Source organism: Mus musculus, chromosome 7, assembly GCF_000001635.26.
Source record: "Mus musculus strain C57BL/6J chromosome 7, GRCm38.p6 C57BL/6J".
NCBI classification, from domain to species: domain Eukaryota; kingdom Metazoa; phylum Chordata; class Mammalia; order Rodentia; family Muridae; genus Mus; species Mus musculus.
The window spans coordinates 85,290,005-85,362,093 of NC_000073.6; the positions used below are offsets into that span (position 1 = coordinate 85,290,005).

At 36.7% G+C, this 72,089-nt stretch overlaps 1 pseudogene; it reads left to right on the forward strand.

Annotated features, from left to right (window-relative positions):
• Window positions 13,949-52,884, forward strand: Vmn2r-ps69 (vomeronasal 2, receptor, pseudogene 69; annotated as a pseudogene).

Here is a 72,089-nt window from a genome sequence, read left to right on the forward strand (position 1 = left end):
CTTAGGAAGGAAGAGACAGAAACCACATGGTATCATGGTCTACATCCCAGCATCTCTATAATGTATTGTCTCATACGATAAAGTAAAATATGGAAATGAAGTATGCAACACACTTCTTGTCTAGATTCCAAGTGAAATAGTCATTCATCACATAACCATGCTTTGTGGAAATAGAGAAGAAACAATAACATTTGTTAGTTCCTAGAATATTTTCCGTGTCTTTTATTCTTCAAAAGCATCTGGGGTCACTCAAATGACGAAAAATTAAAGGATATCTTCACAAAGCAGAAGACAGAAATCAAAGAGAACATCTTTTTCATGTCAGCAAGTTATCTGCCTGAGTAAAATGTAGCACATACATTCAGATAGACAGAATCTCACGTTTTAATATTTTGTGAATCCATCCAGGTGCCACTATTTATTACTGTACCTACTACTAAAGGACAAATGTACTTCTCTTAGCTATTTAATTTTCAGTTCCTTGTTTGCCTCTAGAGGATTTTTTTTTTTTTGAGACAATGTTTCTCTGTGTAACCCTGGCTGTCCTGGAACTCACTCTGTAGACCAGTCGGGCCTCGAACTCAGCAATTCACCTGCCTCTGCCTCCCAAGTGTTGGGATTAAAGGCATGTGCCACCATGCCTGGCTGAGGATTCTTAAGCATTCTGTCCTTAGGCTTGGCATCTGAGTTCCTATGTTCAGGTAACAAATAAGTGGTAAAAACTTCCTTCATAATTTTCCTTTTTATCCATATTCCTTATGTCAGAATACATGAACATCAGACAGGAAACCTCTTGGGCAAATTTTCTAACAAGCCTAGTTCATCAAACCAGTTTTTCTGATGATCATTTGAAACAGTTAACTCAGATTACATCAGGAATTCCAAATGAACTCTACTAGAAATTATGCCAATGACTCCAACTGAATTCAATTGAACTCAGTAATAAACAAATTAATAATAACATGCAATGCCTGGATGTGTACCTACCACTTGACGTTATTAATTTTCTAAGGTGCCTTTTAGGGTATTTTCCTCCTTCTTTTATTAATAACTATAAATTGAATTACTTTTGTGTCAGTGTTATGGAAGAATGAGTAACTTGAATTTAAAGTTTTTATGAACTAAGTTTGTAAAAACTGATTTTGTAGAAAATTTAAGGCTAGCAAAATTTTACTTCCATTTTTCTGCAAGAAAGTTTAAAAAGCAAGTTGAGTGCACAGAATATCATTCTTTTTATTTTATTTTATTTTTATTAGATATTTTCTTCATTTACATTTCAAATGCTATCACAAAAGTCCTCTATACCCTTCCCCGCACCCTGCTCCCCTACCCACTCACTCCCACTTCTTGGCCCTGGCTTTCCCCTGTACTAGGGCATATAAAGTTTGCTAGACCAAGGGGCCTCTCTTCCCAATGATGGCCAACTAGGCCATCTTCTGCTACATATACAGCTAGAGACACGAGTTCTGTAGGTACTGATTAGTTCATATTGTTGTTCCAACTATAGAGTGGCAGACCCCTTCAGCTCTTGGGTACTTTCTCTAGATCCTACATTGGGGGCCCTGTGTTCCATCCTATTGATGACTGTGAGCATCCACTTCTGTATTTGCCAGGCACTGGCAAAGCCTCACACAAGACAGCAATATCAGGGTGCTTTCACCAAAATCTTGCTGGCATATGCAATAGTATCTGTGTTTGGTGACTGATTATGGGATAGATCCTTACATATTATCTCCAAACTTTGTCTCTGACTCCTTCCGTGGATATTTTATTCCCTATTCTAGGGAGGAATGAAGTATCCACGAGTTGGTCTTCCTTCTTGATTTTCTTGTGTTTTAATAGTTGTATCTTGGGTTTTGTAGGTTTCTGGGCTATTATCCACTTATCAGTGAGTGCATATCAAGTGACTTCTTTTGTGATTGGGTTACCTCAATCAGGACGTTATCCTTCAGATATATCCATTTACCCAAGAATTTAATAAAGTCATTGTTTTTAGTAGCTGAGTAGTACTCCATTGTGTAAATATACCACGTTTTCTGTATCTATACCTTTGTTGAGGGACATCTGGGTTCTTTACAGATTCTGGCTATTATAAATAGGGCTGCTATGATCATAGTGGAGCATGTGTCCTTATTACCAGTTGGAACATTTTCTGGGTATATGCCCAGGAGAGGTATTGCTGGATCTACTGGTAGTGCTATGTCCAGTTTATGAGGAACTGCCAGACTTGTTTCCAGAGTGGTTGTACCAGCTTGCAATCCCACCAGCAATGGAGGAGTGATCCTCTTTCTCCACATTCTCTCCAGCATTTGCTATCACCTGAATTTTTGATCCTAGCCATTCTGATTAGTGTGAGATGAAATCTCAGGGTTGTTTTGACTTGAATTTCCCTGATGATTAAGGATGTTGAACATTTTTTCAAGTGCTTCTCAGCCCTTCAGTATTCCTTAGTTGAGAATTCTTTATTTAGCTCTGTACCCCATTTTTAAATGGGGTTATTTGCATTTCTGAAGTTCAGTTTCTTGAGCTCTTTGTATATATTGGATATTAGTCCCCTATTAGATTTAGGATTGGTAAAAATTCTTTTCCAATTTGTTGGTGGCCTTTTTTATCTTATTGACAGTATCTTTTGCCCTACAGAAGCTTTGCAATTTTATGAGATTCCACTTGTCGATTCTTGGTCATACAGCACAGGCCATTGCTGTTCTGTGTAGGATTTTTTTCCCCTGTTCCCATATCTTCGAGGATTTTCCCCACTTTCTCCTCTATAAGTTTCAGTGTCTCTGGTTTTATGTGGAGTTCCTTAATCCACTTAGACTTGAGCTTTGTACAAGGAGATAAGAATGGATGAATTCGCATTCTTCTACATGATAACCACCAGTTGTGCCAGCACCATTTGTTGAAAATGCTGTCTTTTTTCCACTGGATGGTTTTGGCTCCCTTGTCAAAGATCAGGTAACCCTAAGTGTGTGGGTTCATTTCTGGGTCTTCAATTCTATTGATTGATCTACCTGTCTGTTTCTGTACCAGTATCATGCAGTTTTTATCACAATTTCTCTGTAGTACAGCTTTAGGTCAGGCATGGTGATTCCACCAGAGGTTCTTTTATCCTTGAGAAGAGTTTTTGCTATCATAGGTTTTTTGTTATTCCAGATGAATTTGCAAATTGCCCTTTCTAACACAGTGTAGAATTGAGTTGGAATTTTGATGGCGATTGCATTGAATCTGTAGATTGCTTTCAGCATGATAGCCATTTTTGCTATATTAACATTGCCAATCCATGAGCATAGGAGATCTTTTCATCTTCTGACATCTTCTTTGATATCTTTGAAGTTCTTATCATACAGATCTTTCATTTCCTTACTTAGGGTCACACCAAGATATTTTATATTATTTGTGACTATTGTGAAGGGTGTTGTCTCCCTACTTACTTTCTCATTCTGTTTAGCCTTTGTGTAGAGAAAGGCCACTGATTTGTTTGAGTTAATTTTATATTCAGCTACTGACTGAAGCTATATATCAGGTTTAGAAGTTCTCTGTTGAAATTTTTAGGGTTACTTATACATATGTAGCAGAGGATGACCTAGTCAGTCATCAGTGTGAGGCAAGGCCCTTGGTCCTGTGAAGGCTCTTTGCCCCAGTGTAGGGGAATGAGCCAGGAAGCAGGAGTGGGTGTGTTGGTGCGTAGGGGGTGGGTGGGGTGTGGATAGGTGATTTTTTGAAGGGAAAACCAAGAAACGAGATAATATTTGAAATGTAAATAAGTAGAATATCTAATAAAATTTATAATAACAAAAAAGGCAAAAAGAAAAGATGAGCCTTGCCAAATACAAAAGTATGTTGTTAATAAATATATATCCACATATATGTGTATAGGGAGATAGATAAATAGAATGTTAGATAGATAGATAGATAGATAGATAGATAGATAGATAGATAGATAGATGACAGAGATATATTTAGGACATGTAACAAATACAGTCATTTTTTGTTTGTTTGTTTGTTTGTGTCTTTGGTTTTTCAAGACAGGGTTTCTCTGTATAGTCCTGACCGTTCTGGAACTCACTTTGTAGACCAGACTGGCCTTGAACTCAGAAATCTGCCTGTCTCTGCCTCCCAAGTACTGGGATTAAAGGCGAGTGCCACCACTGCTTGTTGTGTGTTGTATTTTTAAGAAAAAGAAATGATAAAAAAAAGTCAAGACAGTGATTATCTTTGATAGAAAAAAAACCCCAATTGTTCAAAAGTACATAGGTTTCTTTCCTGATACAATTACTTAGAAAACAAATGCTAATTAATTATTAATCAATCATGTATTTTTAAAAAGGTTTCATAAAAATCTAGGTTTTCTTAAGAATAAATACTTATACCTGACAATGCAGAGTGATGAGGTTTATTAGAAGAGTGAATAGATCATAACTCAACTGCTAATGTGACTGAGTGAACCAAGGTTTGGTGTCCAAGGCAGCTTATAGGCCTCTGGGTAGAGTAGCCTTGTGGACTGTCACAGGCGTGTTCCATAATAAAGTGGTAATTGTTCATATTGAAATGATAAACCTAAACCTGGAAATGCTATAGTATATTTCTGATAATTATCTAATAATATCAGTAAATTGGTCAGTATATGGGACTGTTCACCATTGCTGTTCATCTTAGTTTCATTACTTAACTGAACTTTAAATTTCATGAATATATTATGCAGTTATAAAATTATCTACCTTTCTATTCAGAATGATACATACAAATATTATACATACACACACAGACACACACACAGACACACACACAGACACACACACACACACACACTATATATATATATATACATATATATATATATATATATATACATAGAGAGAGAGAATAAGTGTATCTGTTTTTATGATTATATATAATATTTACATAATTATGTAATGATTATATAATGCCTACAAAAGAAATGTGTCTCTTCATTTTGCTCTTAAGTTTTAGAAGGGTCCATAATGCTATTAATATCAAAAAGAAAATAATAGATCCCTGGAAATAACTCTTCCATATAATAATTGTGGGTGCTTGCAGCATAGACGATATGCTTTTAGACAAAATAACAACAACAACAACAACAAGATTTCTGTCCATGATTTTCAAAAAGCAATATACAAGAGAATGAAATCACTGAACTGAGACTGCATATTCCTGAGTGTATGACTAGAAGAAGTCATTTGCTACCTTAAATTAAAATGCAACAATCTCAGCCAGGCAGTGGTGGTACATGCCTTTAATCCCAGTAGTTGGGAGGCAGAGACATTTGGATTTCTGAGTTCAAGGCCAGTTTGGTCTACAGAGTGAGTTCCAAGACAGCCAGGGCAACACAAAGAAACCCTGTCTCCAAAAAACAAACAAACAAATAAACAAACAAACAAAAAACAAACAAATATGTAACAATCTCTAGGTATATTAAAACACATTTATTTTATTATTATTATTATTATTTTTACTTTTAATGCGTGATTCAAATTTGTTCAGAGCTATGAAAATTAACAGTAAGGACAGCTAGTATAAAATGCACTTAGTATTTAAAAAGGTAATTTACTAATTACAACTTACTAAAAAAAAACAAAAAAAAAAGAAACAACAACAACAAAAACTCTATAATTTTGATAGTAGTTTCCACAGAGAAGAAAATTAGTTTGAGAAGAAAAGTGAAAAGTTAATAGCTTTCAGTCACATTTGTAGTATGTGATGATATTTATATCATACTCTCAGCTGAGTTGTAATTCTCTGTAATAATGACATCATGTTTATAGCTAGTGTACTATGTACTACTGTCAACATTTTTAAAAACTTTCCTTTTAAAAAAAATTATTTATTCACTTTACTCCCTTCTCAGTCAACCCCTTCCATAATCCTTCCCTCATTCCTCTCTCCTTCTCCTCTGAGCAGGTCCCCCCCGCCCCCCCGCACACACACACAGATATCTTCCCACCCTGGCACACATCAAGTCTCTACAGAGCTAGGTGTTTCCTCTCCCACTGAGGCCATGCAAGGCAGCTCCGTTAGAAGACCATATCCCACAGACAGACAACAGCTTTTGGGATAGCTCCTGCTCCACTTCTTCTGGACTCACAAGAACACCAAGCTGCACTTATGCTACATATGTGCAGGGGACCCTAGGTACACCTTGTGTATATTCTTTGGTTGGTGATTCAGACTCTGAAAATGCCAAGGGTGCAGGATAGTTGACCCTGTTGGTCTTCCTGTGAATTTCCTGTCCCCTTAGGGTCTACAACCCTTCCTTCTGTTCTTTCATAAGAGTGCCCAAGCTCCATCCACTATTTGGCTGTGTCTGCATTTGAATGAGTCAGCTCCTGTGTAGAGCCTCTACATCATGCTAGACTCCTGTATGCAAGCACAACAGAGTATTGTTAATAGTGTCATGGATTGGTGTAGTCCATGGTATTGGTCTCAAGTTGGGCCATTTATTGGTTGGCCATTCCCTCTGTGTCAGCTCAATCCCTCTGTCTGTACATTTCTTGTAAACAGGAAAGATTTTGGGTAGAAAGATTTGCTGGTGGGATTATGTCACTATCACTCTACTGGGGTTCCTGCCTGGTGACAGTGGTAACCACTTCAAGTACCATATCCCCAAAGGTATGAGACACATCTAAGAATACCCCTATTGATTCTTGGGCTCTTCCTTCATAAAAGGTCTATGTCTCTTTCTGTAAATGCTGCCTATCTCTCCAGCCACATCTGTTTCAATCTTTCATTCATTCTCATAGCCATCTGACAATCTCTCTTATTGTGCCCCACACATGATCCTGAACCAACCTCTTGTCATTTCCCTCTCATTCCCTTCTCCCATCCAGTAACTTCCCTCAATCTGCCTCTTATAACTATTTTATTATTCCTTTTAAAGTGATATTCAAGCATCCTAACTTGTGCCTTCTTTCTTGTTTAACATATTTAGGTCTGTGGAGTGGAATGTGTTCATCCTGTATTTTATTGCTAATATCCATTTATAAGTGAGTATGTACCATGCATGTCCTTTTGGAACTGGTTTACCTCACTCAGGATGATATTCTTAAGTTTACTCGATTTGCTTGCAAAATTCATGATGGATTTGTTTTTCCTAGCTAAATAGTAATTCATTGTGTAGAAGTACCACATTCTCTTTATCCATTCTTCAGTTGAAGGTCATCTAGGTTGTTTCCTGATTCAGATTATTATGAATGAATTACCTGTGAACATAGTTGAGTAAAGGACTTTGTTGGGTAGTGGAACATTTTCTAGGCGTATGACCAGGAGTGGCATTTTTAGGTCTTGAGGTAGAATTATTTCCAGTTTTCTGAGAAATTGTCAAATTGATTTCCAAAGCAGTTATACAAGTTTGCTCTCCCACCATCCATGGAGAAATGTTAACCTTGCCTCACATCCTCACATGTGGTATTACTTGAGTTTTTAATTTGAGACATTCTGACAGGTGTAAATTGGAATCTCAGAATTGTTTTGATTTGCATTTTCCTGATGACTAAGGACTTTGAATATCCCTTTAAGTACTTCTCAGCCATTTGAAATTTCACTGTTGAGAATTCTGTGTTAAGCTCTGTCCCACATTTTTAAAATTGGGTTATTTGGGTTGTTGGTGTCTAGCTTCCTGAGTTCTTTGTAAATTTTGGATACTAGCCCTCTGTCTGGTATATTGTTAGTGAAGATCCTTTTCCAATATATAGGCTGTTGTTTTGTCCTAATGACAGTGTCCTCTGACCTTTATAAGATTTGCAGTTTCAAGCAGGCCCACATATCAATTGTTGCACTTAGAGCCTGGTCATTGGTGTTCTGTTCAGGAAGTTGTCTCCTGGAGAAATGTGTTCAAGGATATTGCCCACTTTCTGTTCTATATGATTTAGTGTATCTGGTTTTATGTTGAGGTCTTTGATCTACTAGGAATTGAGTTCTGGCAAGGTTGATAAATATAGATCTATCTGCATTCTTGCACATGCAGATATTCAGTTAACCTAGCACCGTTTGTTGAAGATGCTTTCTTTTTTCCACTGTATGACTTTGGTTTCTTCATCAAAAATCAAGTGTTCATACATGTGTGGGTTTACTATTGGGTCTCTAATTTGACTCCATTGATCAACTTGTCTGTTTCTCAACCATTTCCATGAAATTTTGATCAATATTGCTTCATAGTACAGTTTGCGATCAGTGGTGATGATTCCTTCTGAAGATCTTTTACTCTTCAAGATAATTTGGCTATTCTGAGGTTTTTATTTTTCCATATGAACTTGAGAATTGCTATCCTAAGGTCTATAAAAATTGGATTCTTGATGGAAATTGTATTGAAGCTATAGAATGCTTTTGGTAAAATGGCCATTTCACTTTGTTAAATCTGTCTATATATGAGCATGGGATATCTTTTCATTTTCTGATACCTTCTTCAATTTCTTTCTTCAAGGACTTGAAGTACTTGTCATAGGTCTCTCACTTGCTTGGTTAGAGATACACTAAAATATTTTATATTATTTGTCACTATTGTAAATGGTGTTGTTTCCCTAATTTGTATAAAGGAGGACTACTGATTTCTTTGAGTTAAGTTTGTATCCATTCTCTTTGCAGAAGCTGTTTATAAGCTGTTAGAGTTCTCAGGTAGACTATCTGGCTTCACTTATGTATAGTATCATATCATTTGCAAATAAGAATGCTTTGACTTCTTTTTTTTCTACTTTGTATTCCCTTGTTCTCCTTTATTTGTCTTAGTTCTCTGGGTAGAACTTCAAGTACTGTATTAAATAGATAGCGAGAGAGTTGGTAGCTTTGTCTTGTCCCTGATTTTAGTGGTATTGCTTTAAGCTTCTCTCAATTTAACTTGAAATAGACTATTTGCTTACTATATAGTGCTTTGGTTATGTTTAGGTATATAGCTTGTATACCAGGTATCTCGAACACTTTTATTACGAAGGGTTATTGGGTTTTGTCAAAGGTTTTTTCAGCATCTAATAAGCTAATTAAGTGATTTTTTTGGTTCAGTTTGTTTTGAGGATGGATTAAGTTGACAAAATTCATATATTGAAACTTCCCTTCATTGATGCAATGAAGCCCAGTTGATCAGAATAGATGATGTTTTGATGTGTTCCTGATTTTTTATTTTTTTGAGATTTTGTATTGAATACTTTTGCATCAGTGTTTATAAGAGAAATCAGTTTGATGTTCTCTTTCTTTGTTGAGTCTGTCTGGTTTAAATACCAGGGTGAATGTAACTTCATAAATGAGTTCAGGTGTGTTACTTCTCTTTCTAGTTTGTGGAATACTTTGAAGAGCATTGATATTAGCACATTTTGGAATATGTGGTAGAATTATGCACTAAAACCATCTGGCCATGAGCTTTATTTGGTTGAGTGTTTGCTTCTGCTTAAATAGTTTACTTGTTCTTAATTTAACTTTGGTAAGTACTATGTGTTCAGAAAATCATCCATTTCATTAAGATTTTACAATTTTGTGGAGTGCAAGCTGTTGAAGTAAGAGCTAATCAGTCTTTTAATATCCTCAATATTTGTTGTTATGTTTCTCTTTTCATTTATTTTGTTTATTTGAACACTATATTTTGGTTAGTATGCGTAAGGGTTTGTCTATATTGTTGATTTCATCCCTGATTTGGATTATTTCCTTCTTTCTACTTCTCTTTGGTATGATTGCTTCTTCTTCTTCTTCTTCTTTTTTTTTTTTTTCTAGAGGTTTCAGGTGCACTTTTAAATTGATGATATGAGAACTTCCTAAGTTCTTTATGGAGGCACTTAGTGATATGAACTTTTCACTTAGCACTCCTTTCATTGTGGTCCATTGAGAGACCTAATTTTTTGGGTTCAGACTTCATCTTAGAGAACCTCACCTAAGTTTAAACTCAAGTAAACTAGAAGGCCAGTTCCTAGCACCAGTCTCATGGTATTAAAAAAAAAATATCTGCACCCCCACATTACAAGCCTCCCCCCCTCAGCCTAAGAACCAACAATCAGGAGGAAAGCAGAGGTGTAATGCATGAATTGGATCCCAATATCAGCCAATCATGTTACAGCCACAGTAACATCCCCAATTTGCAGGGGGCTAGCCTCAGCATGGTTTATTTTTTTTTCTTGTAGGTGCTTCTTGAGGCAGCCACAGGGGGAAGAGTGTAAGCAGTGGGTAACACTTTGTTTTATGAGAAATTTAGGGTTGCTGTATAATAAAAAGTATATTTATCTAAGCCTAATTTACTATGCTATTGTAGCTGACCTGCCTTCTGGATCCTCTGAGGCCAGAAACTGCAGTTTCTGGCACTTAGCACCTTTTCTGAAAGACTCAAAGGATTAAATAAATAGCCTTTTTTCTACCTTCAGCCTGATAGTTGTAAGTCACAGGAAGAGAAGACACTTAGAGAAGTGATTATAGAATTTTTACTAAATTGTAAATGTTTCCTATGAAAGTTTTCTAAGAGGAAAAGCAGAAAGATCTTAAGCAAGGAAAGGAAAAAAAATCTCTAAGTGGGGAAACAGAAAAGATTTCTATTCTAAGTGGGAAAGCAAAAAATTCTTCTTTTTCTAGCTTTTCCTCATCTCCCTGTCCTCACTACTTATACATCTTTCAGAATGCATGATCACATATTACAAAGTTCATCACAAGTTCACACAAACAATCAAATTATAAATCAGAATAAAAGTTTACAACATCAAATGCTTACATGCATATCCATTAGTAGTAATTATCTAGCTAAATATTCATCACCTGTCTCAGCTCCATAGATTCACTGAAGGTTTAAAACTAAATAACTAAGTTATCTCATTGTGTCCTGGATTTCCTGGATGTTTTGAGTTAGGATATTTTTGCATTTTGCATTTTCTTTGATTGTTGTGTCCATATACCCTATGGAATCTTCTGCACCTGAAAAGACATAACAACAGGAACTGATGAAATTTTAAAAGATCATCAGATTCTGCTACAAAAGCCTATATGCAATAAAACTGGAAAACCAAAATGAGACTGATGATTTTCTAGACAGAATCCACATACCAAGGTTAAATCAAGAGCAAGTAAACTATCCAAAGAGGCCCAGATGACCTAAGGAAGTTCACTAAAAAACTCCAAACTAAAAATACCCCAGGTTCAGTTGGCTTTAGTGCAGAATTCTAACAGACCTCCAACAAAGAGATAATAACAATACTCCTCACTCTTCCATAAAATAGAAACAGAAGGAACACTACAAAATCCTTTCTATGAAGCCACAATTAATCTGATCACTAATTACACAAGAACCCAACAGTAAAAAAGAACTTTAGAATCTTGTTTTCCAAGTCTGTTTTGGTATTCAGGGCTAGCTGTGGTGAAAGAACCGGGTTGGGATGATGCCTATTGCCTATGTTCTTTGGCTTGTCTCTCACCATCTCGTTATTTCCGATGTTAGCTTGTCTTGCTGTCTCTGACTGGAACCTCTTGTGAGCCTATGAGCTGCTAATCTTAGGTGTGTCAGCACTCCTTGGAGACAAGCTGCCTGTACTCAGGATTGTGGTGGGGAGAGCTGTTGCACAGAGTTAGCTCTGAAGTGTAGACAAAACCAGAGTTCAAACTTCAGATGGAAAGACAAAATAATTATGATAGCCTTGTTAGATGAAGCCTGTCAATGTGGGCACGGGATTTAAGATCGGTCTCCAATCTTTTCCTATTTGCCTTTGAAACTGGCAGTTCCCCTGCATCATCTGGATGCTCTCATACTCCCACCTTGATGAGCCTCTTTACCTGTAAGCCAGCCCCAATTAAATATGTCCATAAAAGTGTTTCTTTGTTCATGAAATCTGCTCACAGAAGTAAACCCTAACTAAGAATCTTTTTTCTCTGTGACGAGGAGGATCAACACACTGGGTTCCATCCCATCCTAGAATATCAAGTATCTGCAGGTCTACACACATCCTCTTCAATTGAGGCCAGAAAATTCAGACCGCTTAGGAAAACAGAAACCACAGGCAGACAACATAGGATAGCCCCTGCTCCAGTAGTCGAGGGACCTCCATGAAGATCGATCTGAATTACTGCTACATATGAGGATAGGGAGTATAGGACCCCAGATTTATTAAAATAATTACATAATTCAATAGAGCTATAAAAACATATCTCATAAGTTTTGATGTATTTGTATATGATAATTAACAGAGAGAAATGATTGAACTTAAGGGTTGACAAAATTTACACAATATTCTAGTCTAAGGCTATCATAGTTAATCCATGTTCTTCAGGGCATGGCAATTACTGCAATAATTTGAGCAGACTGAATGTAAGTTACAGAGGTGGTAGATGACTAGAAGAAAACATACTCTTGGAAACACCAGGGCAGGTGTAAAATCCTAGGGATTTTACCAGGAAGCACAAAGACTTGAAAATCTAAGAAAGATCACATCCAAATGTGAAAAGGAGAGCAGCTCACACAATTACATTATTTGTATTAATGAATGGAAATTTTAATCCCTAGGAAAAAAAAGAGACTTTTGTATTTTTAATACAGACCACACCCTAATAATATGATTGTCTTTCATCGAATGATCACTTATCCTAAACAAAATTTTCCAGCAAAATATAGATTTCATGGACTAAAAAAATAGAGGACCCAAAGTTCTGTGCTTGATAAATGTGGGAATAGAAAGAATTAGGGAAAATATTATGATAATAAAAAAATAGTGCAAAAATAAAGACTATCAAAGAACTAAAAAGAAAAATGTTAAGTTTTTAAAGAAATAACAGTCAGGCAAATTCAATATAATATAGCAACTAGGAAAATACCAAAAAAAAAAAAAAAAGCAACGGAATAAGAAAAACCCATATATTTTTGAAACTGTATTCTAACAAATGATACTTATTAAAAAAAGATCAATGCTCAGCCACATACACTAGGTCTTTTAACTGTCTTTTATAGTGAGATTTTTCACTCCTTTCAGGGATAATTTTTGCTTCCTATTGCAAAAATTATATACCCCTCAAAAATTTTCCATAAAGGAAACTACCACGGAAGATGAATAAATAAAAATGTTTATAACTAACTTTAAATGTCAATTCAAACTGAATATAATCTGGGCTTATGTGGTTTGTAATGATGAATATTGCAAATAGCTCTTACAGTATGATAGACTGGAATTCTTAATCAATATAACAATATCAATAAAAATTGTGGTTATTTAAGAATGATATTCTTTGCACTTAACTTGTTTTTAAACATTCCCTAAAGAAAAAATGAAAGCAAAATTTTACTAGCCTTAAATTCCCTACAAAATCAACTTTTACAAATTAAGATTAAGAAAATGTTTTATTTACATTACTCATTCTTTCATAAAAATGACCCAAAAGTAATTTAATTTATAGATATGAATTAAAGGAAGAGGAATATACCCTAAAAGAAACCTCATAAAATTAATATCTATAAGTGCTGGGGTCACATTGCAGGCATTGCATGATGTTGTTAATTTGTTTATTACTGAGATCAATTGAGTTCAGTTGGAGTCTTTGACATAATTCCTAGTAAAGCTCATTTGGAATAGCTGATGTAATCTTAGTTATGTGTTTCAAATTTTCATCAGAAAACTGGTTTGATGAACTAGGATTGTTAGAAAATTTGCCCAAGAGGAATCCTGCCTGATGATCATTTCTACTGATATTCATGTAAACATGTGATATGGAGGAAAAGGATAATCATGCAGAAAGTTATACCCCTTATTTGTTACCTGAACAGATGAACTCAGATGCCAAGCCCAAGGCCAGAGAGTGCTTAAGAATCCTCCAGAGGCAAACAAGGAACTGAAAAGTAAGTTGCTAAGAAAAGTATATTTGTCCTTTAGAAGTAAGTACAGTAATAAGTAGTGGTACCTGGATGTGTTCGCACAATATTAATACACAAGTTTCTGTCTATCTTACTGTATATGATGCATTTTGCTCAGGCAGATATCTTGCTGACATGAAACATATGTTCTCTTTGATCTCTGTTTCCTGGTTTCTGAAGATTTCCATAATTTTTTGTCATTTGAGTGACCCCAGATGCTTTTGGAGAATAAAAGACACCAAAAATGATCTAGGGGATAAAGAAACTTATTGTTTCTTTTCTATTTACACAAAGCACGGTTATGTGAAGAATGATTATTTCGGTTGGAATCTAGACAAGCAGTAAGTACATGCTTCATTTACATATTTTACTTTATCATAGGAGACAAAGCATTCGAGAGATGCTGGGATGTAGACCATGATACCATTTGTCTTCTGGCTCTTCCTTTCTAGAAGATAACCAAAATGTATTTTGTTTCAATGCTGGTTATTTTCCAAATTCTGGTTGTTTTATGTGTACACTATTGATTTTCATTTTTTAGTCATATTTTCTCAGTAGATGCTGAATAAAAACCCACAGTATTGACCTTGCTATTAGAAAGACTCGCTATATTTGCCACTTTCCAACTTATTGTGTCTTGGGATTTACCTGAGACTATTGGAGCAAACATTGCTTTTGGCTTATTTCATAGAGACTACAATAAAGTGGTCTTTATTGGTCTCCTAATGTTTCATCTGTCAGAATGGATTCCCAAGTTCTGCAATCAGCCATTTGGAAATGTGCTCTAAGTTTTTCTTAAATATATTACAGATTATGTGTTATATAGATTTTGTTCAAATAATCTATCATAATTTTAAATTTTTGTGGCATATGAATCCTGCAGCAGAAGTCAATACTGAGAGAAGTATTTACTCACAAAGAGAATTTTCTCTTTCTTTTATTTTACATTCTGTTTCAAAACATTGCATCATATTTTTTGTATTAACAATTTCAGAAACTTATGAAAAGATTAGAAACATATGAAACATCTTCCTATTCCAGAAGATAATTTGTTAATTTCTTACAAGTGAAGATGCCCATACAAGCTATGACTTGTTATTTCTATTTTTTGAGTGCTGGAAAAAAATATGCTGTCTGTGATACCTGATAAAATTTGAGAGAGCAGTACTATGGGTATTGAATTTTCTATTACCAACACTGTCATTTACAAATTTCAAATTTTTTTCTCATTATTACTGTGTATTTTCATTTACTATACTCATTCAACATTTAAATTTATTTCTCTTTTTTGTAATAATATTAAATGTTTTTGGATTAATGGGGATTGAGTATACTTTATATAAATTGATATACATTTTATGTAATATCTCTTTTTCAATGGGGTTACTCTACATGAGAGTTCTGTTGAAGAAATTGTGATAATTTCTCCGCAATGTTGTAGAACATTTATCAAAAATAACATTTTAAACCTTCAATAATATCATATTTAAAAATGACATCATGAATATATGTATATACATGTGTGTGTGTTTGAGAGAGAGATAGAGGAAGAGAGAGAGAGATTAGTACAATGATATTGATACTTTTAGAAAAAGATCCTATTCACTTTTAAATAGCGTATATCAGAATAAAATAAAATTGGAGATGTTGAATATTTGTGGCTTTGGATAACATTAAAGAAAATATTTATAAGAAATGGGTTGATATAATAGAGAAAATGAGTATTAAATAATAAGTCAATGTTCATGGTAAAATGTATGATGGAGGAGTTGAACCAGAATTCCGAATGTTCAGATGGAGATGAGAAAAAATGAAGAGGAACTTGAGATATTTGAGTTAGAAAACCTTCAGAAATGCATGTGCACACACCCTCCATATGCCTGAGATAAGCTAGATATTATTTCAGATAAGCCTTGTCATATATGTCAAGGAAAGCTTTTGTTTTGTTTGTTTTTTGTTTTTGTTTTGTTTTTGTTTGTTGTTTGTTTGTTTGTTTGTTTGTTTGAGACTGGGTTTCTCTGTGTAGCCTTGGCTGTCCTGGAACTCACTTTGTAGACCAGGCTAGCCTCAGACTCAGAGATCTGCCTGCCTCTGCCTACCAAGTGCTAGGATCAAAGGCGTGTGTCACCACACCCGGCTTTTTTTTTTTTTTTTTTGGAATTCATTTTATTTAATTTCATTTTTTTCTAGCTAATGAGACATGTCTGTGTGTTCTTTTTAAAAATTATGTGAAGTTTAATGTCCAGCACTCTAACAATTTAAACTGCATGAATTTTCACTGTATGCATTTTCACGTGGTACAGAAGGAGAGAGGTCTAGAGAACTGTTTCAATTTCTTTTTACTTACTATTAATAAAAAAAAATCAAGGCAAAAAATTTCCTATCTAGACTTTCACAACAGAAAGTAACGTTTTACATAGAAAACATCTTTGGATGATTTTATGACACAGTTTTTAAATTTTTCTGAGGTCATGGTCATTGACAAATGTATGTGTGTGTGTTTGTGTGTGTGTGTGTGTGTGTTACAGAGTATAATTATTGCATATAACTTCCTATAAAGCCTTGTATATTACATAGCAGATATGTCTCCAAAATAATGAATGTTTCTCATCCTATATTGTGCCTACACAAAAGAGATTGTTGTATGGTTATTCACTGTTAATTTGTCACCAATATTTGGATGTTTATATCATTATTATAAACAGAACAGCACAGTTGAATAAGAGAGTTATTTTAAAAAGTAAAGTATAGGATTACCATTGCACCTACATTGTTTGTGATCACCTTGCATAGCAATATAATATTAGACCAATGTAAATAATTTAGGATTTTCAAAAACAGCCATGCTGGTAGAGATACAATACTTAATACAAATTAATAATCTCAAATGGGAATCCTGTGTGGATATAGTATTGGTAGTATGAATAGATATTCTGCCTAAATACATACTAGTAAAATTTTTAAAGTTGTGTTTTAGGTATTTGTAACATCAATGAGGTTAGAGAACCATGAATTATAGGGGAAAGTGCAATGTGATCATATTTTCTCACATTACATCGAAATTTATCATATGCCATCATTATGAACACGGAGAAGAAGGCTCCTAGTAGCCTTATTATTTGTGTTTGTAGGCTGTATAAATCACCAGAAATTTATTTTGTAGCTCTTTAGAGAATTTAATGTAAACTTATTGTATATTCACTTTCCTTTCAGTTAAAACCAGTACATAACTGTGTGATTATTGTGCTGAATTCCTATCTATATGCTAGGATTTTTTCTGACTTTTGCTTGTACAGTTTTAGAAATAATAATAATTATTATTATTATTAATTATTATCATTATTATTTTGGTTTTTCGAGGCAGGGTTTCTCTGGATAGCTCTGGCTGTCCTGGAACTCACTCTGTAGACCAGGATGGACTCGAACTCAGAAATCTGCTTGCCTCTGCCTCCTAAGTGCTGGGATTAAAGGCGTGCACCACCAAGCCTGGCTAAGAAATTATATTCTGTACTGCTCTGTTTTCAGGGTGACACCCAAGACCAACCATTTGATTTTCTCTGTTTATCTTGCCATGGAAGAAATAAATAAGAATGACCATATTTTACCCAATATTTCTCTGCTAGTTAATATTGAATGTGGCCTAGAATTATATGGTGAGAGAACTGATTTGGCATTAAAAAGTAAGGAATTGATTCCTAATTACTACTGCAGAAATCATAGAAGATATTTAATTGTACTTACAACACCTAAATGGGGAGTATCTACAAGTATTGGACAATTACTCTACATCTCCAGAATTCCTGAGGTAAGCCACGTTAAAATAATTTTAAGGAAATAATTTCTCACCTCAGTGAAACTTTCTGAGTATGAAGGCAGTTTAAAAGGCAAATACGGGGCTTATGTTTATTATGATCTATCAAGCATAAATACACAGATATGTTTTGTGCCAAACAAAATAACTTTATCATAAATGGGCATGGGAGAGAGCAATATTGTGAAATATTATACCAGAAGACTTAGTATACTTTTATTTGTTTAGAGAATCGCAAGAAGTTGGATATAATTGTAATAATTAGGTGAAGAATTAAAACTTTCTAACATGACTACACTTTGCTCAAGCACACTTTGATGTTACATGAATCCCTCTGCACTCTATCATGTTCATATTGTTGCCTATGTTCTGTATTTTTTCAGCTTTACTGTGGTCATTTTCATCTTCTTCTGAATGACAATGAACAATTTCCTCATCTTTACCAGATATCTCCTAAGGACACATCTCTACCACTAGCCATGGTGTCCCTAGTGGTTCATTTCAGATGGAACTGGATAGGAGCGATAGTTACAAATGATGACCATGGAATCCAATTCCTTTCTGAATTGAGAGGAGAAATGCAAAAACATGTTGTCTGTTTATCAGTTGCGATTATTATCCAAACTCAGAAGTTCATGGCCCTTAAAGACTATCGTATGAATTATAACAAAATTGCAATGTCATCAGCAAAAGTTGTAATAGTTTATGGAGACAAAGACTCTCCCATACAGTTTACCCTCATTATGTGGAAATCTGAAGGCATAAGAAGAATCTGGGTCAGTGTGTCACAATTTGATATGATCACAATTATAGGAGAGTTTTTGCTATACTCCTCCATGGGGAGTTTCATTTTTTCACACCAGCAACCTGAAATATCTGATTTTGAACAATTTATCAAAACAGTACACCCTTCAAACTATAGTAGTGAATTTTCCCTTGCCAAACTGTGGTGGATGTATTTTAGATGCTCTTTGCCACCATCTAATTGTAAGAAGCTGAAGAATTGTCCAATCATAACTGTATTTAAATGGTTATTCATGACACCATTTGGAATGGCCATGAGTGATACATGCTATAACTTATACAATGCTATGTATGCTGTGGCCCATTCACTCCATGAGATGCTTCTGCAACAAGTAGACACGTGGTCAAATAATGCTGGGAAGGAACTGGAATTTGACTCTTGGAAGGTAGTTAGTCTTACACTAAATGGCATTTATGTAGTTTGAGTTCTTTAAGAGAACCACATGGTCTAAAGCCATGCCAATAATTAATTTGACCCATAAATGTACATAGTTTTGTACTCTATTATTGGATATATGGCAGATCATGTTAGTTTCATAATTTATGACACAGTCAACACTGCTATGGAAATCAGCATTCACAATCTAAGTCATGAATTTTTGTCCAGATATTTAAATCACATATGTGACTCATGTATTAATTTTTTCTCATGAAATTCTTAAATAACAATAAGAAATGACTTTTCTTTTATGTTAATCAAAAGTTGCTGATCAATTTACTAAGTAGATCCCAAAGAATATTAAGTACTTTTCCATTAATTTCACTTATTAATAATTTCCATTCCATTACCTGTGTTCAAATAACACTATTGGCAGTCAAAACACAGAGAAGGTGTCATTACTCTCCAAACAGAAAAATCAGGAGTGTAGGTTTTAGAACACCAAATCCAGAAAGAAAATTGTATTAGTAAATAAAGTGGAACTTACTTTATATCTACATTAAATTTATTTTCATCTTTAGTACTGAATACTTCTGGTAAAGATAGATTATTTGAAAGGATAACAAAAATTGGGAACTTTCTAAACCTAATACTTTCTATTCTAAGGTGTAAGCCTAGCTGAAACTAGCTGAAACTCAAATGTGTTTTAGATGTTCTCTATTCTGAAGACCTAGCTGAAACTAGCTGAAACTCAAATGTGTTTTAGATGTTCTCTATTCTGAAGACCTTACAATTTGTAAATCCTGCTGGAGACCTAGTCAACATGAACCAGAATTTGAAACAGGATACAGTGTATGACATTTTCTATATCCTAAATTTCCAAAAATATTTTGGACTTAAAATAAAAATAGGAATATTTTCAGGTTATCTCCCAAGTGGTCAACAGCTATATATGTCTAAGGAAATGATGGAGTGGGCTACAGATATGGATCAGGTAATTTAGTCATAATTTTAATGCATAACATGAAGCACAATTAACTAAGCTATCCTCTACTTTTGCTTTGCCATGGAATAAATACTTGGTATTTCTTCATTTATTGACTTACTTTATACTGCCAGAGATATTCTCTCTTTCTTATTCCTATACTATTTTTTGATGTTTCTTAATATATAACTCATCATATATTCATACATTTTATCTGTAAAAAACATAACAGTAAAATTTAATATGATATTTGTATGTTAAACAAGGTCTTTCAGTGAATCTCTGTTGTGTAAATCATTGGTTATTTATCCATTAGGATATTGTCCTTTTTTTTTTCTTTTTCTTTTTCTTTTTCTTTTTCTTTTTCTTTTTTTTTTTTTTTTTTTTTTTTTTTTTTTTAGGCTGGGTCTCTCTGTATAGCCCTGGCTGTCCTAGAACTTACTTTGTAGACCAGGCTGGCCTAGAATTCAGAAATCTGCCTGTCTCTGCGTCCCAAGTGCTGGAATTAAAATATTGCACTACCATGCCTGAGTGTCCTTATTTTTATAATGCATATTACTTTTTTCACAGATTCTACCCTCAATATGTAGTAGGCCTTGCACACCAGGACTCAGAAAATCCCCTCAGGAAGGAAATGATATCTGCTGTTTTATATGTAAACCCTGCCCAGAAAATGAAATTTCCAACATGACAAGTAAGGTTATCATTTATCAAAACAATCAGGTTAATTTTTTTCTCCCATAATTAACATAGTTCTCAAAAGTCTTTTGCAGAAAGGAAAAAATATATTATGTCAAAGAGTAAAAAGCTTCAGAAATACTGTTATTCAAAATAATAATCTCTTGAAATATATTTTATCTCCTTATTCTAGAGCCTGAGAACACAATATTTTCCCTGAATATTTTTTAGAATACTAATGATTACTGCATTATGACTGTTTGTACTTTTCAATTGTGTTAAATACATGAATGCTATTCCTTTTTCAGTTCTTCAGTACTTTTTCTACATTCTAATCAAAGCCCCCATCCCTCCTGTTTCGCCAGTCTCATACTTAAAAATTCATCCCCTTAATACATCCTTGCCTTCCCATCAGAGTAGGGCAGAATCCCCTTGGATACTGCTTCACTATGTGTTATCTGTTCAAAGTAGGACTAGTGCTGAGGCCCAGAGTGGCAGCCCAAGTAGGGGGAAAGAAATCCAATGACAGGGCACAAAAATGGAAATAGATTTTGCTGTACTTGTGACAGGACCCAGATGAAGACCAAGCTTTAAATTTGCTATTTATGTGTAGGGATCCTAGTTCCAGCTGTGGCAAGCTCCACAGTTGGTGGTCTAGTCTCAATGAGTTCCTAGTTATTTGACTCTTGTCGTGTCCTTGACACTTCTAGCTTACCAATGTTTATTTCAAATTTCCTAGAATACTTGATAAACTCATCCTGATATTTCTCGTGAGTTTCTCCATCAATTTCCATTTGCTGCTATATGAAGCCTCTCAGGAGACAGTTATGCTACTTTCCTGTTTGCAAGCATAACGGTACTATTAATAGTGGCAGACTTTGGCTCCATCATAGAACTTGGGAAAATCATTGGTTAGCAATTCCCACAGACTCTGCTCCATCTTTATCCCTGCAAATAAGCATCACAAATATTTGTTTGAAGTATTCCCTGAGTGGATTGATGTCTCTTTCTTTCCTCTAGAAGTTGTGCCTAACTATAACAGGTAGCCAATTGAGTTTCTATAGCACATTCTGCTTAGAATCTCAGTTAGGGTCATCATTGTGTATTCCATTTATCCTCTCTCTTCCCAGGCCTCCAGCTAGTCCCAGAGTAGCCACTCATCAATTTCCATTCTCATTCCCAGGCCTCTCTGGCCCCTCTCCCCAGAATTTCTCAACATCGCTGTACCCCCTCACCCCCTATCCAACACCTTTATCTCTCCTAATTGACTTCCTAATAGTATTTAGTTGCATATTCCGTGTAATATTTGTACATCCTCATTTGGACCCTCCTTATTGCCAGTTTTCCTTGGGTCAGTGGTTTGCAGCATGATTATGCTGAACTATATGGCTAATGTCTACTTATAAATGAGTACATAAGATCCACTTCTTTTTGGCTCTGGCCTATCTCACTCAGGAAAATATATGACAATTCTATTCATTTGCTTGACTATTTCAAGATTTATTATTATTTTTTTGCTAGCTGATTAGTATTCTTTTGTGTAGGCGTGCCATATTTTCTTTTTGCTTTCTTCAGTTGAGGGAAATCTAGCTTGTTTCTAGTTTCTGAGTATTATGAATGAGGCTGAGATGAACATAGTTGAATAAGTCTCTCTGTGGTAAGTGGGGCATCTTTTGTGCATATTACCAGGAGTGGTTCATAAGGTAGAAGTATTCCTAGTTTTCTGAGAAAACATCAAATTGATTTCAAAAGTGCTTGTAAAAGTTTGCACTGCCACCAGCAATGGAGGAGAGTTTTCTCTTTCTACATGACCTTGACATCTTGTGCCACCACTTGAGATTGCTTTATTTCACCCATTCTGGCAGGTGTAAAATGGATTCTTTGATTTGCATTTCACTGAAGACAATTTAATGGTGACATGATGTCTAGGTTTCTCATAGCCTGAAGAATTCATGACCATGGCAAAGAGACTATAATATGTTTGAATGCTAGATTCTACCCAAAACCAGCTGCACCTCCTTATGTTCAATAACATGAGTGGAAACTGTCCTCAGCAATGGAGGTAAATTCTCAAGTTTCAAATCATGACTGTATGTTCTATCATAAGTCTGTCTTGTTTAGGGACTTTCATGGGAACTACTCAGCCAACAAGAAAGCCAAATGTTATCCATTCATACCAATTGCCTAGTTAACAAAAATGGCAAGTTCAATCTCTGTATTCTTTGTTAAGAGAAGCCCTCAATAGAATCATCCTCATAAATCCAGGTGATTTCCATTGAACTGTATTTCCATACTGCCCATCAAATAACATCAAAATCCAGCTGTTTCTCTCCATCCTCTGTTTCGCCATAGCCTACAACAGAACACTTCCTTTCATTTCTTTTTGGGCCCCACTAACAGAAATGATGCATTTTCACTTCCCAGAGAAATGCATCTTTCTCTGTCCAGTCATCCTCCTTACATTGGGCCTTTGCATTGTAGCTTTGCATCATTTACTTAACAGTGACTGTTCACATTTAAGCGAATACAAACAATATTTGCTTTCTCTGTCTGGGTTATTTTATTCAGGATGATGTCTCTATTGTTCCATCCATTTGACAGCACATTTCATGATGTCATTTTATTTTAAACAGGTGAGACATCCTGCATTGTATAGATGTAGTACATCTTCATTATCCTTTTTAAAAATATTTTATTAGGTATTATCCTCAATTACATTTCCAATGCTATGACAAAAGTCCCCCATACCCTCCTCCCACTCCCCTACACACCCACTCCCACTTTTTGGCCCTGGCGTTCCCCTGTACTGGGGCATATAAAGTTTGCATGTCCAATGGACCTCTCTTTCCAACGATGGCCAACTAGGCCATTGTTTGATACATATGCAGCTAGAGTCAAGAGCTCAGGGTACTGGTTAGTTCATAATGTTGTTGCACCTATAGGATTGTAGAACCCTTTAGCTCCTTGGATACATTCTCTAGCTCCTCCATTGGGGTCCCTGTGATCCATCCAATAGCTGACTGTGAGCATCCACTTCTGTGTTTGCTAGGCCCCAGCATAGTCTCACAAGAGACAGCTATACCAGGGTCCGTTCAGCAAAATCATGTTACTGTAGCAATGGTGTCATGTTTTGGAGGCTGATTATGGGATGGATTCCTGGATATGGCAGTCTCTAGATGGTCCATCCTTTTGTCTCAGCTCCAAACTTTGTCTCTATAAATCCTTCCATGAGTGTTTTGTTCCCAATTTTAAGAAGGGGGAAAGTGCTCATGTTTTGGTCTTCGTTTTTCTTCAGCTTACTGTGTTTCACAAATTGTATCTTATATCTCGGGTATACTAAGTTTCTGGGCTAATATCCACTTATCAGTGAGTACATATCATTTGAGTTCTTTTGTGATTGTGTTACCTCACTCAGGATGATGCCCTCCAGGTCCAAACATTTGCATAGAAATTTCATAAATTCATTGTTTTTAATAGCTGAGTAGTACTACACTGTGCAAATGTACCACATTTTTGTATCCATTCTTCTGTTGAGGGACATCTGGTTTCTTTCCAGCTACTGGCTATTATAAATAAGGCTGTTATGAACATAGTAGAGCATGTGTCCTTCTTACCAGTTGGAACAACTTCTGGATATATGTCCAGGAGAGGTATTGCAGGATCCTCCGGTAGTACTATGTCCAATTTTATGATGAACCTCCAGACTGATTTCCAGAGTGGTTGTACAAGCTTGCAATCTCACCAACAATGGAGGAGTGTTCCTCTTTCTTCACATCCTCACCAGCATCTGCTGTCACCTGAATTTTTGATCATAGCCATTTACACTAAGGTGGAATCTCAGGGTTCTTTTGATTTGCATTTCCCTGATGATTAAGGATGCTGAACATTTTTTCAGGTGCATCTCGGCCATTTGGTATTCCTCAGGTGAGAATTCTTTCTTTATCTCTGAGCCCCATTTTTTAATGGAGTTATTTGATTTTCTGGAGTCCACCTTCTTGAGTTCTTTCTATGTATTGTATATTAGTCTGCTATTTGATTTAGGATACTTAAAAATCCTTTCCCAATCTGTTGTTGGTCTTTTTGTTTTATTGAAGGTGTCTTTTGCCTTACAGAAGCTTTACAGTTTCATGAGGTCCCATTAGTCAATTCTCGATCTTACAGGACAAGCCATTGCTGTTCTATTCAGGAAATTTTTCCCTGTGCCCATATATTCGAGGCTTTACCCTACTTTCTCCTCTATAAGTTTCAGTGTCTCTGGTTTTATGTGGAGTTCATTGATCCACTTAGATTTGACCTTATTACAAGAAGATAGGGATGGAACAATTCACATTCTTCTACGTGATAAACAACCACCAGTTGTGCCAGCCCCACTTGTTGAAAATGCTGTCTTTTTTCCCACTGGATGGTTTTAGCTCCCTTGTCGAAGATCAAGTGACCATAGGTGAGTGGGTTCATTTCTGGGTCTTCAATTCTATTCTATTGGTCTACTTGTCTGTCACTATACCAGTATCATCCAGTTTTTATAACAATTGCTCTGTAGTAAAGCTTTAAGTCAGCCATGTTGATTCCTCCAGAAGTTCTTTTATCCCTGAGAAGAGTTTTTGCTATCCTAGGTTTTTTGTTATTCCAGATGAATTTGCAGATTGCTCTTTCTAATTCGTTGAAGAATTGAGTTGGAATTTTGATGGGGATTGCATTGAATCTGCAGATTGCTTTAGGCAAGATAGCCATTTCTACAATGTTGATCCTGCAAATCCATGAGCATGGGAGATATTTCCCTCTTCTGAGATCTTCTTTAATTTCTTTCTTCAGAGACTTGAAGTTCTTATCATACAGATCTTTCATTTCCTTAGTTAGAGTCAAACCAAGGTATTTTATATTGTTTGTGACTATTGAGAAGGGTGTTGTTTCCCTAATTTCTTTCTCAGCTTGTTTATTCTTTGTACAGAGAAAGGCCATTGACTTGTCTGAGTTAATTTTATATCCAGCTACTTCACCGAAGCTGTTTATCAGGTTTAGGAATTCTCTGGTGGAATTTTTACGGTCACTTAAATATACTATCATATCATCTGCAAAAAGTGATATTTTCACTTCTTCTTTTCCAATTTGTATCCCCTTGATGTCCTTTTGTTGTCGAATTGCTCTGGCTAGGACTTCAAGTACAATGTTGAATAGGTAGGGAGAAAGTCAGCAGCCTTGTCTAGTCTCTGATTTTAGTGGGATTGCTTCCAGCTTCTCACCATTTACTTTGATGTTGGCTACTGGTTTGCTGTAGATTGTTTTTATCATGTTTAGGTATGGACCTTGAATTCCTGATCTTACCAAGACTTTTATCATGAATGGGTGTTGGATCTTGTCGAATGCTTTCTCTGCATCTAAGGAGATGATCATGTGTTTTTGTTTTTGAATTTGTTTATATAATGGATTACATTGATGGATTTCTGTATATTAAACCATCCCTGCATCCCTGGATTAAAACCTACTTGGTCAGGATGGATGATTGTTTTAATGTGTTCTTGTATTCGGTTAGTGAGAATTTTATTGAGTATTTTTGCATTGATATTCATAAGGGCAATTGGTCTGAAGTTCTCTATCTTTTTGAATCTTTCTGTGGTTTAAGTATCAGAGTCATTGTGGCTTCAGAGAATGAGTTGGATAGAGTACCTTCTACTCCTATTTTGTGGAATAATTTGTGCAGAACTGGAATTAGATCTTTTTTGAAGGTATGATACAACTCTGCACTAAACCCATCTGGTCCTGGGCTTTTTTTGGTTGGGAGACTATTAATGACTGCTTCTATTTCTTTAGGGGATATGGGACTTTTTAGATCATTAACTTGATCCTGATCCTGATTTAACTTTGGTACCTGGTACCTGTCTAGAAATGTGTCCATTTCATCCAGGTTCTCCAGTTTTGTTGAGTATAGCCTTTTGTAGAAGGATCTGATGGTGTATTGGATTTCTTCAGGATCTGTTGTTATGTCTCCCTTTTCATTTCTGATTTTGTTAATTAGGATGCTGTCCCTGTGTCCTCTAGAGAGTCTAGCTAAGGGTTTATCTATCTTGTTGTTTTTCTCAAAGAACCAGCTCCTTGTTTGGTTGATTCTTTGAATAGTTCTTCTTGTTTCCACTTGATTGATTTTGCCTATGAGTTTGATTATTTCCAGGCTTGTACTCCTCTTGGGTGAATTTGCTTTCTTTTTTCTAGAGCTTTTAGGTGTGTTTTTAAGCTGTTAGGTTGTGGTCCCTCTAGTTTCTTTTTGGAGACACTCACAGCTATGGGTTTCCCTCTGAGAAATGCTTTCATTGTGTCCCATAAGATTGGGTATGTTGTGGCTTCATTTTCATTAAACTCTAAAAACTCTTTATTTCTTTCTTTATTCCATCCTTGACCAAGTTATCATTGAGAAGAGTTTGTACATTTTCCACGTGAATGTTGGCTTTCCATTATTTATGTTGTTTTTAAAGACCAGCGGTAGTCCATGGTGGTCTGATAGGATGCATGGGACAATTTCAATATTTTTTACATGTTGAGGCTTGTTTTGTGACCAATTATGTGGTCAATTTTGGAGAAGGTACTGTGAAGTGCTGAGAAGAATGTATATCCTTTTGTTTTAGGATAAAATGTTCTGTAGATATCTGTTAAGCCCATTGGTTTCATCACTTCTGTTAGTTTTACTGTGTCCCTGTTTAGTTTCTGTTTCCACTATCTGTCCATTGATGAAAGTGGTGTGTTGAAGTCTCCCACTATTATTGTGTGAGGTGCAATGTGTGCTTTGAGCTTTACTAAAGTTTCTTTAATGCATGTGGGTGCCCTTGCATTTGGAGCATAGATATTCAGAATTGAGAGTTCCTCTTGGAAGATTTTACCTTTGATGAGTATGAAGTGTCCCTCCTTGTCTTTTTTGATTACTTTGGGTTGGAAGTCGATTTTATCCGATATTAGGATGGCTACTCCAGCTTGTTTCTTCAGACCATTTGCTTGGAAAATTGTTTTCCAGCCTTTCACTCTGAGGTAGTGTCTGTCTTTTCCCCTGAGATGGGTTTCCTGTAAGCAGCAGAGCGTTGGATCCTGTTTGTGTAGCCAGTATGATAGTCTATGTCTTTTATATTCGGGAATTGAGTCCATTGATATTAAGAGTTATTAAGAAAAAGTAATCGTTGCTTCCCATTATTTTTGTTATTAGAGTTGGCATTCTGTTCTTGTGGCTGTCATCTTTTTGGTTTGTTGAGGGATTACTTTCTTGCGTTTTCTAGGACTTGTTTTTTTTCCTTGTATTTGTTTTTTTTTTCTGTTATTATCCTTTGAATGGCTGGATTCGTGGAAAGATAATGTGTGAATTTGGTTTTTTCGTGGAATATTTTGGTTTCTCCATCTATAGTATTTGTGAGTTTGGCTAGGTATAGTGGCTTAGGCTGGCATTTGTGTTCTCTTAGTGTCTGAATAACATCTGTCCAGGATCTTCTGGCTTTCATAGTCTCTATTGAAAAGTCTGGTGTAATTCTGATAGGCCTGCGTTTATATGTTACTTGATCATTCTTACTGCTTTTAATATTCTATCTTTATTTAGTGCATTGGTTGTTCTGATTATTATGTGTCTGGATGACTTTCTTTTCTGGTCCAGTCTATTTGGAGTTCTGTAGGCTTCTGGTATGTTCATGGGCATGTCTTTCTTTAGGTTTGGGAAGTTTTCTTCTATAATTTTGTAGAAGATATTTGCTGTCCCTTTAAGTTGAAAATCTTCATTCTCATCTACTCCTATTATCCTTAGGTTTGGTCTTCTCATTGTGTCTTGGTTTTCCTGGATGTTTTGAGTTAGGATCTTTTTGAGTTTTGTATTTTTTTTTTTTTGATTGTTGTGCCGATGTTCTCTATGAAATCTTCTGCACCTGAGATTCTCTCTTCCATCTCTTGTATTCTGTTGCTGATGTTCACATCAATGGTTCCAGATTTCTTTCCTAGGGTTTCTATCTCCAGCGTTGCCACACTTTGGGTTTTCTTTATTCTGTCTACTTCCCTTTTTTGGTCTTGGATGGTTTTATTCAATTCCATCACCTGTTTGCTCGTGTTTTCCTGTAATTCTTTAAGGTTTTTTTTTTTTTTTTGTGTGTGTGTGTGTGTGTTTCCTCTTTAACGTCTTCTACCTGCTTAGCAGTGTTCTTCTGTATTTCTTTAAGTGAGTTATTAAAGTCCTTCTTGATGCCCTCTACCATCATCATGAGATATGTTTTTAAATCTGGGTCTAGCTTTTCGGGTGTGTTGGGGTGCCCAGGACTGGGTGGCATGGGAGTGCTGCGTTCTGATGATGGTGAGCGGTCTTGGTTTCTGTTAGTAAGATTCTTATGTTTGCCTTTTGCCATCTGGTAATCTTTGGAGTTAGTTGTTATAGTTGTCTCTGGTTAGAGCTTGTTCCTCAGGTGGTTATGTTAGCCTCTATCAGTAGACCTGGGATACTAGTTCTCTCCTTAGTTTCAGTGGTCAGAGTACTCTTTGCAGGCAAGCTCTCCTCTTGCAGGGAAGGTGCGCAGATATCTGGTGTTCGAACCTGCCTCCTGGTAGTAGTTGTGTTCCAGTTGTGATCCTGACTAGGCCAGGTTTTCTGCTTCCCTAATTAATGCAGTCTCAGGTCCTGAGAGATTGGATTGGAGCAGACGCTGTGTTCCACTCACTAGAGGTCTTAAGATCCCATGGAGGGTCTTGTGGGGACCTTGCATGTGTCCGGAGACTCTGTGCCCAAGGTACCCCAGGGCTGGCGTGGACTGGAAGAGCTTCATTTTCCTTTCTTGAGTTGAAGTTCATCTATGTTGTTTGCAATTTCTGGCTCTTTTAAATAAAACTAAAGAGTACTTAATTAAGCAAATGTCTTAGTGGTAAGATAAAATATCTTTTGGGTGCATATGTAAGAGTGTTAAACCTGGGTTTGATGGTAAATATAATCCCAATTTTCTTATAAATTTCCATAGTTGCTTTTTAATTTCTCATTTACATAAGCAATCGAGGTATATTCCCCTTGGTCCAAATTGTTACCAATATGAGTAAGGATTGTTGTTATTATTATCATTATTAATTATTATTATTTATTATTATTATTATTATTATTATTATTATATAAAGTTAAATTTAAATGTAGTTGTAATATTTTTATTTTTATTTGGTTTTTTAAAATTTACATCTAAAATTATATCCTCTTTTCTTGTTTTCCCCCAGAAACCTCTTATTCCATCTTTCATCCCTGCTTATATGGGATGTTCCCCTTCCCACCCACCCACTCCTGACTTCATGCCCTGGCAATTCCCTGCACTGGGGCAATGAGCCTTCACAGGACCAAAGGCCTCTCCTCCCATTGATGCCATCCTCTACTACATATGTGGCTGGAGTCATGGTCCTTCTATGTGTAATTGAGCTCTGGGTAGTCTGGTTGGTTGATACTGTTGTTCTTACTATGGTGTTGCAAACTCCTTCAGCTTTAGTCCTTTCTGTAACTGCTCCATTGGGGAGCCTGTTCTATGTCCAACAGTTACCTTCGAGTATCTGCCTCTGTATTTGTCAGATTCTGGCAGAGCTTCTCACTAGACAGGTATATCAGGCTCCTATCAGCACACACATCTTATAATCGAAGGTAGTCTCTCAGTTTTGTGTCTGTGTATGGGGATGGATCCCCATGTGAGGTAATCCCTGGATAGCCATTCATTCTTTCTTTGCTCCACATCTTGTCTCTTTATTAGCTCCCATGAATATTTTGTTCCTCTTTCTAAGGACTGAGGCATCCACATTTGCATAACTATAACCTTATTATAAATTGTCTTTAGAATCTTTAGGTGTGTTTCTTGACTTAGGAATTATGCCAGTATTTATCTTGTCTATACACTTGATGTAAACTGTCTTTAGAACCTATAGGTGTGTTTCTTGCATTAGGAATTACACAAGTATTTATCATGAAGAGGTAGATCATCTTTTTGCTGTGTTCTTGAATTTGGTTTGCAAGTATTTTATTGAATAATTTTGCATGTATATTTGTTAGAGAAATTAATCTATAATCCCCTTTCTCTACTGAATCTTTATGTAGGGTGTTTTAGGGTAACTAGAGATTCAGAAAATGACCTTGGAAATATACCTTCTATATCTATTTTGTGGAATAATTTGAGATGTACTGGTGTTAGTTCTTTGAAATTCAGGATGAATTTCTAAAACCAATTTTGACATAGGCCAAATTGTTGAGATTATGAGTATTCAAATGAGTGGCTCTATTTCATTGGTGGACATTGGTCTATGTAAATTGCTTATCTGGCCATGACTTCAATTTGGCATTACACATCAGAAAAATTATCATTTTATTAGATTTTGTAGAGTGCTAGTTTTTAAAGTGTATCCTAATAATTCCCTTAAGTTTCTTCTATTTCTTCTCTTCATTATTTATTTATCTACCTATTCATTTACTATTTTGGATGTGTTTTCTATGACCTTTTCTTTGGTTGGATAATGGTCAGCCTATCTTGTTGAACTTATTAAAAATCTATATTTTCAAAATTCTGTCATTATCTCTTGAATTTCTTAAGTAAATACTTAGTGATATTTCTTTAAGCAGCTGTTTCATCATGTCCATGTATTTGAGATTGTTGTGTATAAATCTTCACTGAATTTTCAAGTCTTCTTTTTCTTTTTTTTTGTCTTGATCCATCATTTCATTAATCTAAGGGTTGTTGTTTTTTCCATGAGATTGTAAGCCTTCTGTGGTATATGATGCCCACCATTAGTGCATGGTGATCTGCTAGGATGTAGTGAGTTATTTAAATTTTCCTGGATATTTTGAGACTTGACTTGTTTCAGAGTAGGTAGATTTTAGAGAAAACTGTGTGAGTTGCTGAAAAAGAAGTTTATTCTTTAATGCTTAGCACTCCCTTCCTGGAAGGGCATTGAGCTTTCTCATGACCAAGAGCCTCTTCCCCCAATGATGTCCAAAAAGTCATCCTCTGCTACATATGCGACAGGAGTCATGGGTCCCTCCATGTGGACTCTGTGGTTGATCTTTAGTTCCTGGGATCTCTGGGGTATCTGGTTGGTAGATATTGTTGTTCTTTGTACGGTTTGCAAACCCTTTCAGCTCCATCAGTCCTTTCTCTAACTTCCCCACTGGAAACCACCTCCTCAGTCCAATGGTTGGCTGCAAGCATCTACCTCTGCTGTTGCCAGGCTCTGGCAGAGTCTCTCATTAGACTATATCAGGTGCCTGACAGCAAGGTCTTCTTTAAGTGCTTCTCAGCAATTCGAGATTCCTCACTTGAGAATTCTCTATAAAGCTCTGTACCCCATTTTAATAGGGTTATTTGGTTCTCTGAAGTCCAACAACTTGAGTTCTTTGTATATTTTGGATGTTAGCCCTCTCTTAGATGTAGGTTGTTTAAAGATCTTTTCCTAGAATACTATCCATTTAATCTAGATTTTCCTGTTTTATTGAGTATAGGCTTTTGTAGTTGTAGTTGGTAATTTTATAATTTCTTCAGTTTCTGTTGTTATGTCTCCATTCTCATTTCTGAGTTTGTTAATTAGGATACTCTTCTCTGCCCTCTGTATAGTCTGGCGAAGGGTTTATCTATCTTGTATATTTTCTCAAAGAACCAGCTCCTGGTTTTGTTGATTTTTTGGTTAGGTCTCTTTGTTTCTTCTTGGTTAACTTCAGCCCTGAGTTTTATTATTACCTATTGTCTACACCTCTTAGGTTTATTTGTTTCTTTTTGTTCTTGAGATTTCCAATTTGCTGTTAAGCTGCTAGGGTATGGTCTCTACAAATACTGTTTGGAAGCACTTGCAGCTACAAATTTTCCACTTACCACTGCTTTAATTGTGGTCCATAATGTTGGGAATGTTTTGCTTTCATTTTCATTATATTCTAAAAACTCTTTAATTCCTTTCTTTATGTATTCCTTGATCAATTTATCATCGAGTAGTTCAGCTTCCATGTATATTTGGGCCTCCAGTATTTTTGTTGTTGTTGTTGTTGCTGTTGTTGTTGAAGGGTAGCCTTGTTCTGTGCTGATCTGATAGGATGCATAGGTTCACTTCAATTTTCTTGTATTGGTTGGTGCTAGTTTTGTGTCCGATTATATGATCTTTTATTAAGAAGGTACCATGAGGTTCTGAGAACAAGGTATATTCTTTGATTTTTAGCGTGAAATGTTCTGTAGATATCAGTTAAGTCCATTAGGTTTATACCTTCTCTTACTTTCACTGTGTCTCTATTTATTTTCTGCTTCTATGATCTGTCCATTGATGGGAGGGCAGAGTAAATTGTCATACTATTATTGGGCAAAGTAGGTTCAATGTGTGCTTTGAGCTTCCATATATTTCTTTTACAAATGTGGTTGCCCTTGTATTTGGGGCACAGCTGTTCAAGATATTCAAAATTGAGAGCTCCTCCTGTTGGATTTTTCCTTTAGTCAGTATGTAGAGTTCATACCCATCCTTTTTTTTTTTTTTTTGATAACTTTTGATTTAAAAATCCTTTTTACTGAATACTAGAATTTCTATTCTAGCTTGATTCTTGGGGCCATTTAACTACAAAATATTTTTCCAGCCTTTTACTTTGATGTTGTATCTATTTTTGACACTTATGTGGATTACCTGTGTGAAGCAAAATACTGATCTTTTTTAAAATGTACAGCCTGATGTCCTATGTCTTTTTCTTGGGGAATTCAGTCAACTAATATTGCAAGATATTAAGGAACAACAGTTGTTGCTTCCTGTTATCTTTCTTTTTAGAGGTGGACATATTCTTATGTGATTCTCAACTTTTGATGTTGCTGTGAGATTAGTTTCTTCCTTTTTCTTGGGTGTAGATTCTCTACTTCTGCTGGTCTTTTGCTTCTATTATCCTGTGTTCGATGGGATTGTGGAAATACATTGTTTAAATTAGGTTTTGTTTTGGAATACTTTCATTTCTTCTTTGCTATTTGACAGTTTTCCTTGTATATTAAAATAGGCTGGAATTTTTCTTTTCTTAGCATCTGTGTGAAATCTTACCAAGATCTATTGTCTTTTAGAGTCTGTGTTGAGAACTCTGCTTTATTTTGATGAGTATTACTTTATGTTTTTCCATTACCACTTTCAATATTTTTTATTTGTTCTGTGAATTTGGAATTTTAATTATTATGTGGTAGGAGGAATTTCTTTTCTGGTCACATCTGTTTGATGTTCTGTAGGCTTCTTGTACGTTTATGGGCATCTTGTTCTGCAAGTTAGGGAAGTTTTTTCTAAAAAAATTTTGGTGATATTTGCTCTCCCATTGATACTCTTCACTCTCTTCTTATTTTCTCTTTTAACTTTATAATTTTAGTTTTTTCTTCTATCAACTTCGTGTATTGATTATTATGTGGCAATGGGACTTTCTTTTCTAATCTGATACATTTATTGTTGTTCATATTTCTTCTGCCTTTAGATGTGTCTTCTTTCACATAAGGAACAGTCAATGCTATGATTTTGGTAAAAATATTTTCTTGGCCTTTGTGCTGGTATCCTCCATTTTTACACCTAATATTCTTTTAAAAAAATTTTAATTAGATATTTTCTTCATTTACACTTTAAATACTATCACAAAAGTCGCCTATACCCTCCCCTGCCCTGTTTCCCTACCCAGTCACTCCTACTTCATGGACCTGGCATTCCCCTGTACTAGGGCATTTAAAGTTTGCAAGACCAAGGGGATCTCTTCCCAATGATGGCCGACTAGACAATCTTTTGCTACATATGCAGCAAAAGACACAAGCTCTGGAGGTACTGATTAGTTCATATTACTGTACCATGTATAGGGGTGCAGACTCCTTCAGCTCCTTGTGTACTATCTCTAGCTCATCCATTGGGGGCCCTGTGTTCCATCCTATAGATGACTGTGAGCATCCACTTCTGTATTACCAGGCACTGGCATAGCCTCACGGGCGACAGCTATATCAGAGTCCTTTCAGCAAAAACTTGCTGGCATATGAAATAGTGTCTGCATTTGGTGGCTAATTATGGAATGGACCCCTGGGTGGGACAGTTTCTGGATGGTCCATCCTTTTGTCTTAGCTCAAAATTTTGTCTCTGAAACTCCTTCTATGGGTATTTTCTTCCCTATTCTAGGGCGGAATGAAGTATCCACGTGTTGGTCTTCCTTCTTGATTTTCTTGTGCTTTGGCAATTGTATCTTGGGAATTCTAGGGTTCAGGGCTAAGAGTGCATATTAAGTGACTTCTTTTGTGATTGGGTTACCTCACTCAGGATGAAATCCTCCAGATGCATCCATTTGCCCAAGAATTTTATAAATTCATTGTTTTTAATAGCTGGGTAGTATTCCATTGTGTAAATGTACCACATTTTCTGTATCCATTCCTTTGCTGAGGGACATCTTGGTTCTTTCCAGCTTCTGGCTATTATAAGTAGGGCTGCTATTAACATAGTGGAGGATGTGTCCTTATTACCAGTTGGAATGTCTTCTGGGTATATGCCCAGGAGAGGTATTGCTGGATCTATGGGTAGTACTTTATTCAGTTTTCTGAGGCATCACGAGATTGATTTCCAGAGTGATTGTACAAGTGTGGAATCCAAGCAGCAATGGAGGTATGTATCTCTTTCTCCACATCCTTACCAGCATCTTCTGACACCTAAATTTTTGATCCTAGGCATTCTGACTAGTGTGAGGTGGAATGTCAGTGTTGTTTTGACTTGCATTTCCCTGATGATTAACGATGTGGAACAATTTTTCAAGTGCTTATAGGTTAATTGGTATTCCTTAGTTGAGTATTCTTTGTTTAGCTCTGTACCCCCTGTTTTTAATGGGGTTATTTGAATTTCTTGAATTCATCTTCTGGAGCTCTTTGTATATATTGGATATTAGTCCTCTATCAGATTTAGGATTGGTAAAAATATTTTCCCAATCTGTTGGTGGCCTTTTTATCTTATTGACAGTAAATTTTGCCTTACAGAAGCTTTGCAATTTTATGATGTCCCATTTGTTGATTCCTGATCTTACAGCACAGGCCATTGCTGTTCTGTTTAGGAATTTTTCCCCTGTGACCATCTCTCCAAGGCTTTTCTCCACTTTCTCCTCTATGGATTTCAGTGTCTCTGGTTTTATGTGGAGGTCATTGATCCACTTAGACTTGAGCTTTGTACAAGGAGGTAAAAATGGTTCAGTTCACATTCTTCTACATGATAACCTCCAGTTGTGGCAGAACCATTTGTTGAAAATGCTGTCTTTTTTCTACTGGATGGTTTTAGCTCCCTTGTCAAAGATGAAGTAACCATAGGTGTGTGGGTTCATTTCTGGGTCTTCAATTCTATTTCATTGATCTTCCTGTCTGTCACTGTATCAGTACCAAGCAATATTTATCACAATTTTTCTGTAGTACAGCTTTAGGTCAGGCATGGTGATTATACCAGAGGTTCTTTTGTTGTTGAGAATAGTTTTTGCTATCCTAGGTTTTTTGATTATTTTTTGTTTTTTTTGTTTTTTTTTTTTTTTTTTTTTGTTATTTCAGATGAATTTGCAAATTGCCATTTCTAACTCAGTGAAGAATTAATTTGGGATTTTGGTGGGGATTGCAATGAATCTGTAGATTGCTTTTTGTCAGGATAGCAATTTTTACTATATTAATCCTACCAAACCATGAGCATGGGAGATCTTTCCATTTTCTGAGATCTTTGATTTCTTTTTTCAGAGACTTGAAGTTCTTCTCATAAAGATCTTTCACTTCCTTAGTTAGAGTCACACCAAGGTATTTTATATTAGTTGTGACTATAGTGAAGGGTGATATTTCCCTAATTTCTTTCTCATCCTGTTTATCCTTTATGTAGAGAAATGCCACTGATTTGTTTGAGTTAATTTTATATCCAGTCACTACACTGAAGCTATTTATCAGGTTTAGGAGTTCTCTGGTAGAATATTTAGGGTCACTTATATATACTATCATATCATATGCAAATAGTGATTTATGAATTCTTCCTTTCCAAATTGTAGCCCCTTGATCTCCTTTTGTTGTCTAATTTCTCTGGCTAGGATTTCAAGTACTATATTGAATAGGTAGGGAGAAAGTGGGCAGCCTTGTCCAGTCCATGATTTTAGTGGGATTGCTTCGAGTTTCTCTCCATTTACTTTGATATTGGCTACTGGTTGGCTGTCAATTGCTTTCATTATTTTTTGGTATGGGCCTTGAATTCCTGATCTTTCCAAGACTTTCATTATGAGGTAGTGTTGGATTTTTTCAAATGTTTTCAAAGCATCTAACGAGATGATTTATGTTTTTTGTCTTATAGATTATTTATATAGTAGATTACATTGATGGATTTCTGTATATTAAACCATCCATGCATCCCTGGGATGAAGTCTACTTTGTCATGCTGTATGACCACTTTGATGTGTTCTTGGATTCGGTTATGATGATTTAATTATTTTTTGCATTGATATTCATATGGGAAATTGGTATGAAGTTCTCTTTATTTGTTGGATCTCTGTGTGGTTTAGGTATCAGAGTAATTGTGGCTTCGTAGAATGAATTGGGTAGAGAATCTTCTGTTTCTATTTTGTGGAGTAGTTTGAGGATAGTTGGAATTAGGTCTTCTTTGAAGATCTGATAGAACTCTGCACTAAATCCATCTGGTCATGGGCTTTTTTTTTTTTTTTTTTTTTTTTTTTTTTTTTTTTTTTTTTTTTTTTGGTTGGGAGATTATTAATGATCTTAAGGGATGTTTGGTTTCTTTCTTAGGGGAAATGGGACTGTTAAGATCATTAATCTGATCCTGATTTAACTTTGGCACCTAGTATCTGTCTAGGAAGTTCTCCATTTCATCCAGGTTTTCCAGTTTTGTTGAGTATAGCCTTTTGTATTAGGATGTGATGACTTTTGGGATTTCCTCAGGATCTGTCATTATGTCTCCTTTTTCATCTCTGATTTTGTTAATTAGGATACTGTCCCTGTGCCCTCTGTTAAGTCTGGCTAAGTGTTTATCTATCTTGTTGATTTTCTCAAAGAACCAGCTCCTGGTTTGGTTGATTCTTTGAATAGTTCTTTTCGTTTACACTTGGTTTACACTTGGTTGATTTCAGCCTTAAGTTTGATTATTTCAGGCCATCTACTCCTCTTGGGTTAATTTGCTTCCTTTTATTCTAGAGCTTCTAGATGTGCTGTCAGGCTGCAAGTGTATGCTTTCTCTAGTTTCTTTTTAGACTCACTCAGGGCTATGAGTTTTCCTCTTAGGACTGCTTTCACTGTGTCCCATAAGTTTGGGTATGTTGTGGCTTCATTTTCATTAAACTCTAAAAAGTCTTTAATTTCTTTCTTTATTTCTTACTTGACCAAGGAATCATTGAGTAAAGTGTTGGTCAGTTTCCACGTGAATGTTGGCTTTCTATTATTTATATTGTTCTTGAGGATTAGCCTTAGTCCTTGGTGATCTGATAGGATGCGTCGGGTAATTTCAATATGTTTGTATCAGTTATGACCTCTTTTGTGACTGATAATATGGTCAGTTTTTGAGGAGGAACCATGAGGTGCTGAGAAGAATAAATAAACTTTTTTTAGGGTAAAATGTTGTATAGATATCTGTTAAATCCATTAGTTTCATAAGTTCTGTTAGTTTCCATGTGTCTCTCCTTCGTTTCTGTTTCCAGGATCTGTCTACTGGTGTGAGTGGGTTGTTGAAGCCCCCCACTATTGTTGTGTGAAGTGCAATGTGTGCTTTGAGCTTTACTAAAGTTTCTTTAATGAATGTGGCTGCCCTTGCATTTGGAGCAGAGATATTTAGAATTGAGAATTCATCTTGGTAGATTTTATCTTTGACGAGGATAAAGTGCAAATCATCTTTTTTGATAATTTTGGGTTGGAAGTCAATTTTATTCGATATTAGAATGGCTATTCTAGCTTGTTTCTTTGGACAATTTGCTTGGAAAATTGTTTTCCAGCCTTTTACGCTGAGGCAGTGTCTGTCTTTGTCGCTGAGGTGGGTTTCCTGTAAGTAGCAAATTGTTGGGTCCTGTTTGTGTAGCCAGTATGTTAGTCTATGTCTTTTTATTGGGGGAATTGAGACCATTGATGTTAAGAGAAATGAAAGAAAATTAGATGATGGTTCCTGTATTTTTGTTGTTAAAATTGGGAATATGTTATTGTGTCTTTTAGTTTTGTTAAAGGATTACTTTCTTGCTTTTTCTAGGGTGTAGTTTCCATCTTTGCGTTGGTGTTTTCCCTTTATTTTCTTTTGAAGGGCTGAATTTGTGGAAATATTTTATGTGAATTTGGTTTTTTCATTGATGACTTTGGTCTCTCCATCTATGGTAATTGAGAGTTTTTCTGGGTAAAATAGCCTGGGCTCCATTTTTCTTCTCTTAGTGTCTATTTAATATCTGTCCAGGATCTTCTGACTTTCCTAGTCTCTGGTGCAAAGTCTGGATTAATTCTAAAAGGCCTGCCTTTATATGTTGCTTGACCTTTTCCCCTTACTGCTTTTAATAGTCTGTCTTTATTAGTGCATTTGTTGTTCTGATTATTATGTTTCGGGAGGAATTTCTTTTCTGGTCCAGTCTATTTGGAGGCTTCTTGCATGTTCATGGGCATTTCTTTCTTTAGGTTTGGGAAGTTTTCTTCTATAACCTTGTTGAAGATATTTGCTGGCCCTTTAAATTGAAAATCTTCATTCTACTCCTATTATCTGTAGGTTTGGTCTTCTCATTGTTTCCTGGATTTCCTGGAAGTTTTGAGTTAGCTTCTTTTTGCATTTTGCACTTTCTTTGATTGTTGTGTAGATGTTCCCGATGGAATCTTCTACACCTGAAATTCTTTCTTCCATCTCTTGTATTCTGTTGCTGATGCTCATATCTATGGTTCCTGATTTCTTTCCTAGCATTTCTATCTCCAGAGTTGTCTCCATTTGTGTTTTCTTCATTGTTTCTACTTCCATTTTTAGATATTTGATGGATTTATTCAATTCCATCCCCTGTTTTGTTGTGTTTTCCTGTAAATCTTTATGGGATTTTTGTGTTTCTTCTTTAAGGGCTTCTACCTTTTTAGCAGTGTTCTCCTGTAATTCCTTGAGGGATTTTTGTGCTTCCTCTTTAATGGCTTCTTCTTGTTTATCAGTGTTCTCCTGTATTTCTTTAAGTTAGTTATTAATGTCATTCTTATAATCTTCTACCACTATCATGAGATGATTTTAAATCTATGTCTTGCTTTTCAGGTGTGTTGAAGTATCAAGGACTCGCTGTGGTGAGCATACTGGGTTCTGATGATGCCCAGTGTTCTTGGTTTATTTTAGTAAGATTCTTTTTTTTTAGTTAAATATATTTATTATATATAGTATAACATAAAAGCAGAGATCACTGTACACAGCTGAACAAGGAGGTGGAGTTATTACATACAGACGAACGAGGAGGTAGGGTTGATGGTATACAGATGGATTGAGGAGACAGGTTTAGATAATTTCAGCATGAGCAGGCTCAGTAGGGTAGTGGTCCTCAAGCTGTAACTATCCCTGGGGGACAAAGCTATGAAAGGCATCTTCTGTATATACTGTTAACATTTGCACTTGGGCCATGGGGGAAGGCTTCACCATTTCCCTCTGAGCCTCACCAGGGTGGGAGTTGGGGTTCAGCTTTGCCTTTTCCCCGTGGATCAGAGGCTCTGGTCCCAGACATGGCTGTGTTCATGTCAGTAACACATAGTCACTTAGGGCTTTGCACACTCAGGACTCCTCCCCTCTCTACAGTGTAACTCTCCTCTGGAACCCATCCTTCAAAGGATGAGGGAGTTTCCTCTGATCTCCTTGACTGTCCAGACACAACCCATAAGAGACTCCCTTTTGAAAATTATTCAGGTGATGATCAGGTTTAAATTGTGACACAGAGGTCCTACACATAACATACAGCCAAGAAGCACTGGCTGCCTTATGAAAAATTCTCCTGTATCTGAGTCAACTCAGAGCCTGGAACAGAGAACTCTTCTTTTGCGCCATTATAGCCTCAAAGGGTCAGAGGCTGCCATCTTAAAGGCCCATCTCATCACTGATAATGTGATGTTCTGAATAGACAAGTACCAAGTGGTGCACAGAAAGATGTAATCATGATGAGATTTCATAGGGGACTCAAGTGGATGGCACAGGCACAGTGGACAGCCTTGTCAACCCAATCCCTTTCACCAATCATTTACCCTGTGTGGATCAGGTGCTCTGCTCTGCTGCCTGCAAACGGAGTGAGTCCCAACAATGGTAATAATCATGAGTTCTTATGTTATGAAAACATCTAGGCCTTTAGTAGCATAAGTCCCCACATCGGTATTACCCTTTTATTATTGCTTGAACACGGGTTAATTCAATTTTGTCCTCTGAATTGAACTTTAACCAGGTTAGGTTTTTTAAACCCAACTTATGGCATTGTTAATAAATGAGGGAAAATAACACTTGAGTTGAATTTCTGAATCTTGTCAGCTTTGTGTCTGCATTTGTATGTATGTATGTATACATCCTGTAGTATACAATGTTTTTTTAATTAGGTATTTTCCTCATTTACATTTCCAATGCTATCCCAAAAGTCCCCTATACATTCCCCCCCCCCACTCCCCTACCCACCCACTCCCACTTTTTGGCCCTGGCGTTCCCCTGTACTGGGGCATATAAAATTTGCATGTCCAATGGGACTCTTTCCTGTGATGGCCAACTAGGCCATCTTTGATACATGTGCAGCTAGAGATAAGAGCTCCAGGGTATTGGTTAGTTCATGTTGTTGTTCCACCTATAGGGTTGCAGCTCCCTATAGCTCCTTGGGTACTTTATCTCCTCTATTGGAGGCCCTGTGATCCATCCATTAGCTGACTGTGAGCATCCACTTCTGTGTTTGCTAGGCCTGGCATAGTCTCACAAGAGACAACTATATCAGGATCATTTCAGTAAAATCTTGCTAGTGTATGCAATGGTGTCAGCGTTTGGAGGCTGATTATGGGATGGATCCCTGGATATGGCAGTCTCTAGGTGGTCTGTCCTTTTGTGTCAGCTCCAAACTTTATCTTTGCAACTCCTTCCGTGAGTGTTTTGTTCCCAAATTTAAGAAGGGGCAAAGTTTCCACACTTTGGCCTTCTTTCTTCTTGAGTTTCATGTGTTTCACAAATTGTATCTTATATCTTGCATATTCTAAGTTCATGGGCTCTTCTCAATGAGGACATATCATTTGAGATATTTTGTGATTGGGTTACTTCACTCAGGATGATGCCCTCTAGGTCCATCCATTTGCCAAGGCATTTCATAAATTCATTCTTTTTAATAGCTGAGAAGTACTCCACTATATAAATGTACCACAATTTTGTATGCATTCCTCTGTTGAGGGGCATCTGTGTTCTTTCCAGCTTCCTGCTATTATAAATAAGGCTGTTATGAACATAGTGGAGCATGTGTCCTTCTTACCAGTTGGAACTTCTTCTGAATATATGCCCAGGAGAGGTATTGCGGGATCCTCCATTAGTACTATGTCCAATTTTCTGAGAAACCTCCAGACTGATTTCCAGAGTGGTTGTACAAGCTTGCAATCCCACCAACAATAGAGGAGTGTTCCTCTTTCTCCACATACTCGACAGCATCTGCTGTCACCTGAATTTTTGATCTGAGCCATTCTGACTGGTGTAAGATGGAATCTCAGGGTTGTTTTGATTTGCATTTCCCTGATGATTAAGGATGCTGAACATCTTTTCAGGTGCCTCTCAGCCATTCAGTATTCCTCAGGTGAGAAGTCTTTGTTTAGCTCTGAGCCCCATTTTTTAATGGGGTTACTGAATTTTCTGAGTCCACCTCCTTGAGTTCTTTATATATATTGAATATTAGTCCCCTATCTGATTTAGGATAGGTAAAGATCCTTTCCCAATCTGTTGGTGGCCGTTTTGTCTTATTGATGGGGTCTTTTGCCTTACAGAAGCTTTGCAGTTTCATGAGGTCCCATTTGTCAATTCTCTATCTTACAGCACAAGCCATTGCTCTTCTATTCAGGAATTTTCCCCCTGTGCCCATATCTTCAAGGCTTTTCCCCACTTTCTCCTCTATAAGTTTCAGTGTCTGTGGTTTCATGTGGAGTTCCTTAATCCACTTAGGTTTGACCTTAGTACAAGGACATAGGAATGGATCAATTCACATTCTTCTACATGATAACCACCAGTTGTGCCAGTATCATTTGTTGAAAATGCTGTCTTTCTTCCACTGGATGGTTTTAGCTCCTTTGTCGAAGACCAAGTGACCATAGGTGTGTGGGTTCATTTCTGGGTCTTCAATTCTATTCCATTGGTCTACTTGTCTGTTGCTATACCAGTACCATGCAGTTTTTATCATAATTGCTCTGTAGTAAAGCTTTAGGTCAGTGTCTAAGTCAGGATTTCTATTCCCCCACAAACATCATGACCACGAATCAAGTTGGGGAGGAAAGATTTTATTCGGCTTATACTTCCATAATGCTCTTCATCACCAAGGAAGTCAGGACTGGAACTCAAGCAGGTCAGGAAGCAGGAGGTGATGCAGACCCCATGGAGGGATGTTCTTTACTCGCTTGCCTCCCCTGGCTTGCTCAGCCTGCTCTCTTATATAACCAAGACTACCAGCCCAGAGATGGTTCCACCCACAAGGGGCCTTTCCCCCTTGATCACTAATTGAGAAAATGGCTTCCGGTTGGATCTCATGGAGGCATTTGCTCAACTGAAGCTCCGTTCTCTGTGATAACTCCAGCTGTGTCAAGTTGACACAAAACTAGCCAGTACAGTCAGGCATGGTGATTCCACCAGAGGTTCTTTTATCCTTGAGAAGAGTTTTTGCTATCCTAGGTTTTTTGTTACTCGAGATGAATTTGCAGAATGCTCTATCTAATTCGTTGAAGAATTGAGTTGGAATTTTGATGGGGATTGCATTGAATCTATAGATTGCTTTTGGCAAGATAAACATTTTTTATAATGTTGATCCTGCTTATCCACGAGCATGGGAGATCTTTTCCTCTTCGGAGATCTTCTTTAATTTCTTTCTTCAGAGACTTGAAGTTCTTATCCTACCGATCTTGCACTTCCTTAGAGACAAGCCAAGGTATTTTATAATATCTGTGACTATTGAGAAGGGTGTTGTGTCCATAATTTCTTTCTCAGCCTGTTTTTTTCTTTTGTGTAGAGAAAGGCAATTGACTTGTTTGAGTTAATTTTATATCCAGCTATTTCACCGAAGCTGTTTGTCAGGTTTAGAAATTCTCTGGTGGAATTTTTAAGGTCACTTATATATACTATCATATCATCTGCAAAAAGTGATATTTTGACTTCTTCTTTTCCAATTTGCATCCCCTTGATCTCCTTTTGTTGTCAAAGTGTTCTGGCTAGGACTTCAAGTACAATGTTGAATAGGTAGAGTGAAAGTGGGCAGCCTTGTCTAGTCCCTGATTTTAGTGGGATTGCTTCCAGCTTCTCACCATTTACTTTGATGTTGGCTACTGGTTTGCTATAGATTGCTTTCATCATGTTTAGGTATGGGCCTGAATTCCTGATCTTCCCAAGATTTTATCATGAATGGGTGTTGGATTTTGTTAAATGCTTTCTCCATGTCTAATGAGATGATCATGTGGTTTTTGTCTTTGAATTTGTTTATTTAATGGATTACATTGATGTATTTCCATATATTAAACCATCCCTGCATCCCTGAAATTAAACCTACTTGGTCAGGATGGATGATTGTGTTAATGTGTTCTTGGATTTGGTTAGCGAGAATTTTATTGGGTATTTTTGCATTGATTCATAAGGGAAATTGGTCTGAAGTTATCTTTGTTGGATCTTTCTGTGGTTTAGGTATCAGGGTAATTGTGGCTTCATAGAATGAGTTGGGTAGAGTACCTTCTGTTTCTATTTTGTGGAATAGTTTGTGAAGAACTGGGATTAGATCTTCTTTGAAGGTCTGATAGAACGCTGCACTAAACCCATCTGGTCCTGGGCTTTTTTTGGTTGGGAGACTATTAATGGCAACTTCTATTTCTTTAGGGGTTATGGGATTGTTTAGATCGTTAACTTGATCCTGATTTAACTTTGGTACCTGGTATCTGTCTAGAAATGTGCCCATTTCTTCCAGGTTCTACAGTTTTGTTGCGTATAGCTTTTTGTGGAAGGATCTGATGGTATTTTGCATTTCTTCAGGATCCGTTGTTATGTCTCCCTTTTCATTTTTGATTTTGTTAATTAAAATGCTGTCCCTGTGCCCTCTAGTGAGTCTGGCTAAGGGTTTATCTATCATGTTGATTTTCTCAAAGAACCAGCTCCTCATTTGGGTGATTCTTTGAGTAGTTCTTGTTTCCACTTGGTTGATTTCACCCTGAGTTTGATTATTTCCTGCCATCTACTCCTCTTGGGTAAATTTGCTTCCTTTTTTTCTAGACCTTTTAGGTGTGTTGCCAAGCTGCTAGTGTGTGCTCTCTCTAGTTTCTTTTTTGGAGGCATTAAGAGCTATGAGTTTTCCTCTTAGAAATACTTTCTTTGTGTCCCATTAGATTGAGTATGTTGTGGCTTCATTTTCATTAAATTCTAAAAAGTCTTTAATTTCTTTCTTTATTCCTTCCTTGACCAAGGTATCATTGAGAAGAGTGTTGTTCAGTTTCCAAGTGAATATTGGCTTTCCATTACTTATGTTGTTATTGAAGATCAGCCTTAGACCATGGTGGTCTGATAGGATGCGTGGGACAATTTCAGTATTTTTGTATCTGTTGGGGACTGTTTTGTGTCCAATTGTATGGTCAATTTTGGAGAAGGTACTGTGAAGTGCTAAGAAGAAGGTATATCCTTTTGTTTTAGGATAAAATGTTCTGTAGATATCTGTTAAGTCCATTGGTTTCATCACTTCTGTTAGTTTCACTGTGTCCCTGTTTAGTTTCTGTTTCCATGATCTGTCCATTGATGAAAGTGGTGTATTGAAGTCTCCCACTATTCTTGTGTGAAGTGCAATGTGTGCCTTGAGCTTCACTAAAGTTTCTTTAATGAATGTGGCTGCCCTTGCATTTGGAGCATAGATATTCAGAATTGACAGTTCCTCTTGGAGGATTTTACCTTTGATGAGTATGAAGTGTCCCTCCTTTTCTTTTTTGATAACTTTGGGTTGGAAGTCCATTTTATTCAATATTAGGATGTCTACTCCAGCTTGTTTCTTCAGACGATTTGCTCGGAAATTTGTTTTCCAGCCTTTCACTCTGGGGTAGTGTCTATCTTTTTCTCTGAGATGGGTTTCCTGTAAGCAGCAAAGTGTTGGGTCCTGTTTGTGTATCCAGTCTGATAGTCTATGTCTTTTCATTGGGGAATTGAGTCCATTGATATTAAGAGTTATTAAGGAAAAGTAATTGTTGCTTCCTATTATTTTTGTTGTTAGAGTTGGCCTTCTGTTCTTGTGGCTGTCTTCTTTTTGGTTTGTAGAGGGATTACTTTCTTGCCTTTTCTAGGGCATGGTTTCTGTCCTAGGATTTTTTTTTTCTGTTATTATCCTTTGAAGGGCTGGATTCGTGGAAAGATAATGTGTGAATTTGGTTTTGTCGTGGAATACTTTGGTTTCTCCATCTATGGTAATTGAGAGTTTAGCTGTGTATAGTAGCCTGGGCTGGTGTTTGTGTTCTCTTAGTGTCTGTATAACATCTGTCCAGGATCTTCTGGCTTTCATAGTCTCTGGTGAAAAGTCTGGTGTCATTTTGATAGGCCTGCCTTTATATGTTACTTGACCCTTTTCCATTACTGCTTTTAATATTCTATCTTTATTAAGTGCATTTGTTGTTCTGATTATTGTGTCAGGAGGAATTTCTTTTCTGGTCCAGTCTATTTGGAGTTCTGTAGGCTTCTTTTATGTTCATGGGCATGTCTTTCATTTGGTTTGGAAGGTTTTCTCTACGGAATCTTCTGCACCTGAGATTCTCTCTTCCATCTCTTGTATTCTGTTGCTGATGCTCGTATCTATGGTTCCAGATTTCTTTCCTAGGGTTTCTATCTCCACCGTTGCTTTTCTTTGAGTTTTCTTTATTGTGTCTAATTCCCTTTTTAGGTCTTGGATGGTTTTATTCAATTCCATCACCTGTTTGGTTGTGTTTTCCCACAATTCTTTAAGGGATATTTGTTCTTCCTCTTTAAGGTCTTCGACCTGTTTAGCAGTGTTCTCCTGTATTTCTTTAAGAGAGTTATTAAAGTCCTTCTTGATGTCCTCTACCATCATCATGAGATATGCTTTTAAATCTGGGACTATCTTTTTGGGTGTGTTGGGGTGCCCAGGACTGGGTGGGGCAGGTGTGCTGCGTTCTGATGATGGTGAGTGGTCATGGTTTCTGTTGGTAGGATTATTACATTTGCTTTTTGTCATCTGGTAATCTCTGAAGTTAGTTGTTATAGTTGTCTCTTGTTAGAGCTTGTTCCTCAGGTGATTATGTTAGCCTCTATCAGAAGACCTGGGAGAATAGCTCTCTCGTGAGTTTTAGTGTTCAGAGTACTCTCTGTAGGTAAAGTCTCCTCTTGCAGGGAAGGTGCCCAGATATTTGGTGTTCGAAAGGACTCCTGGCAGAAGTTGTCATCCACTCACCAGATGTCCTATGATCCCGAGGAGAGTCCTGTGGGGACCTTGGAAATGTCTGCAGTCTCTGTGCCCAAGGTGCCTCGGTGCTGGCACTGACCGGAAGGGACTTGTGACCCTGGTCATGCCAGGTTTTCTGCTTCCCTAATTAATTCAGTCTTAGGTCCCGTGTGATTGGATTGGAGCAGAAGTTGTGTTCCTCTCACCAGAGGACTTAAGATCCCGTGGAACTTCCTGTGGGGACCTTGCAGGTGTCTGCAGACTCCATGCCCAAGGTACCCAGGTGCTGGCGTGGACCAGAAGGGACTTGTGACCTTTAGTAAGATTCTTATGTTTGCTTTTGCCATCTGGAAATCTCTGGTTTTAATGCTCAATCTATCTCTGGCTGGAGCTTGTTCCTCCTGTGATTCTGTTAGCCTCTGTCAGCACTCCTGGGAATCCAGCTCTCACCTGAGTTCCAGTGGTCAGAGCACTCTCTGTAGGCAACCTCTTCTTTTGAAGGGCAGGTGTCCAGCAGTCTAGAGCTCTGATCCACCTCCTGAGTCTTATCATCAGAGCTCTCCCTTTAGGCTGACTCTCCTCTGGCAAGGGTGGTACCCAGGGGTCTGATTCTCAGCTCTGCCTCCTGGCTGAGCATGAAGGCTCAACTGGACCCTTACCAAGAAGCTCTGTTGTTTCTATCACCCCCATGCTCTCAGGTGATCAAGAGGTACTGGGTATGCTAGGGATTCTGCAGCGTGGAGAGTCCTCTGGTGCCCTAGATGCCCTCAGCCGGGTTCATGCAGAAGATGGCGGGGCTGGCTCCAAGCTGAACAGATCCCACACTCTGGTTGGGCGGGGTTCCTCCATCTCTGTTCTTGCTGGCACAAGACACTCCTCGATTCTTTGTAGCTGATGTTGTGTTCGAGTTACCCATGACCCTGAGGTGATCCTGAGGTCCTGTGGTGTAGAGAGCACTCTGGAGCCCTGAGAGGTGTCCACTGTGCTCTAAATGAAGATGGTGGGGGTGGCCCTGACCAGAACCTACACCTAACATTCTTAATCTGGATATTTCATAGTGGTCTATATGTCCTGAATTTTTTTTTCTCTCATGGAGTATTATATTTAGTATTTTCTTTGATTGCTGTATGAATTTTTCCTATAGTGGCATCAATGCCTGAGATTCTCTTTTCAAACTTTTATATTTTTTGGCAAAGCTTGTCATGTTTTCATTCCTCAATATTTTATTCCAGATATTTCCTCAGATTGTGTCTTCTTTATTGATTCTTTTTTCTTTTTCTAGTTCTGTCTTAATCAGGGTTACTATTCCTGCACAAACATCATGACCAAAAACAAGTTGGGGAGGAAAGAGTTTATTCAGGTTACATTTCTTACATTGCTGTTGATCACCAAAGGAAGCCAGGAGTGGAACTCAAGCAGGCCAAGAAGCAGGAGCTGATGCAGAGGCCATGGAGGGATGTTACTTACTAACTTGCTTCCCCTGGCTTGCTCAGCCTGTTCTCTTATAGAACACAAGACTATCAACCCAGGGATGATCCCACCCAAAAGGGTCTTTTCCCCCTTGATCACTAATTTAGAAAATGCCTTACAGCTGGATCTCATGGAGGCATTTCTTCAACTGAATCTCCTTTCTCGGTGATATCTCCAGCTTGTGTCAAGTTGACACTAAATTAGCCAGTACAACTGACACCTTGTCAACTGTCACACAAATATATCACCAGTAAGCCTCAACCCTTACTTTCTTATTCATCCCCAAGATCTAAATAACTTTAAAAATCCCACAGTATTTGCAAAATCTTAAAATTTCAATCCTTTTAAAATATCCAATTTCTTTTAAAATCCAACGTCCTTTTACAATTAAAAGTCTCTTAACTATGGGCTCCACTAAAATACTTCCTTCAGGAGGAAAAAACATCAGGGCACAGTCACAATCAAAAGCAATGTCAAACTCCCACTATCCAATGTCTGAGATCCACTCATGATCTTCTGTATTCCTCCAAGGGTTTTGGTCTATTCTCCATCTCCTAACTGTGGGCTCCACTAAAATACTTCCTTCAAGTGGGAAAAATATTAGGGCACAGTCAAAATCAAAAGCAAAATCAAACTCCAACAGTCCAATGTCTGTGAACCACTCACAATCTTCTGTATTCATACAAGGGCTTTGGTCTCTTCTCCAGCTCTTCACCTTGTTCCCTAGGCTCCAGATGTCTGTACTCCACTGCTGCTATTGCTGCTGTTCTTGGGTGTCGTCTGGTGGTATTAGCATCACCAAAACACTGCTGTCAATTGCAACTGAGGCTGCACCTTCACCAATGACCTTCTAAGGTCTCTCACAGTGCTGAGACTCAGCTGTTCTTCATGACCTCTTCATGCCTTTGACACCAGTACCACCTCGGTGACTCTTACACATTGCCAAGTCCAGGCACAACACAAGGCACAAGTTTGGCTAACTCTGGAACACAGCCTCTGTGCTCTCAGAAAACACTTCCTAGAAGACGGCACCTCAATGAAGCTAGTCTCTTCTTAATCACTACTAATTTGTTAGCTCCAGCTAACAAGCATCAATAGTCCCAGTAATGCAAAGTTTTCACTTTTTTAGTTCTGGTATGTTGTTAATCACAGCTGACTCTTCAGACTCAGCTAACCAGAACCACAGCATCTTCACAATCAAAATAGCAATGGCTCTGGTAAGAGTCTTTAATCTTCCTTCTGAAATTTCAGAAGCCATGCCTCCATCTTCTGCACTGTTCTCAACATTATCTTCCAACCTACTACACAACATCCCACAGAGCTCTTAGCACCAAATGGATCTTCTAGCCCAAAGTTCCAAAGTCCTTCCACAGTCCTCCCCAAAACATGAACAGGTTATCACAGGAATATCCCACTATGCTGGTACCATTTGTATTAGTCAGAGTTTCTATTCCTGGTTAACAGTGATGTGTTTGTGTATCAAGTTGACACAGGCTGGAGTTATCACAGAGAAAGGATCTTCAGTTGGGGAAGTACCTCCATGAGATCCAGCTGTAAGGCATTTTCTCAATAAGTGATCAAGGGGGAGAGCCCCTTGTGGGTGGTACCATCTCTAGACTGGTATTCTTGGGTTCTATAAGAAAGCAAGCTAAGCAAGCAAGTGGAAGCAAGCCAGTGAGTAACATCCCTCCATGGCCTGTGCATCAGCTCCTGCTTCCTGACCTGTGTGAGTTCCAGTACTGACATCCTTTGGAAATTAACAGCAATGTGCAATTATATATATATATATATATATATATATATATATATATATAATAGTACCTGACTATTTTTTAAAAAAATACAATTCTAGAGTATTTTAATGCTTTTATTCACCAATTTAAACATTTTTTCAGTACAGTCAAATAGATAATACAGAATGAAACAGAATCTATATCTTTCAATACAGAGACAGTACTGGAAAAATACCATCACTATTCACTTTGCCAGATTTGATTCAGTTAAGATTTAAAAAAAATTGAACACATTGTCGTGAATGTTAAAACGATGCAAGTAGAAAAATATTCCAAACCTCTATGTAGTATATTCTGCCAAGAAATTTTTTGAGAACTAGTATATTACGTAGATAAACCTTGGGAACATTGGTCTATCAAATCTTACAGAAATTATGAAAACTAGAGGAAACTTTGCTTTAGAAAAATTCATCAATTGAATCATGAAATTGAATATTTCATTTTGACATGTATAAAATTTGGATGCTATATATTTCATGCTGTCTCTGCCTTCCTTGACATTATCAGCACTTTTACTTGATACTTTTACTAAGGAGACTATAATACAATAACACCATTTGAATCATTTTCCCTTCCCTTATCCTTCCTAGAAAATCAAACATTGTTTCTGCCTTACAAATTATGACAAACTTTTAAATTTCTGTTGCATACGAAAATTTTCTGTGTATACAAATATTTCTAATTATAATAAATTAGTCTGTATAGTACTACTTGTGTGTTTTGGGGGAAGACTATTTTGTTATATAAGGAAATTAGTGGGTAATCTCTACTCTATGGAAAGTCTTTCAATATCCCCTTGTTGTCTTCAGTTCCCTATGTAAGACTGTTGCTTTTTAGTCTTTTCCTATTCCACTTGTTAAGTTTATTGTTTCTGTTTTCTCCCAGCTTATATTTAAGATTCTCTTTTGTTGAGATTTTATGGGTGTTACTTGTGATCATGTTAGAAAATAAAAAAAAATATAAACCCACAACAAATTTTTAGTTACTAACTGTTACAATCTTTAAACTCCTTCTTTTGGAAATTTAAGATTTAAATGAGAAATCAATTTTGCTCATATATGTGTTGGACGGGACTCCAAAACTCTTAATTTTTACTATGATTTACTCTAGTGGTGTCTGTCCCTTTCATACAGAAAGAACTATATTATCTATGTGTTTGTGTAAGGAAAATTATTTGGAACATAGTTAGGGATTACAGTGCTTTAGGAACAAGTCGACGAGAAACCGTTTTCCAAGATATAGAGAGTATGTAATTTATTTGTCAAACAATCAACTTGAGAACACATGTAGAATGAAATGATTTCTTACCAATAAATAATAAGATGTATGGACACAGCCCATTATTAGTTATTTTTTGCATTATATGGAGCATAATATAATGACAAAAGTCTTTTTCCAAGAGTGATCAATCTAAGATATGTGATTGTGGAAACATGAAAAGTATGTGATGTTATGAATTCTTTGAATTATACTATAAACATATTGAATATATAAGATAATTATGAACAAAAGCTTGCATAAAGATGATAAGCATTACAATTTGGAACAAATTCTATGCAGGTTCCATATTTAAATTTACATATACCACAAAACACATGTCTAATTTAGGTATGATTTTTCCAATTCATTAATTCAGAGTATCTTATAAATGATAGTAAATAAATAATACTCCCCTTCCTATACTAGACATGGATCAGTGTGTGAAGTGTCCAGAAGATCAATATGCCAATGAAGACCAAACACTCTGCCTCCAAAAAGTTGTGGATGTTTTAGATTATAGAGACCCTTTGGGAAAAGCTCTGGCTGGCTTTGCTCTATGCTTCTCTCTCCTTACATCTGTTGTACTCTTTGTCTTTCTGAAACACAGAGATACTCCCATAGTCAAAGCCAATAATGAAACTCTCAGCTATGTCCTACCCATCTCACTCATATTTTGTTTTATGTGTTCCTTGCTTTACATTGGTCATCCCACTATAGTCATCTGTATACTGCAACAGACCACATTTGCCATTGCATTCACTGCAGCTGCCTCTACTGTCTTGGCCAAAACAATTACTGTAATACTGGCATTCAAGATCACTGCCCCAGGAAGAAGAATGAGGTGACTGCTTGTGTCAGGAGCACCCAAATACATCATTTTTGTATGCACCATGATCCAGCTGATTATCTGTGGAATCTGTTTGGGAACCTCTTCTCCATTTGTTGATACTGATGTACACATAGCACATGGCCACATCATCATTGTTTGCAACAAAGGTTCAGTGATTGCCTTTTACTGTGTCCTTGGATACCTGGGCTCTGTTGCTCTAGCAAGTTTCACTGTAGCTTTCTTGGCCAGGAATCTGCCTGATACATTCAATGAAGCGAAGCTCTTGACATTCAGCATGCTGGTATTCTGCAGTGTCTGGATCACTTTCATCCCTGTGTACCACAGCACCAAAGGCAAGACTATGATTGCTGTGGAAGTTTTCAGTATCTTGGTCTCCAGTGCAGGGCTGCTTCTTTGCATTTTTGCTCCAAAGTGCTATATTATTTTATTAAGACCACAGAAAAATTCTTTTTACAAGTTCAGGAAAACACATTCTAAATCTGAAAATATAAGTTAAATTTAAACTTACATAGTATACCAAGCATATGTACATTTTCACAAAGCTTCTTTCTACTCATCAAATATTATGTTGAATTATGAAATTTCTATCATGTAAGCAATATAGAATATAAGCTGTAAAATACAATTCTAACACATGACTGTACCTGTTTATTGCCTCAAACTATCTAATCATACACTTTTATAACTATAATGACAGTTTGTTTTTATCATAAAATTGTCAGGTATCTGAAAATTGGCACTTGGCTTTGCAAATTATTTCATGTAGTATAATCTACCTGTATTAATTTTGTGTTATAGTTCTTTTTACAAAAAAATTACACTGTGGATAGTACTTATGCATCTACCTGTATTAATTTTATGTTATTGTTACTTTATAGAAAAATATTACAGTATAGATAGTGCTTATATGTAGAAATTTAGAAGGAAACACTTTATATTTTTTCTAGTTCTGCAAAGAAATTTATAAAGTACAATTAACTAATTTCCTTTGCAACATGGTAACTCAGGACATGGGAAGATACACATTATGATTGTATGCCTTCTTTCTTTTTTAGTTTGAATATTGTTCATAATTGATACTCTAAGATTTATATTGTACTTCTGCTGAAACGCTCATGAATGTGGATATAAAAGAGTTCATAAAAATCTGTTGTTATTTTGCTAAGTGGCCATTCCCAAAAAATTCATATCTCTGTATTTATGTTTATATTTGAGGACATAGTCTTCTCTCAAAATTTATTATAGAAGATTTTCATAACATATATAGCAATGGGGTAAGAAATGCATAATGGTTTAAAGTACAGAGAATAACAGACAGGGTACTCCACCTTAAGTAAAACAGCTTCACCATCAAGGCTTGAAAATACCTTGGCATAGGAGGCAGAGAAATTAAGAGCCAATCACTTACAAGTGTGAAATTCTATCTTTATAATAGAATGTTGTTCTTGAATTTCTAATTACTAAACAAATCTCTAAATTATCAAAAAGTGAAAACACTGGCATGAATTCCAGAAAGATTTTTAGGTCTCCTCCAAAATACATTAAACTATAAGAAGTAGAGAGGGCATTTGGAAAGAAAACTCACTCTTTTTGAGGACATGGTTTATGCTAGAATATACACTCTGTAGTAAGTGGCCCTAAATCTTTGAACAGTTTAGCATCACTAAATATACATTATGAATTATCAAAAATAAAAGTCAAAGTTTGGGGAATTTTGTGTTGAAATGTGGTAGAACAGTTTTTCAGGTGCTTCTCAGCCCTTTTGTATTCTTCAGTTGAGAATTCTTTGTTTTGCTCTGTACCGCATTTTTTAATTGTGTTATTTGAATTTCTGGAGTCCTGCTTCTTGAGCTCTTTGTATATATTGGATATTAGTCCCCTGTCAGATTTAGGATTGGTAAAAATTCTTTCCCAATCTGTTGGTGGCCTTTTTGTCTTATTGACAGTATCTTTTGCCTTACAGAAGCTTTGCAATTTTATGAGGTCCCATTTGTTGATTCTTGATCTTACAGCACAAGCCATTTCTCTTCTGTTTTGGTATTTTCTCCCTGTGCCCATATCTTCCCCCACTTTCTCCTCTATAAATGTCTCTGGTTTTATGTGGAGTCCTTTGATTTACTTAGACTTGACTTTTGTACAAGGAGATAAAAATGGATCAACTCAAATTATTCTGCATGATAACTGCCAGTTGTGGTAGCACCATTTGTTGAAAATGCTGTCTTTTTCCCCCCACTGGATTGTTTTAGCTCCCTTGTCAAAGATCAAGTGACCATATGCGTGTGGGTTCATTTCTGTGTCTTCAATTCTATTCCATTGATCTACCTGTCTGTCGTTTCAGCAGTACCATGCAGTTTTTATCACAAATGTTCTGTAGTACAGCTTGATGTCAGGCATGGTGATTCCCCCAGAAGTTCTTTTATTGTTGAGAAAAAAAATCTATTCTAGGTTTTTGTTATTCCAGATGAAATTTCAAATTGCCCTTTCCAACTCAGTGAAGAATTGAGTTGGAATTTTGATGGGGATTGCATTGAATCTGTAGATTGCTTTCGGCAAGATAGCCATTTTGACTATGTTAATCTTGCCAATACATGAGCATGTGAGATCTTTCTATCTTCTGAGATCTTCTTTGATTTCTTTCTTCATAGACTTGAAGTTCTTATTATACAAATCTTTCACTTCCTTAGAGTCACACCAAGGTATTTTATAATATTTGTAATTATTATGAAGGATGTTGTTTACCTAATTTCTTTCTCAGCCAGTTTATCCTTTGCGTAAAGAATGGAGGAATGAATATCAATTATGTTACATTAAAATTATTGTGGGCTTTTATAATTACTTATTATTTGTTAATATATATACATATATATATATATATATATATATATATATATATATATATGTGTGTGTGTGTGTGTGTGTGTGTATATATTCATATATGTGAAGATATATATCATCAATATCTTCACAGGAGTAGACACACTATGGATCTGCCCCAGTAGCAAGGACCAGGTTGAAGGGGAGGGAGGATTGAAGAAATGGGAGTGATATGCAGGAGGGTGGGTGATGGGTCCTGAATCCACCATGCTCCCAACAGTAGCTCTGGGTCTCGGGGTAGGGAGTAAGTGCATTCTTAACAACTGCTCTGAGTGCAGTGGGTCCTTTAGGATGGATTGGGATATAAAATCTCCATAGGAGCAGACAAACTAGGTGTCTTCCTGAGCAGAAAAGACAAGGAGGATGTCATTGTTTTTTTGTTTGTTTGTTTTGTTTTGTTTTTAATAGCTGAGTATTCCCCATTATGTAAACATAGTAAACTTTCTGTCTCCATTCTTCTGCTGAGGGACATCTGGGTAGTTTCCAACTTTTGTACATTATTAATAAGGCTGCTATGAACATAGTGAAGCATGTGTCTTTGTTATATTTTGGAACATCTTTTTGGTATATATACCCAGTATGGTTATAGCTGATTCTTAAGGTAGAATTATTTCCAATTTTAAGAGAATCCATCAGATTGTCTTCCAAAGTAGATGTAGCAGTATGCAGTCCCACCAGCAATGGACAAGTATTACTTTCTCTTCATCATTTCTATAATCTGCTGTCTCATGAATTTTTTATCTTACCCTTCTTATTGTTATATGGTGGAAACTCAAGGCCATTTAGATTCATATTTCCTTGATAACTTAGGATGTGGAACATTTCTTCAGGTGCTTTTAACCACTTGTGATTCCTTAGTTGAGAATTCTTTAATGAGATTATCTCTTTCTTGAAATTTAAGTTCTTGATTTCTTTGTATATTTTGGATATTAGCACTCAATTGGCCGTAGGGTTGGTAACAATCTATTCCCAATCTGTAGGTTGCAATTTTTCCTATTCACAGTATACTTTGCCTTACAGAAGCTTTTCAATTTTATGAGATGCCATTCATCAATTATTGAGACCTTGGTGTTCTGCTCAAGAAAATTTCCATTTTACAATTGAGTTCAACGTGCTTTCCCACTTCCTCTTCTATTATATTCAGTATATTGGATTTTATGTGTAAGTCCTTGATCCATTTAGACTTGATCTTCGTAAAAGGAGGTAAAAATGGATCAGTTTGCAATGTCCTATATGCTGAGCACCAGTTGAACTGATGCCATTTTATGAAAATGGTTTCTTTTTCCCACTAGGTGGTTTTGCTTTCTTTGTCAAAGATCAAGTGACCTTGTGTTGGTTTATTTCTGGGCCTTCAGTTCTATTCAATTGTTCTACTGTCTGCCTCTGTACCAGTACCATGCACTTTTTATCACTATTTCTGTAAAATAGACATTAAGATCAAGGATGGTAATTCCACCAGAAGTTCTATTATTGATAGGAATTGTTTTCACTATCTTGTGTATTTGTTATACCAGATGAAATTGAGAATTGCTCTATCTCTGTGAAGAATCAAGTTCGAATTTTAATGAAGATTGCATTGAATCTGTAGATTACTGTATGTGTAAGATAGCCATTTTCACTTTGTTTATCCTGCCTACCAATGAACATGGGAGATCTTTCCATCTTTTGAGAACTTCTTTAATTTCTGTCTTCAGAGACTTCAAGTTCTTGTCATACAGACATTTCACTTGCTTGGTTAGAGATACCCCCAAGATATTTTATATTATTTGTGATTATTTTGAAGTGTTTTCCCCCTACTTTCTTCCTTAGCCCATTTATGTTTTATGTAGAGGAGGGCTGCTGATATGTTTGAGTTAATTTTATATCTAGCCACTTTGTTGAAGTTGTTTATCAGCTGTGGATTTCTCTAGTAGACTTTTTGGGACAATTTGTATATACTATCATATTGTGGGCAAGTAGTAGTATCTTGACTTTCCAGCTTGTATCCCTTTGACATCCTTTTGTTGCTTAATTGCTCTAGGTAGGACTTCAAGTACTCTATTGAATAAATAGGGTGAGAGTGCACAGCCTTGCACTGTCCCTGATGTTAATGGTATTACTTCAGGTTTCTCTCCATTTAATTTAATGTTGGCTACTTTTTTACTCTATGTTGTTTTTATTATGTTTAATTATGAGCCTTAAATTATTCCTCATTAGAAGCCTTTTAAAATGAAGTGGTGTTATATTTTTCAAAGGCATTTTAAGCATCTAATGAGGTAAGGATGTGTACTTTTATCCATTGAGTTTCTTTATATAGTGGATTACATTGATGCATTTTCTTAAACTGAAACATCCCTGCATCATTGGGATGAAGCCTAATTGATCATGATGAATGATCATTTTGATGTGTTCTTGGATTCAGTTTGTGAGAATTTTATTGAGTATTTTACATAGATATTCATAAAGGAAACTGTTCTGAATTTCTAATTCTTGGTAGTGTTTTTCTAAGCTTTATATATCAGTGTAACTGGGGCTTAAAAGAATGAATTAGCTGGTGATATTTCTGATTCTATTTTGTGTAATAGTGTGAAAAGTAATGGTTTTTGGTCTTTTGAAAATTTTATTTATGCTGTAATCTTTTTTTCTACATTCCAGGATTTATGTCCCTCCTGGTCCATCCTCCAACTGTTCCACAACCCAAACATCCTCCACCCATCTCCAAGTGGATGTCCAAAACCTTCACTACAACCTCAGACATCTCAATTCCTTGGGGCAACAAGTCTCTGCAGGATTAGTTGCATCTTCTCTGACTGAACACAGTCCAAGCAGCCCTCTGCTGAAGATATATATATATATATATCAGCTTGTTTATGCTGCCTGTTGTGTTAATCAGTGTCTGAGGGGTAACAGGGTTCCATGTTTGTTAAGACTGCTGTTATTTATTTTTTTAATTTGTTTTATTTTTATTTTAAATAGGGTCACCTTCCTTCTCAGCTTGTTTCAGTTTTTTCCTTATTCAGCCACAGTGGTCACCAGATTCTGTCCATACGTTGGGCATAAATATCTGCTTCTATGTTTTTCAGCTGCTTGTTGTGCTTTTCCATGAACATTCATGATAGGCCCCTATTTATAAGCAAACCATAGCCTCAGTATTAGTGTCACATCTTGGGGCCTCTACGTGAGATGGATCCCACTTTGGGCCTGTCACTTGATCACCTTATCCTCATTCTCTTCTCCATATGTGTCTCTGTAGTTCTTTCAGACAAAAACATTTCTGTGTCAGAGTTTTGACTGTGAGATGGCACACTATCCCTTCACTTGATTCCCTCTCTTTCTTCTGGAAGTGAACTCCACAAGTTCTGTCTCCACAGTGTAGGACATTTCATCTTATATCCCTTCCATTTTTCCATTGTATATTTTTGGCTTCTTTGTCAAAGGACAAGTGTCCATTAAGTGTGAGGTTTTATTTCTGACTCTTCAATTTTATTCAATTCATCAACTTTTCTGTTTTTTTTTTCAATACCATGCTATTTTTGTCACTACTGCCTTGTAGTAGAGCTTAAGGTCAGGGATGGAAATTCCCTCAGGAGCTCTTTTATTGTTAAGAATAGTTTTCTTTATTATGGGATTTTTACATTTCAAAATGAATTTGAGAATAGGTCTTTCCATGTATTTGAAAAATTGTGTTGGGATTTTGATGGGATTTGTGCTGAATCTATAGATTGCTTTTGGTAGGATGGGTAGTTTTAGTGTTTTAATTGTGCCCATTGGTTGGGTGTTAATTCTGCCAATCCACAAGGATTGAAGTTCTCTCCATTTTCTGAAATCTTCTTTGATTTCTTTCTTGAGAGACTTAAAGTTACTGAATTTTGATTTATTGAACCAAACTCACATCCCTGGGGTGAAATATAATTGATTGTTGTGAATGATGACTTGATGTGTTCTTTGTTTCAGTTTGAGGGAATTTTATTGAGCATTATTGCATTGATAATCATAAGCGAGATTAGTCTGAAGTTTTCTTTTTTTTTTGGGTCCTTGTGTAGTTTAGAAAAAATGATTTAGAAGTAATGATTTTAGGTCTAAGTTGGGCAGTGGTTCAGCATGCCTTTAATCCCAGCACTTGGGAGGTAGAGGCAGGTAGATTTGTGAGTTTGAGGCCAGCCTGGTCTACAGAATGAGTTCCGGGACAGCCAGAGCTACACAGAGAAACCCTGTCTCAAAAAAAAAAAAAAAAAAAAAAAAATAGAAGTAATGATTTTAGGTCTTCTTTGGAAGTGTAATATAGTGCTCTTATTGTCTTGTTCTTTCTTTCATTGATTTTCCTTTCTGCCCCCTCTCCCCATTCCCTTAGCAGCTCTGTCCACATGCTCATGGCAGGTCTCTCTCTCTCTCTCTGTCCCTCTGCCTTTGTCTATTTCTACTACCCTCTTGACTCCCCTCAACATCCCCTAAGTAAACTTTTTCTATACTAAAAGAGAGAAAAAAATGTCTGATAGAATTCTGCACTAAAATCTTCTGGCACTGGAGTTTTATTTTTTATTTTTATATTTTTTTGGGCAAGTGCAGACTTTTAATGACTGCTTCAACTTCCTTAGGGGTTATGGGACTGTTAATTGGTTTACATGATCTAGATTCAATTTTGGTGGCTAGTATCTATCTAAAAATTCATCCATTTCATCTATATTTCTAGTTAAGTACAGGCTTTTGTAGTAGGATGGAATGATTTTTTTGAATTTCCTCAGTTACTGTTGTTATATTTCCTCCTTCATTTTGCATATTGTTAATTTGGATACTGTCTCTGTGTTATCTAGTTAGTTGACTAAGGATTTATCTAAGGGTTACCTTAATCAAAGAACGAGGTCCTATTTTTTTTTTTTTTGTTTTTTTGATGCTATGTGTAGTACTTATTTCTACTTGGTTGATTTCAGCCCTGAGTTGGATTATTTTCCTGTTTTCTACTTTTCATGTTTGTGTTTGCTTTTTTTTGTTTCCTAGAGCTTTCAGGTGTGCTGTTATTCTGCTAATTTAGGATCTCTCATGATTGTTTATGAAGGCACTCAGAATTATGAGTTTTCTTCCATAGACACCAAACTCTGACACTATTGCTGGTGCCAAGAATTGCTTGCAGACAGGTATCCAGTAGGCTTGTCCTCTGAGAATCTCTGTCAGCATCTGACTAAGACAGATGCAGAACTCATAGACTACCATTTGTTTGAGCACCGGGACCTCAATGGAAGAGATAGGAAAGGAATGACAATTCTGAAGGTATTGCAACCCCATAGGAAGAACATTAACTTACCAGACATTTCAGAGCTCCCAGGGTCTAAACCACTAAACAAAGTATCTATAAGGTCATTCCATGGTTTCTCCTGCATATGTAGCAGAGGATTGCCTTATCTGACATCAATGATACAGGAGACAATTGCTCTTACAGAGGCTTGTTGTCCCAGTAATGGGGGATACTGGGGAGGTGAGGAAAAATTGTGTTGGTGTGTGGTGGTGTACCCTCTTAGCTACAATGCAGATGTGTGTTTGCTGAGGAGTGACTGGGAAAGGGGACAACATTTGAAATGTAAATAAATGAAATAACCAAGAAAAAATTTTAAATTGAGTTTTCATTATTTCATATAGTTGGCATGACTTATATCAGACATTGCAAAGAAAGCTTCGTATTAAAATGACAACAACTCACACATTTTGTAACACATTACAGTAGTAAAGGTACTGCTTATAAAATGTTCACATAAAGGAAAATTATTCTCATATAGTCAATGCCCAGACAACCAAAGTCCATGAATTTTGAGACTCGGATGTGATGTGGGTATTTCTGGAATGCAGGTGTGTCATATAATTTTTTTTTTTCTGGAAGCTGTCTTGTGAGAGTTTTGTTCAAACTCAGATGTATCATGTGATACTTTTTCTGGAGTGTGTCCTGTGAGAGGGCATGTGGTATTTTACTGAAAAAAAAGGAAACAATAGAGAGGGCAAATGATGTTATAAAAGAATATAAATAGAACCACACTGAGAAAGGACATTCTTATATCCTGATGGCTTAAAACATGTCATACTGGTATTTTCTCATCTTCAGTATGTAGAGAGAAATGAGAAAATGAAATTCTAATACAATTTTGGCTGATTCTGACTACATATGCTGACATGAAATGATTCAATGGGGTCTTGCTTTTTATGCTGGATCATGCCCCAACTACTCATTAGCATTTGTTGTTTGTTATTGCGATTTGATTGCTGGTACCCTGAAGAGAAAGACTTGAATCACCACAAGGAATTACTTCTAAACAAGGCCACAACTTCTTTTTTCTTTTAAAATTCTTACTCCTCTACCTCTAGTTGGTGTACTAGAAGGGAAATAGAAGGATTGAATGAGCATAAATAAGATAGGTTTTGAAAGATTGAAGCCTACAGGAGGTGTCCAGACATGGATCCTAAAGACAATGGGAAACCACATCTAATGAATTTGAGGAATCAGCAGATTTTGAAAGATTAGCAATGTTTTTTAATGAGTCTTCAAAATTGCAGCTACTGCTTCTGTGTTGTCCCCTACCTTGCTACCAAATGGAGTTCCTGGTTTTCATTGACTTCATGCATGGCATTTTGAGATTTTGTGAAAACCTGAAAAAAATCAGAAAGTTCACTTAATCCTCTGATGTTAGAAAGTAATTCTGAGTTGTCTTTTCACATACAGAATTTGTGAACAGAGATAGAAGTGCTTGGAATGCAAAATGACACACTGGGAGGTGAAAAACTGGTGTCATTTTTGGTATCTGAGACTGGGCATTTACCTACCACAATGAAAGAGAGAAGCAGACTTGGTTCAACAGCAGACTCTTGTCCTGTATTTCTCCAGTAGAAATTATAGAGATTTTTTTTTGAGTAGTAGAAAATATGTGTTCTGTCAAACAATGATAAATTATCAAGGACCCAAATTATTTAAAAATAGAAGTTTTGGTGAATAGAGGAGCAGACATTAGTATAATTTCCCAGAAATATTTGATTTAGATTGGCAACTTCAGGAGGTTTACACACAGTTAATAGGAATTGGTAAATTATCACAAATAACACAACGTGTCCGATTGAGTACTTTTATGGGACGAAAGGGTATGCATGAAAATTGAGAACGTATGTGGCTGACATACCCATAAATTTATAGGTCAGAGATCTTTAACAACATTAGGTTACTCAAATTAATATTCCTGCATTTTCAGGGAAAGCACATGAGAAAATTAGGGATGATATGATAACTATTCCTGGGGGAGAAAATTGGAATGGGTGATTGAGTAAATCACAAATTGTGCCCATATTTGACACAGGATATCACAATACTGAATTTCCAAAATTATAAAAGGTGTCACTGGTAAATTATAAAGCCTTGCCCCAAAGATTTATCAAACAGATTATATAGAAAGAATAGTAGTCCATTACAAAGGGAAAAAATGCAGTAACTTGGACAATTTTTACAAGAACAATGGTAGACCCAACATATAGAAGATTCTACCAGTCTAAGGAATTCTATTGTGGTTTTTGAAAAGAAGAAATAAAAAAAATGTAGGATGATAAAAGATTCAAGAGTAATGAGTTTCATGTTTTATGCAAATTGTATCTTGGGTATTCTGAGCTTCTGGACTAATATCCAATTATCAGTGAGTGCATAGCATATGTGGTTTTTTTTTTGTGATTGGGTTGCCTCACTCAGGATGATATACTCCAGATTCATCCATTTGAATAAGAATTTCATAAATTCATTGTAATAGCTGTCTAGTTCTCCATTGTGTCAAGGTACCACATCATCTGCAACCATTACTCTGTTGAGGGAAATCTGGGTTCTTTCCATTTTAGGGCTATTATAAATATGGCTGCTATGAACATAGTGGAGTTGGTGTCCTTATTACATGTTGAAGCATCTTCTGGGTATATACCCAGGAGTGGTATTGGTGGATCCTCCAGTAATACTATGTCCAGTTTTGTGGGGAACTGCCAAACTGATTTCCAGAGTGGTTGTATGAGCCTAAAATCCCCCTAGTAATGCAGGAATGTTTCTCTTCATCCATATCTCACAAGCATCGACTTACTGTCACCTGAATTTTTTTTTTTTTATTTTATTCATTCTGGTGTGAGGTGGAATCTCAGGGTTGTTTTTATTTGCATTACCATGATGACTAAAGAGGCTGGACTTTTTTTTTTTTTGTTCTTCTCAGCCATTCAGTATTCCTCAGTTGAGAACTCTTTGTTTAGCTCAGTACAACTTTTGAAAATAGGGTTATTTGTTTTTCTAGAGTCTTCTTGTGTTCTCATTGAGCAGGGAGAGCAGGAAGGGATAGGGGATTTTGAAATGGGAAAATAAGATATTGGAAAGCATTTGAAATGTGAATAAAGAAAATATTTAATAAAACAAAATAAAACAAAAACCCAATAAAACAACAGCACCATCAAAAATCAACCAAAAAAGGGAGCAATGTATAAGGAGACTGGAGAGATGCTCAGGGGTTAAGAACACTTGCTGCTCTTCCAGAGGACACAGGTCCAATACCCAGCATCCACATGGCAGTTCACAACAGGCAGTATCCCAGGTTCAGGGGATCTGTCATCCTCACACAGAAATACCAATGCATATAAAATTGTTGGGGATTTATCTTAGTGCTAGAGTGATTGCCTCATAAAAGCAAGGCCCTGGGTTAGGTTCTCATCTATTGAAAAAAATAGAAGAATGTATAATATAATTCAACTAATGGGTCCTTTACAGCTTGTATTTCCTTTACATCCTCTATTACCAAGATCATGACTGTTGAGGCCAGCCAGCAGCTCACATGTCTGGGTTCGAGCATGGAAAGCATCTTGGAATCTGGAAGAAAAGGGAATCTAAACGTCAAGAGAAAGGATAGAGCTAAGTCAAGATTCTGATCAAAGCTCAATTTTAATATCCGGGAACACAGGCTTATAAAGAAGGGGGAGGGGCCCATTCCCAAGAAATCATCTTTGGAGTCCAGCTTCAGGTGACCACATGTATACTCTGAAACAGCTAGGTGGCAGGTAGCAGCAGCAGAAGTGGCAGAACAATAGGGTGGCAGACTCCACCCCTGGTGATCTCCTAGTGATAACAGTCAAGCCTGTTCAGCCTGGTTTCAGGCTGTGGGGGGAGGTTACATCTCCTCCCTGTTGTTAATATAAAAATGAAAGGCTAGGCTGAGGCATAAATTTTATTTATGCTCTGTAGTTCTACCTGAATTCTTAGGGTCTAATGAAGAAACCTGTCTCAGTGGGATTAACTTTTCTCACCATAAACCCTTATTTGGTTAAAACTGTCCTTTCTGTCCTAGTAAACATTTTGCAGACTATCCCTGAGCTGTTGGCTCCATCTTTTGTAATGCTAAATTTGTTACTGAAAGAACTTCCTTGCTGAATTCCTACTGAATTCCAAGTTGTCAGCTTCATGGTCTTTCTAGGACTTGGAACATTGTTGAAGACTTAACTGTATCAGAATTCAATTTTAAAAGGCACTATAATAAGATAACACTAAAGGAGCGTGCGTGGATCCTCCTTAATAGCCTTGGGTGACAGGCAGGGAACAGGGAGGAGGAGGTGACCAACGGCTTCTTAGCACAAGGCCATTTGGCTTGTTAGGGTGGGAGACTGTGAAGGGCTTGCCTTTTCATGGTATGGTCTCCAACCTTTCCCCCCATTGAATTAAATTTAATAAGGCCACACTTAACTGAGGTGATCAAATAATCTCATCCTTGGATGAGAGGGCATTATCCATGGCTGGGGGACCATTGACCCGATTCCTCCTGTGGGTGGTGTCATGACCCACAATCATGGCTCTTGGTATCTTTTGGGAAGGGGAGGCAGAGCCTCAGAAAGATTCTTATGGTTGTAACTGGAACTAGATACCAACCTCCATCTAAACCTGGTGTGTCTCTCAGGGAACTCAGAAATGGTCAAGTTGGACCTTCCCCTGCAGTGCTTAGCCTCGTACCCACGCTGGTGCCCATACTGGATTTGTAGTATCACGAACCAGTATGCACAGTTCTGAGTTCTGTTCAGCTCCTAAAGGAGAACTGTCAACTTCACATTCAGCAAGGCCTCTACAAGAATTATGCCACTTGTAACACCACAATTTGTGGTTCTATTAGGCTCTATTAGGAGCTGGATGACACCCTCCTCATCTCTATTGTCTCTAAGGCCTGAGGAACCAAGGGGGGCCTTGCATTTGCAGCAAGGGTGGAAAACTGGAGACCATCTAAGAGACTAAGCCCATCTTATCAGAATAAAAACAACATTCTTCTAATATCTGAAATTTCTGCCTTTCTAACCCTCATAGCAAACCTTAATCCCAAATCAGACTAAAAGCCACAATATGTGCTGGAATGTTTTTAGAATGAAAATAGTAGCTGCCACCTGCATGCTCTTGGGGGCAGGGATGCATGCCTGCTGCAGTCAGGCTGAATGTGCTGTATGACCTGCTTGAAAAACAAAATTCAGACAGTGAAAAGTAACAGTACAAAAGCCTCTTTGGGGGAAGTCCAGGTACTTTATTCAGTTGCAAATTAGCAAGGCTCAAGCTCAGTCTCAGTCCTCCTTGCGCACGCACACACGCGCGCGTGTGTGTGTGTGTGTGTGTGTGTGTGTGTGTGTGTGTTTGGGGGGGGGCTAGATTTGAGAATTGCAGGAAGACCACAGCTTCTCTGGGAGTGGAGGCTGTGCTCTTAATTAAATTTGCTAGGTAATTAAGAATTTTAGCTATCTACAATAGGAGCTTCTTGCCTTAATATTTTCCTTATTAATGGTAAGTATGTAGAAATTAAAATATTTGTTTGAACTCTGGAGATAGAAACCCTAGGAAAAGAAATCAGGAACCATAGATTCGAGCATTAGCAACAGAATACAAGTGATGGTAGAGAGAATCTAAGATGCAGAAGATTCAATAGAGTAGATGGACACAACAATCAAAGAAAATGAAAAATGCAAAAAAGATCCTAACTCAAAATATCCAGGAAATTCACGACCCAATGAGAAGACCAAACCTATAGATAATAGGAGTAAATGAGAATGAGGATTTCCAACTTAAAGAGCCAGCAAATATCTTCACCAAAATTATAAAGAAAACTTCACAAACCTAAAGAAAATGATGCCCATGAACATACAAGAAACCAACAAAACTCCAAATAGACTAGACCAGAAAAGAATTTACACCCGACACATAATAATCAGAACAACAACTGCACTAAATATAGAATATTAAAAGCAGTAAGGGAAAAAAGGTCAAGGAACATATAAAGGCAAGCCTATTAGAATTATTCCAGACTTCTCACCAGAGACTATGAAAGCCAGAATATCCTGGAGAGATGTTATGTAGAACCAAAGAGATCACAAATGCCAGCCCAGGCTACTATATCTGGGAAAACTCTCAATTACCATAGATGTAGAAACCAAAGTATTCCATGATAAAACCAATTTCACACAATATGTTTCCACAAATCCATCTTTTCAGAGGATAATAAAGGGAAAATATGAACATAAGGATGGGAAATACACCCTAGAATATGCAAGAAATTAATCCTTCAACAAACCTAAAAGAAGACAAATACAATAACAGAATCCCATCTTTAACACCAAAAATAACAGGAAACAACAATTACTTTTCTTTAATTTCTCTTACCATCAATAGTCTCAATTCCCCCAATTAAAAAAACATACACTAATAGACTGGCTACACAAACAGGGCCTAACATTTTGCTGCTTACAGGAAACCCACCTTGGGAACAAAGACAGACACTACCTCAGAGTAAAAGGCTAGAAAAAAAATTTTTTTTCAAGCAAATGGTCCAAGGAACCAAGGTGGAATAGCCATTCAAATATCGAATAAAATTTACTTCCAACCCAAAGTTATCAAAAAAGAAAAGGAAGGGAACTTCATACTCATCAAAGGTAAAATCTACCAAGATGACCTCTCAATTCTGAATATCTATGCTTCAAATGCAAGGGCAGCCAGATTCATTAAAGGAAATTTAGTAAAACTCAAAGCACACATTGCATCTTTCACAATAATAGTGGGAAACTTCAACACCCCACTCTCTACAATAGACAGATCCTGAAAACAGAAACTAAACAGAGACAGACAGGCACTAACAGAAGTTATGAAACAAATGAATTTAACAGATATCTACAAAATATTTTATCCTAAAAAAAAAAAAAAAGGAATTACCTTCTTCTCAGCACCTCATGGTACCTCCTCCATAATTGACCATATAATCATAACAAAATACACCTCAACAGACACAAAAATATTGAAATAATACCATGCATCCTATAAGATCACCAAGAATTAAGGTTGATTTTCAATAATAGCATAAATAATAGAAAGCCAACATTCATGTAGAACCAGAACAATACTCTACTCAATGATACCTTGGTCAAGGGAAAAAAGAAAGAAAGAAATTTAAGACTATTTAGAGTTTAATGAAAATGAAGCCACAGCATACCAAAACTAATGGGACACAATGAAAGCAGTCCTAAGAGGAAAACTCAAAGCCCCGAGTGTAAAAAAAAAAAAAAAAAAAGAAAAAGGAAAAGAAAGAAAAAGAAAAAAAAAAACCTACAGTAAGCATACACTACCATCTTAACTGCACACCAGACGCTGTAAAACAAAAGGAAGCAAATTCACCCAAGAGGAGTAGACAGAAGTAAACAATCAAACTTAGTTGTGAAAACAACCAAGTGGAAACAAAAAGAACTATTCAAAGAATCAACCATACAAGGAGCTGGTTTTTTAAGAAAATCATCAAGATAGATATACCCTTAGCCAGACTAACTAAAGGGCACAGGTACAGTATCCTAATTAACAAAATCAGAAATGAAAAAGAAAACATAACAACAGAACCTGAGGAGACACAAAATATCATCAGATCCTACTACAAAAAAAAAAAAAAAAAAAAAAAAAAAAAAACAAAAACAAAAACTAAAACAAAAAAAAAAACAAAACAAAAACAAAAACAAAAAAAACTGGAAAACGTGGATGAAATGGAAAATTTCCTCATCAGATATCAGGTAGCAAATTTAAATCAGGATCAGATTAATGATCTAAACAGTCCAATTTCCCCTAAATATATAGAAGCAGTCATTAATAGTCTCCCATCCAAAAAATAGCTAGGACCAGATGGGGTTAGTTCCGAGTTCTACCAGACCTTCAAAGAAGACCGATTTCCAGTTCTCTTCAAACTATTTCACAAAATAGATATAGAGGGTACGTTACCCAATTCATTCTATGAAGCCACAATTACTCTGATACCTAAATCACACAAAGATCCAACAAAAAAAGAGAACTTCAGACCAATTTCCCTTATGAATATCAATGCAAAAATAATCAATAAAATCCTTGTAAACTGAATCCAAGAACACGTCAAAATGATCATCTATCATGACCATGTAGTATTCATCCCAGGGAAGCAGGGACGTTTTAATATATGGAAATTCATCAACATAATCCACTATATAAACAAATTCAATGACAAAAGTCACATGATCATCTAGTTAGTTACTTAGAAAGCATTGGACAAAATCCAACACCCCTTCATGATAAAAGTCATGGAAATATCAGGAATTCAAGGCCCATATCTAATCATAATAAAAGCAATATACAGCAAACCAGTAGCCAACATCAAACTAAATGGAGAGAAACTTGAAGCAATCCCACTAAAGTCCAGGACTAGACAAGGTTGCCTACATTCTCCCTACCTATTAAATTTAGTATTTGATGTCCTAGCCAAAGCAATTAGAGGAAGAAAAGGAAATCAAGAGGATACAAATTAGAAGGAAGAAGTCAAAATATCACTATTTGCAGATGATATGATAGTTTATATAAGTGACCCTAAATATTCCACCAGAGAACTCCTAAACCTGATAAACAGCATCTGTGCAGTAGCTGGATATAAAATTAATTCAAACAAATAAGTGACTTTTGCTACACAAAAGATAAACAGAAAGAGAAAGATATTAGGGAAACAACACCCATCACAATAGTCACAAATAATATAATATACCTTGGTGTGACACTAACTAAGGAAGTAAAAGATCTGTATGACAAGAACTTCACATCTCTGAAGAAAGAAATTGAAGAAGATCCCAGAAGATGGAAAGACTTCCCATGTTGTCAGGATTAATATAGTAAAAATGACTATCATGAAAGCAATCTACAGATTGAATGCAATCCCCATCAAAATTCCAACTCAATTCTTCACTTAGTTGGAAAGCACAATTTGCAAATTCATCTGAAATTAAAAAAAAAAAAAACAAAAAAACCTAGGATAGCAAAAACTCTTCTTAAATTCTTCTTAAATATATAAGAACTTCTGGTAGAATCACCATTCCTGACCTTAAGTTGTACTACAGAGCAATTGTGATAAAAACCATATTGCACTGGTACAGCCACAGACAGGAAGATCAGTGGAATAGAATTGAGGACCCAGAAATGATCCCACACACCTATGGTCACTTGATCTTTGACAATGGAGCAAATACCATCCAGTGTATAAAAGACAGCTTTTTCAACAAATGGTGCTGATTCAACTGGCAGTTGACATGTAGAAAAGTGCTAATTGATCCATACTTATCTCCTTGTACAAAGCTCAAGTCTTAGTGGATCAAAAAAATCCACATAAATTCAGAGACACTGAAATTACAGAGGAGAAAGTGACGAAAAGCCTCGAAGATATGGGCACAAGGGAAAAATTCATAAAAAGAACAACAATGGCTTGTGCTTTAAGATCAAGAATCGAGAAATGGGACCTCATAAAATTCCAAAGCTTCTTTAAGGCACAAGATACTGTCAATAAGACAAAAAGTCCACCAACAGATTAGGAAAGGATTTATACCAATCCTAAATATAATAGTGGAGTAATAGCCAAAATATATAAAGAACTCAAGAAGCAAGACTCCAGAAATTCAAATAACCCCTTTAAAAATGGGGTATAGCACTAAACAAAGAATTCTCAACTGAGGAATACCGAAGGGCTGAGAAGCACCTGAAAAAAATGTTCAAGGTCCTTAATCATCAGGGAAATGCAAATCAAAATAACCCTGAGATTCTACCTCACACCAGTAAGAATGACTAAGATAAAAAACTCATGTGACAGCAGATGCTGGCAAGGATGTGGAAAAAGAGGAGCACTTCTCCATTTCTGGTGGGATTTCAAGCTTGTACAACCACTCTGGAAATCAGTCTGGCTGTTCCTCAGTAAATTAGACATAGGACTACTGGAAGACCTAGCAATGCCTCTCCTGGGCATTCACCTAGAAGATGTTCCAACTGGTAATAAGGACACATGCTTCACTAAGTTCATAGCAGCTTTATTTATAATAGCCAGAAGCTGTAAAGAACCCAGATGTCCCTTCAAGAGAGGGATGGATACAGAAAATGTGGTTCATTTATGTTATTAGACGCGTTCTCACGCCCGGCCAGGAAGAACACCACAGACCAGAATCTTCTGCGGCAAAACTTTATTGCTTACATCTTCAGGAGCAAGAGTGTAAGAAGCAAGAGTTGACGTCACGGGGAAGGCAGAGCACATGGAGTGGAGAACCACCCTCGGCATATGCGCAGATTATTTGTTTACCACTTAGAACACAGCTGTCAGCGCCATCTTGTAACGGCGAATGTGGGCGCGGCTCCCAACATCTCCCCCTTTCCTTTTAATAAGAGCAAATAGGCCACCCATATTAATGAGAGTGGAGATAGAGGTCAAATCCCCAGTGTGTAGGTAAAGGAGCCATGTACAGGATTAGCTCTTAGGCTCACAGGCTTTTACCCAGAGCAACCCTGACCTGCTCCCGTGTCGTTTTGCCTGGGGGAAGGGAACTAGGACACTGAACCTTCATGAAAGATGACATGTCTCCCTAGAATAGGCTCATATATGCCGCAGAGCCTTTCCATTGCAGTGCTTAGCCGTGCAACTCTCTCGGGCTGCTGAAGCACACTCACTCTATCCCGTGCAATGAGTCTAGCCTCGTGAGATGTAAGAGCTGAGTGGCCAGCGACCTATTGCCTAAGCATAGATAACCATATATCAGGGGGAGCTCCATGTTCTAGTCCTGCAAGCGCCTGGGCAATAACCACCTTGTCTCTCCTAGTTTGGGCCTTAAGCTTACAGACCAATCAAAGAAGCAACACTAATCCACAGCAAAGTGTATCTCCAAATAATATTAATCCCACCCATTTTTTAAAGAAAGAAAATGCTGAGGAGATCCAATTGGGTAATCCTTTGGTCAGGGACAGGTCCAAGCGCGTGGAGTTGACCTGAAGTCTCAATTCCCGAAGGGATCTGTTCAAATTCAGCCATCCAATTCTGTAACATATACTGAAAAAGACTTTTTGACAAATTAGCTGCCCTAGTAAATTTAACATACTGAATGGAAGTAACACACAATCCCGGAAACTTTTGTTTACATCCCAGCTGAGTTATTTGTCATAATACATCTAGTTGTATCTGGACAAGATCTATGAGTTGATTAACCAGCATGAGACCTCTCTGTATCTTGACATTAGCTGAGGCCTGTTTATCTATGACTGTAGTCACTGAGGCTGACAAAGTGTTAATGGTGTCAGTCGTCTGGACCTGTCCAGACAGAGCCAAGGCTGTCTGAATTAAGGCCAAACCCAGTTCCCAGTTAGTGGTAAAAAAGCAGGAGAATACTTGAGCATTATACATCAACAGATTGATTTTGGGCAAACTGTAAGATTGGATGCTTTGGATAATGGTTATCTATTTTTCCTGAAAAGGAGGTAACTAAAACTGCCCAATCATTAGATGTGGCTGCCAAGGTTTGAACCTGTGCAGC